The sequence below is a fragment of the Trachinotus anak genome, unplaced genomic scaffold, assembly GCF_046630095.1.
Source record: "Trachinotus anak isolate AG129_WGS33_773 ecotype Australia unplaced genomic scaffold, CSIRO_AGI_Tana_v1 ptg000033l, whole genome shotgun sequence".
Classification (NCBI taxonomy): Eukaryota; Metazoa; Chordata; class Actinopteri; order Carangiformes; family Carangidae; genus Trachinotus; species Trachinotus anak.
In genome coordinates, this window is record NW_027273884.1 from 8,696,662 (window position 1) to 8,759,579 (window position 62,918).

General features: G+C 43.6%; 2 protein-coding genes across 4 annotated transcripts; both read right to left on the reverse strand.

The window, feature by feature from the left end:
* Positions 1 to 41,735: 41,735 nt before the first annotated feature.
* On the reverse strand, positions 41,736 to 48,229 carry LOC139614160 (glucosamine-6-phosphate deaminase 2). 3 transcript variants are annotated; one of them, XM_071471331.1, is made up of 7 exons: positions 48,017 to 48,229; positions 47,404 to 47,539; positions 47,227 to 47,328; positions 46,096 to 46,278; positions 45,804 to 45,988; positions 44,295 to 44,469; positions 41,736 to 42,853 (listed from the first exon to the last, which is right to left on the reverse strand). In XM_071471331.1, the coding sequence occupies exons 2-7, from the start codon at positions 47,525 to 47,527 to the stop codon at positions 42,795 to 42,797; spliced, it is 828 nt and encodes a 275-aa protein (XP_071327432.1). In that variant the 5' UTR covers positions 47,528 to 47,539; positions 48,017 to 48,229; the 3' UTR covers positions 41,736 to 42,794. The 3 variants fall into 3 exon arrangements, with proteins under 3 accessions (XP_071327432.1, XP_071327431.1, XP_071327430.1); XM_071471330.1 differs by having other exon boundaries at positions 47,404 to 47,535; positions 47,889 to 48,228; XM_071471329.1 differs by having other exon boundaries at positions 47,889 to 48,207.
* A 9,750-nt stretch (positions 48,230 to 57,979) lies between these two features.
* Positions 57,980 to 60,458, reverse strand: LOC139614142 (cytochrome c oxidase subunit 8A, mitochondrial-like). The gene is made up of 2 exons (XM_071471305.1): positions 60,275 to 60,458; positions 57,980 to 58,331 (listed from the first exon to the last, which is right to left on the reverse strand). The coding sequence occupies exons 1-2, from the start codon at positions 60,389 to 60,391 to the stop codon at positions 58,236 to 58,238; spliced, it is 213 nt and encodes a 70-aa protein (XP_071327406.1). The 5' UTR covers positions 60,392 to 60,458; the 3' UTR covers positions 57,980 to 58,235.
* Between the last annotated feature and the right edge of the window lie 2,460 nt (positions 60,459 to 62,918).

Genomic DNA, 62,918 nt, shown 5'->3' on the forward strand with positions numbered 1-62,918 from the left:
TGATGTGGAGGTTAGTGTCAGGCTTGTCCCACTGTCTTTCAAAGCGGCAGTAGAACTCATTCAGATCATTGGCCAGACGGAAGTCGTTACTGGAGTGGGGGGGTTTAGGTTTGTAGTTTGTGATCTTTCTGAGCCCTTTCCAGACAGAAGCAGAGTCGTTGGCTGAGAACTGGAGCTGAAGTTTCTCAGAGTACAGTCGTTTAGCTTCTCTCACCACTTTGCTAAACCTGTACTTGGACTCTTTAAACCTGTCCCTGTCCCCACTCCTGAAAGCTTCCTCCTTTTGCCTCCTGAGCTGACTGAGCTTAGCTGTGAACCAGGGTTTGTCATTGTTATAACTCACCCTGGTGCATGATGGGATACAGCAGTCCTCACAGAAGCTGATGTATGACGTCACAGCCTCTGTGAACTCATCCAGACTGTTGGAAGCAGTCCTGAACACCTCCCAGTCAGTGCAGTCCAAACATGCCCGCAGATCCTCTATGGCTTCACTGCTCCACTGCTTCGATGTCTTCACAACAGGTTTACACAGTTTTAGTTTCTGCCTGTATGTGGGAATCAGGTGGACCATGACATGGTCAGAGTGGCCCAGTGCAGCCCGGGGGACGGCGGGATAAGCACCACTGATTGTGGGGTAACAGTGGTCCAGAGTGTTCCCCTCTCTGGTCGGGCAATTAACAAACTGTCTGTATTTGGGCAGTTCGTGGCTGAGGTCACCTTTGTTAAAGTCACCAAGGACAATAACTACGGAGTCCGGGTTGGTCTGCTCCACACACAGTATCTGATCGGCGAGCGCCCGCTGTGCCTCCTGCACGTTGGCCTGTGGTGGGATGTAAACACCGACCAGAATGGTTCACCCGTTGGATCCTGACCTGTTGCCTGGGAAATGAAGGACATATTTCTGGCCACATTAGAATGAGTCTTTGTAATGGTACAGTTTAATCGCACCTTCAGAGGATGAAGACACAACCAGGGTCTCCTTGACTTCCATCCAGTGCTTGATATTGTGGCTGTGTTGTGGAAGTTACGTGTCTTGCAGAAAAATAGAGAAAATACCTCTATTTCAGCTATAGTCTCTGTGTCCAGGCTGACTCTGAACATGACACAGACACTGTGTAGACACAGAGCTGCAGGAGCATGTGTGTTTTTCTGCAGCAGATCAGCAACAGCAGCTGCTACACACAAATGCCACACATCCAGTGTGTCTCTTATGTTTCTCACCAGGTGACGACTTTAACTTCCTGTACTGCTGCTGAGCCCGTCCCTTACACTGTGACATTACTAATTAGCAGTAATTTTAATTATCATTCAAGTTAGATTCTTCCTGCTGGTTTGTGATTCAGTTGTGTTTTTTCTTCAGGGGCTTCGTCTCCTGAGGGCTGATGTCTTCGCATAAAACTCTGAACAGGAGATAAGAGCCTCAAATTCATTTAAATGTTAGAAAATAAAGCGTAAAGGTTTGTGGTCTCTGTCACAATATGCCCTCGGCATAAACAAGTAACTCAGCCTCCTTCAGCCCTTGATTAAAAACATGTTCACTTTTGTCATAATTAAATTTTAAAATAAAAGTTTAATTCATTAAAATTAGAAATTAATAAACATTTTTTCAACTAAAGTTGCTGAAATTTAGCAGCCATTTATTTACCAGTTTTAACCATCACAGTCTCATTCATGACCTAAACCAGTTAAACAAGTTAACCCGGTTAAACCAGTTAAATCAGATGAGTGACTTACAGATGTCCTGTCTAATGGTTTTGTGCTGTCTGTCTTTCCTGTGCTGGAAGTCTCTCTCCTCCATCTTGCTGCTCTCTGTCTGGGCCTCTTCACATTCACTCCTTCCTGTCTGTAAAAGTTTTAGGATTATTCTTTTTAACTGACACTAAACTGATCAAATGTGCAGTAAAATCTCTTCTATGTTTATCTTCAACATATTTACCATTAACTGACAATGACACAGTGATGATGTAGACACTAATTGAACCTCAGAACAATGTCAATGCGTAACGTAGATGTAGACAGCTACGGTGGCTCCTGATTGGCTCTCATCAGCCTGGACTACCAGTGGTGAAACAACATGGATAATGAATAAAAGTGTTACTGACCTTGTTGTCTTTGCAGCAGCTGTTGTTCAGTTCAGTTCTGTATTTTAACTCTACAACTGTCTTTGCTGTTCCTGCTTCAGAGGATTTACTGGAACTAACCAACTGAGAGGAGACAATCTGCTTCCTCACACATGCTCGGTGTAGTTGAAGGTCATGTGATCTGTGTTTTCAGGTGTGATAGTCAGTTACTCTAAGACACCTCCACATATTTCAAAGCCCCCTTTGTTACTGTTCATCTCCACACCTTCACTGCTGCATCAACATCATCACTACAGACACCACCACATTAATCAGCTCTTCCACACACACACCTGGAGTATAACCTCTGCTAACCAGGTGAATTCAGAAGTTACAGTGTGACTCTGAATCTACCAGCAGCAGCTTTGGTTTATTTACCTGCAGTATCACAGTCATACGTTCATTCACTGTAGCATCACTGTGGGTGTAGTTAGTGTAGTTGTGTTGTTGTTGTGTGTTTATTGTGTTGAGTATGGAGTCTTTGCTGCTCCATGTGAGCTCAGGCTCTGTCCTGACTGATCATCAGGAGCAAAATTCAATTCAATTTTATTTGTATAACACCAAATCATAATATACATTATCTCAAGGCACTTTACAGGGTCAGGTTGAGACCTTACTTTGTTACAGAGAAAAACCCAGCAGTTCCCACAAAGAGCAAGCGCTTGGCGACAGGGGGGAGGAAAAACTCCCTTTTAACAGGAAGAAACCTCCAACAGAACCGGGCTCAGGGTGGGGGGCCGTCTGCCTCGACCGGTTGGGTTTAGGAGGAGATATAAAAAGGGGGGGTGGGGGGAGGAGAGAGGAGAAAAGAGAGAGAGAGAGAGACCAGGAACAGCTGTGTAGGTAATGTTATCAATAATAATGATAGATAACAGTGGTTAATAGTAAAGATGAGTAGTGGTGGATCTGGATCCTGCTGCTCCAGAGGCAGAGAGACCTGCAGAATGAGGACAGAGAGAGGGAGAGAGAGGAGAAGCACAAACTACGGGAGAGAAAAAAAAACAAAGTTTATGGCATAAAGTAGTGGAGAGAGAGAGAGAGAGAGAGAGAGAGAGAGGAATCCCCCAGCAGTCTAGCTCTATAGCAGCATAACTAAGGGATGGGTCAGGACATACCCGAGCCAGCCCTAACTATAAGCTTTACTAAACAGGACAGTTTTAAGCCTGATCTCAAAGGTAGAGAGGGGGTCTGCCTCCTGAACCCACACTGGGAGCTGGTTCCACAGGAGAGGAGCCTGATAGCTGAAGGCTCTGCCCCCCATTCTACTTTTACAAACTCTGGGAACCACAAGTAGACAAGCAGACCTGCATTTAAATTTTGATCAGAGTTAGGTTATATTAGTGGATGAATACTTAAAGTGATTCTACATGATAATTATCATTAATGTCATATTGTTCATTTTCCCCCAAGCAGGAAAATAACCCAACTTCATGATGTGAGACTGAAACACTAACAGGTTTATGTAAGATCACTTCATCTGACTGTGAACTGTAACTCATTCTGCTCTCAGTCAGAGGGTGTGTTTGATTTATCCACCGCAGAGATGAGACAACGTGAGAGTCAGACACCGGACCATGAAAAGTGAAGAAGAAGAAGAAACGGTGAAACACTGTTAAAGCTCAAATCTTCATCCTTATCATCCACAAGTTTGACCATACACACACACACACACACACACACACACAGATAAAGATAGATTCAGAGCATCTTCATGAAGACACTCAGAATCCAGCAGCTTTAATAAATCATAAAACTTCTATCCAGTGGTCTGAAAGTCTCTGATCCATGAGCAGCAGATGAAAGTACGGTAATCTTTTCTTTTAGTCAAAAGCCTCATAAACAATGTATGTCACATACATGTCAGTGGAAGTGCTCTGCAGATGCTCTGTCCTATTTTAAAGCATGAAGAAGAAATTTAATGTCTCTCCTGTCTCTTACATCTTCCGACAAAAGCTCTCAGCACACACACACACACACACACACACTCTCACACACTCATGACAGTGTGAACATCACACACTGATTCAATGCTGAAAATGGCTCTGATTTCTGAGCAGACCTCTGCTGAAATCATGGTGTTACTGACTAATGCTCTCAGGATGAGTGATGTTTTCTTCTGTCTGCCTCAATCTTCACTAACATTTACAAATGAATTAGATTTGTATGAAAGGATAATGATAACACTTTATGAGACTCTCCTGTAACAAATGAGCCCACAGGTCGTCTGTCAGCAGGTTATTGTGATCCATAGTTAGGTTTTGTTGCTAGGCGACATCTAGTGGTCGTTGTAATGATGACAGGAGCAAAGGGAAAAGGGCGGTTAACCCAAATCATTATCAGGACTGGTTGAAGAACTGGTCAGAGGACTAATTGGAGGACTGGTTGAACTACAGGTTAAAGTACTAATTAGAGGACTGGTTGGAGGACTGGGTCCAGAACACAAGACTAAATATTTTTTAAACTTCATAACCACCTCCATTAAACTGTTCCTCCAGAGCGTTGTCACAGCTGTTTGTGTTACTCCTTTGTTTCCTTCAACTCTGATCTCTTATAGGAACTAGAATCAACAACTCATGGTTGTCTGCCTCCTCCACTCAAGACTAGTTTAAGATCACATCCTGTTTATCTAAGTCAGATCAAATTTGAAACATTTGTGAAAATTCTGTCATAATTCCTGAGTGAAGTCTTGAGTAATGGCTAAAAACTGTTTTGAGGGTCACACTGACCTTGACCTTGACCTTTGACCTTTGACTACCAAAACCTAATCAGATTGTCCTTGAATCCAAGTGAACGTTTGTGACAAATTTCAAGAAGTTCTGTCAAGGTGTTATTGAGATATCATGTCCACAAGAATGGGACGGATGGATGGACAAAAACAATACGCCCCTGGCTCCGGCTGTTGCTGGCACTGAGTCATAATAAAATATCACACATGAAAAAATGATAAAAGACCTCCTTCATCATCCAGTGAGTTGTTCAAACCATCAGTCCTGTCAGACAAGGCAACCAACATCTCTCACACCTTTGGGACAACTTTTCTTAAAATAGATAAAGTATAAAAGTATGCTGATCTCATCCACAGGATGATAAACCATGTTTGACACAACCACTGAGATTGACTCCAGACAGATCTGACCCTACAGATGACCTATGACACCGAGACTGTACCAAGGGGACATAGACTCCTGACAGATGTCTGAGGTCAGAGATCAGAGAGCAGACACACATTAGGCTTAAAGACCTCTGTGTGTAGCTTCTCTGTTCTGGTGAAACACACGAAGAACAATAAGAAGACTGAGAGAGGGAGAAATCCCTTAATGCACCCACCATCTAAATAAATCACCTTTTACAAACAGATACCTGTTGTAAAGGTGTACCTCATGGCTCTGATGACCAGCTCAGACCTGTTTGTGTCTTCAGCTCAGGTCAGGTGACTTCACTTGTCCATTGGTTTCAAGAATGCCACGCTTCTTTAGTCATGTATTACGTGAGCAATTACCCAAACCTGTGTTTGAAAGTAATGAATGTGAACGTGGGAGTTAATGATGCTCAGGTTCACATTCATCACAACAGAAGGTGCATCAAAGGAAGAAGAACTGTGAACGAGAACTGGTTCATTTCAGTCTGAACTGAACTGTGAGCTCTGCCACAAAGATGAAGTTGCTATGTCATTGTGACTATAACTATAATTTTCAAGAAATGTTTTCATATTTTTGTTATATTTAATAAAGGTATTAATGCACTATTGCTCTCACTGCAGAGTTGGAACGGCCACGCTGCTTCATTGATCACAGATATTCAGAGGTGTTGCTGAGACGTACATTAAATCCATCAACATCACATCACAGTTGTTTTAACTCACCTACGATCATCACTAAATACAGAGACTCAGGTGTTGGTAGTTCTCAGTATACCCCTTGCCCCCCCCCACCCCCACATTGCCAGGTATGGAAAATGCAGTAGATAACGTCCTGCCTTTCTCTGAGTGAATGTAGGTGGGCGGTCATTGCTGGTTCCACATACAATCTTCAGCCCTCTCATTCATAATACTTCATAGTACCTAATGTAATGGTGAATCCAGCCTGTCCCTCCACTGACCTCTACAACTATAGGTGTGCTGAGGCCATTGTTGTAATTGTCTCAGTCATGTCTCTTTGCTCTGTACAACATCAGAAGAATCAGGTCTTACCTGACTCAGTCCTCTACCCAGCTCCTGGTCCAGACCATGGTTATCTCTGAAAACACTCCAGAATCCAGAGATGTAGTTGCCCAGATATTTCAAACTATGAACTATATGACTCATGAAGTCTATCAGAGCAGGGACGTCCCTCTCTATCTTCAAGAACCTGTTGAAGACTCCTCTCTTCAGAGAGCAACTCTTCTCCTAACACCCTGTCTAACTAGCTCTGACTCTGACTTTCAGTTCACTTCTTTACCTGATCGTCTTCACTTATTAAACAGATGTAGAACTGAGCCCTGACACTGAGGTCTACACTGATCTGAAGCTTCACTCATCCACCTCACTGAGAGTCTCTGTGGAGAAAGACTCTGACACGAGTCAGGGTAAATGTTCACGACTAAAGGCTGGAGTGGTCCTTTTGTTGGGGGTAAAGGTCTTAATGTGGATGATGACCTATTCTCAGGATTTTGTGAATATTGTGTTTGAATGGAAACATTTTTGATATATATGAACTTAAGTATGAACCAAACCAGCATCTTGAAATTCACCATCTCCCTCTTTGCAGAGCAGCAAAGTCATTGAGCCAATCCCTGACAGGTCCTTGTCCAGACCTGTCTCTTACCAGGGTCAGTGGGATTATCACTACTACGATTACTACAATGTCAGACTCCTCATCTACAGCTGACAGTGTTTACAGTTGATGGACTGAGACTGAGACGCACTAATCAATGCTAATATTTCAGTTAGCTGGAGCAAAGGCTAACTGAATGTTTGTGTGTGGTGTAGGTACTGGTGTGTGTGGGTTCACTGAGGACACATCACTATCACTAGAACACAGAGGCTCCAGAGACACTCTCAAACTTCTTTTTTAGCCTAAAGAGCAGCTGATGTATAGTCACATTGATCAATTAATACATCGTCCTGCAGTTGCACAAATGGCATAAATCCTCACCCCCCCCCCCACCCCCCACCCCCCACTCTCACAGGAATTTGGTGCATGACTTATTAATGCAACAAGGCATATGGGTTCATTATTTATAGAACACAATGTGCTGCTCTGTCCTATCAACTCCTGATGAAATGAAAGCCGAGGCACTTGGGAGTGATGTCCCAGTGAATCCATGGGAGGGGTGGGATTGATGTGTTGCTCTGAATAAAACCCTTTCTATTGGCGGGAAGTCTTCCCAGTGAGCACCTGACTGTGAACACCTGTAACACCTTTAATGGCTCTGTACTCTCTACCTCCTATTTTGTCTTGTGCTGCTTTTTCCAGTGAAAACATGGAATAAGAAAAGACTTCACTGATCCCTGAGAGGAGGAAATCAGCTGATCAGGGGTCAGATCACAGGTCAGAGAGGTCGTTAACCACAGGTCAACTAACAAAACAGACAGCACAGGACCATAATAAAGATATTAACATTATGAGTATAGTGTAGTATGGCAAAGTGTATGGCGTGGCTAAATACACCTGAAACCTTGTTAGTACAGAGGGCCAGAGTAAGCATTTAGCGCAACCACTAACACTGTGTCAGCCACTGCTGATGCTAACTACGCTAATCGTTCTGATACATCTGCTAGTCTCTGATTCTGGTCAACAGACTCCTCATCTGAGTCTGGGTCTGACTGAGTCTCTCTGATGTTTCCTCCTCTAACCATCTTGATACTCTCTGCTCTTTCACCTGGACACCTGGAGCAAGCAGGTCATGGGCGGGCCCAAGGGCTGATCCAGGTGTCTCTATCAGGAAGTCAGAGTAGATGAGCTTCAGACCAGTTTTTGTGAAAACATATTCAACTAAATATAAATCATAGCAGATGATTTTACAGAGTTTAAAACACGTCTGGAGGAAGTTTAAAAGACACAGGATGTTAAATGTAATTTGAGTACGTACATAATGAAATGTATGACTGAGTACTGAACCAACCAAAGGTCTTCAGGTCCTGGATCCAGATGTTGAAACTTTCCTCTAAGACTCTGCTCCATATTGACATGACTACATCACATTTATGCTGCAGGTCTGCAGGAGACTGAACTGGACTCACTGTCATGTTGGTAAAACCAGTTTGTGACATGGAGCATTATCCTGCAGGAAGTAGCCATTAGAAGATGGTGGCCATGAGGGATGAACATGGTCAGCAACAAGACTCAGACAGACTGAGACATTTAGAACAGGACTGATTGGTGTTAAGGCCCAAAGTGAGTCCAGAAAACACAATTCAATTCAATTCAATTTTATTTGTATAGCGCCAAAACATAATATACATTATCTCAAGGCACTTTACAGGGTCAGGTCAAGACCTTACTTTGTTATAGAGAAAAACCCAACAGTTCCCACAAAGAGCAAGTGCCTTGACCGGTTGGATTTAGGAGGAGAAAGAGGGGGTGGGGGGGAGGAGAGAGCAGAAAAGAGAGTGAGAGAGACCAGGAACAGCTGTGTAGGTAATGGTGTTATCAATAATAATGACAGGTAACAGTGGTTAATAGTAATGATGAGTAGTGGTGGATCTGGATCCTGCTGCTCCAGAGGCAGAGAGACCTGCAGAATGAGGACAGAGAGAGGGAGAGAGAGGAGAAGCACAAACTACGGGAGAGAAAAAATACAAAGTTAATGGCATAAAGTAGTCGAGAGAGAGAGAGAGAGAGCCCAATGCATCATGGGAATCCCCCAGCAGTCTAGCTCTATAGCAGCATGAGTAAGAGATGGTTCAGGACATACCCAAGCCAGCCCTAACTATAAGCTTTACTAAACAGGACAGTTTTAAGCCTGATCTTAAACACCACCCCATCACACCACTACCACCACCTGGACAGGTTGGATTCATGGATCCAGACTCAGGTCTTCAGTTGTCCAGTGCTGGTGAGCCTGAGTCCACTGCAGCCTCAGGTTTCTGGTCTTGGTGACAGGAAGTGGACCCCGACGTGGTTTCTGCTTTTGTAGTCCATCCAACTCCAGGCTGATGTCTTGTTCACTCTCACTTCTGCTCAGCTCAGTTGTAAAGAGTGGTTATCTGAGTGACCGGAGACTTTCTGTCAGCTCCAACCAGTCTGTCCATTCTCCTCTGACCTCTGACCTCTGTCATCAGCACAGAGCTGCTGCTCACTGATGCTTCTGTTTTGGGCTCCATTCTGAGGAAAACCTCTAGAGACAGTTGAGAGTGAAAATCCAGGAGCTCAGCAGCTTCAGAAACACTCAGACCAGAGTCTGACACCAACAACATGTCACAGTCAGAGTCACTGAGACTCTGAGGTTTGATGTCAACATCAACTGAAGCTCCTCACCTGGATCTGCAGGAGGTTACACACTGCTGACATGTGATTGGCTGACTGGATAATGAGCAGGTGTACAGGTGTTCCTAATAAAGTGCTCAGTGAGTGAAAATGTGTATCATCATCTTCATTTTTCAACAGTTTTTATATCATAATGGTGAGTCAGAGGACACTGTGTTCACTGAACCTCTAAACTGTTTAAAAGAATAAAAGTTGTTTTCAAGTATCAGGAAATAAGCATTTCCTGCTGGTGTTTCAGGTAATGTGAAACAAATGTGCTGAAGGTTTGAGTTTAATTCACTTTAACTTCACAGAAACAGAAATGATGAATAAATAAAAACAAGGTTCCTGGTAGAACAGAGACCCTCAAAGCAGTCGGTGTGAATCTGATTAAAACACCTAAGAGCCATGGAAACAAAGGCTCATATCTAAATGTCCTCCTCCTCCTCAGCTGCGTCACCTCCTGTTACATCATAAGTGTTGGTCAGATGTCAGGGGAGGGAGGTTGATGATGATGATGATGATGATGATGATGATGATGTGGTCGCTGTTGGTTTGTCTCCTCAGTGCTGATGAGGAGACTTTACTTTCACCTCAGAGGAACTGCAGCAAATACACTGGTTACACATTATGCTGTCTAACACACGATCCCTGGTTATCAAAGATATGATTCTGACCTGGTGTATGAGTCATGTACAGGTGAAAACACAAAGCCTGACAAACACATAATCATCATCACTATCATCATCATCATCATCATCATCAACTGACAGCTCCTGGCTCAGGACCAGGCTCTGTCCCTGACCTGAACCAGAGAGCTGATGTTGTCTAAACCACAGACGAGACTGTCTGAGGTCAAACAGGATCAAAAAGATGAGTTTGTAAAGTGATGAGCAACCTTTGTAAACCTGTAAAATGAACCTGCAGGAGAAATTCAACATATGTAGAAAACACTGTTTGTATAAAAAAAACATGGTCCTGGAGGGATTATTATTGATTATTGAATAACTTCTCTATTAATAATTAATCTTTCTTTTTTCAAATAAAAACAAAAATCCTTCATTTTAGAAAACTGAAATAAAAAGTGTTTCAGTTTCCTTTTTCTTATTGACTCCATGTCACATCTTCATAATAAACAAAATGAACAGCTCTGTTGCCTCTTTTTCTCTTTTCCCTTGAGTCTCAATGATTGGCTGAGGAGTGTCATGTGACCACCGCTGTAAAGGCTAGAAAAGCTGGGCCAATTAAATCAGAAATGTTCTGTCAAATTCTAATAGTTGTCAATAATTTCTAGGTTATAGGTCCTGGTCTGGACAGGATGAATTTGGGTCCAGACCTGGTCCATATGTTAGTGACCTCAGGTTTAGAAGTTTCCTGTCTATTCATATAGAGGAGACTGGAACTGTAACGTAGTTACACTAACTCTTAGTTTGTTTTTATTTTGGTTTCATGTCACTAACTCTCCTGTCATTTCAGATCCTGCCTTCCCTCCCTGCCATACAATCTACTCATTTCCCTCACCTGGGTTTCCCCGCCCATCTCCTCCTCACCTGCAGTCCATTTGCTCATTAGTTCCTCAGTGTATATATACTAGTCCATTTTCATTTGTTCCCTGCCAGATTGTCTTGTGTTCTACGTTGCCAAGCTTTCCAGCATTTCCTAGTACTGCCTTCCTGCTCTGACCCCATTTTGCCTTTCTTGGACTACGAATACCTGCCTGTTCCTTGTCGGATTTGTTTGCCTGATTCTGATCTCCTGGTTTTGATTCTGCCTGTTTTCTTGGACTAGTAAACTGATCTTCCCTTGTTACTCGCCTGCCTCTTTGTCGTGCTTCTGGGTTAACCTTTGTCAGCTCCAGTGACCGTGACAGGAACATTTGTATTTCTCTCAGCTACTCAGACACCAACCAAATCTTTATATATTAACCTCACATCTGTCTGCTGATTACCCACACCATTTAATTTAATAGATGATTACATGAGATTGAAACATTCACAATATTTATTTGAATGGAAGAATTCAGATGACACTTTCAACTTACTAAAAATACATTAAATATCACTAAATAACTTTTAATTTTGTCTCAATGAGCACAGTATTCTGACAATATGCTGTTTTCCAACAACAACAATATTTATTTATTTATTTAGTAACAGTTATTATGTTTGGTTTTGAGTAGAACATAGAAACAATCCTCAGTCAAATCAACAGGCTCAGTATATTTATTTTATTGCTTGTGATGAACAGAACAGGTAAATATATGATAAGACCATGAGACGCTGACAAAATAACTTGTTCGCAGCGTCACATTCTTTTTTTTTTTTTTTTTTTTTTTGTGTCCCAATATCATTGGCAAGCAGTATGAGTGGTCTGGATGCCTTGTGTTGTTGGGGCAGATTTACTCTCCGAAGGAGGAGTGTAGGATACTCCTCTTGTCGCACATTTTAACTTTATTAAGACAACTGCACCGCGTCAGGAATGAGAGTGGACAGGAAGAGGAAAACAGAGAGAATATATGGGGAAAAGGAGAATGGGAGTGGGAAGATGGGGGGGGGGGGGGGAAACAACAACACAACAACAAGAAAACAACCACAGTAACAATAACAATAGCTAATAATATCCACATTTATGGTCACTCTATAGTTCTTAACCATTAGATGCTCCGTGTGTGTGTGTGTGTGTGTGTGTGTGTGTGTGTGTGTGTGTGTGTGTGTGCATGTATGTGTATGTGTTTATGTGTGTTTATTTATGTGTGTATGCAAGTGTGTAGCGATTTGTCATTGGATGTGGTGGGTAATTGATGTGGGGGCTGAAGTAACAGCGCCCCCCCAGACCAAAGGCACAGGTGGCCAGAAACCAGGCCACTGAGACTCCCAGCTACCCCCAGAGCCCAAGGACCCCCGGCAGCCACGTGCCCGACCCAAGGAGGAGCCCGCAAGGGAGTACAGAGGCAACAGCCTTCAGCGCAAGGAGGCCCGTACAGGGACAGCGGGCAGGAATCCCCAGAGCCAGCCCGCGACCACCAACCCCAGCGCAAGCTGGACCCAGAGCCAAATGGCCCCGGCAACTGAAGACCCGTCCCCACCCACTCAGCAGGAAAGACCCCAGCTAGACCCCTGCAGGCCCCCCTGCCCAGCCCCAAACCCAATCCCCCAAATCCAGTGGCAGGGCCCAGGGCATCCCAAAAATGCCCGGATTACCCACCGGAGCCCCGAACTCCTGCAGCATGGCCACAGTCCCCACCCAGCCCGCCATCCACAAGAGGAGGCCGCCCACCCCCACCTGGGCCACCCATGACATCCCCGCAATGGATCTTCTTCCCCCACATGGCAGGCCCCCGCACAGTCCACACGGCACCAGGGACAGACAGACAGGGGGGCCATCCTCTCCCCACCGTACGTCTGGTGTGGGTGCAAAGTGTGTATGTGTGGGTGTGCGTATGTGTGCGTGAGTGAGTTGGGTGTGTGGGTGACTATAGTGACTTCCTGCTTTGCTTGAGTGCAGACGCTTCACTCCTTTGCTCTCCGCTTTACTCTCTCTTTTTTTTTCATTGCAATCTTTTCCTTTCGAAATTTTTTATTTTATTTTTTTTTATTTTTATTTTTTTATGGAAAGCATGTCCTGGATACCTACATATCACTGGGAGCTTAATTTATGATAGTTACGGAAGGCTATCACTATTATTTTAAACTGTTTTACTCAGAGTGTGGCTTATCAGCACAAGCCTGCACTATTGTGACTGGGATTGAGGAGCTCAGCTAACAGAGGCTACTTAGCAGCAAGATGCCTCTGTTTTCCACAGAAGATTACCACAAACTGCTCCAGAAGATAGCAGTACTGGAAACAAAAATTAATCGGCTCGAAGTGAACGTTGAGATAAATGGACATTATGGGAATGAAACTACTCTGCCAATATCCCAAAACACGGAAAGGGAGCAGGCTAATACCAAGCTAACTAGCATCACCGAGACATGGCAGGAGCCAGGTGTAAATGGGAGTAAATCAAACAGTCCTCCCTGGAACTCTCTTGGTGCAAAGCCAAAGCACAACAAATTGCCTCCCTCAAATATGAGAAGATGGTTATCAGGCAGAACCCAGCACCAGGAGATTCAGTATGACACCGAATGGCCTGCACTGCCATCATACAGGAATGTCTCTTCAACCCCACTACCACGGAGAAAGCAACCATGGACCAAGGCGACAACAAAAACTAAGAGCAAACTGCCCCAAGACGCAGGGATTCTACTAGAGAACAGATTTGCTCCACTTTCACAGGACCCAGACTCCCCCAAAGAAGGCTCATCTCCCAGGACCAGAGAAAGGTATAAGGCTAAATCGAATGCTAAAGGGCTACAGAGAGAGCTAACCACTGGGCCTCAAACTCTGACAGTGGGTGATGGAGCTGTGAATGACATAAAACGCTTTTGCAGTAAGAAAAAAACCAAAGTTCTCTGCTTTCCCAATGACATGGTGTCTGATGTCTCGAAAAAGATCCTGAAGATTGCTGCTGAGCATTCGACACTGAAATCTCTCATCATACACACAGGAGCCCTTGATGTTGTGAAACAACAATCGGAGGTATTAAAATGAGACTTCATGGAACTGATAAACAAAGTTCAGTGTTTAAATACTGAGGTGTTTTTCAGTGGACCTCTGCCAACAGTTTGGCGAGGAGATGAGAGATTCAGCAGGCTGATGATGCTAAACAGATGGCTGAAAGATACATGCACTGCTCAATCTCTGAACTTTGTCAAGGACAAGGGACAAGACAATCCAAAACAACGGATAAGACAGCGCTCTGGCGAGGGCGCTGAGATAAGGACTGACAACGAAGGACAGCAGACTCAGAAAGAACCTGCAGAGTCACCATCTTCTCCCCAACAAGTGGATTCAGCCACAACAACACAACACCAGGAGTCTCCCCTAGCCCCAACAGCCCGAAAAGGGGAGTCTCCCCCAGCCCAAACAGGAGACTCCCAACCTTCACCCCCCCAGACCCCACCCAGCCCCCAACTCCCTCCACTCAGTCTTGACTCCCCATTCCTGGATTTCCCTGACAGGATGAAGAGCTTCGTAGTTGGAATCCAACTAACACCACGCCACGATCCCATATTTTCCCCCATTAACCTCCCACATCGTCCACCCCTTCTGGATTTCAGGCAGCTTTCGCAATCCCTGTGGTGATGGGTAACAGAAAAGTGATCAAACTGGTGAGAAATAAAAAGGGTTCAATTAAATCTAGTGAGTATAGCTTGTCAACCTCAAAACTCACCAGTGTCTCCTGTTATCTCCACAAGGTTAGCTCTACTCAATATCAGATCACTAGCCAAAGGTACATAAATGAGAATACCAGTTTTTACCAAGTTTATGGAGGCTATAGCCATGTTGCAAAATCTCAAATGTCATTGATACCATTGCACCTATTAAATTAAAAGATGACCTTGACCAGGCAAAAAACACCATGGAGGAACACTTTGATGGTAAAGGCTCTGAAAACAGAATGCAGGAAATCAGAGCGTAAATGGAGAAAAACTAAACTTCAAATTCACCATGACCTCTACAAACAAAGTCTTTGTCATTTTAACCATGGGTTATTCAAGGCTAGACAGCAACACTTTACTGAAATGATTAATAAGAACATCAACAACACTCGTGCTCTGTTTGCTATGGTTGATAAGCTTACAACCCCCCCAAAAGAGATAGTTTCAGAACACTTTTCCACAGAAAAATGCAATGAATTTGCTTGCTTTTTCAATGAAAAAATTAAATCTATAAGGCTAAATATCAACACAAATCAGCAAAATAATACAATCATGCAATCCCAAAAATCACCTAGGAATAAATCAACTGTAATGTCAGAGTTTAATACAATTGACCAAAAAACCGTAGAAGAAACAGTTCAGCATCTTAAAACATCGACATGTTGTCTGGACACAACGCCTTCTGACTTTTTTAAAACTATTGTAAGCTCTGTCCAAACAGATCTGCAGCAAATAATAAATTGCTCACTTCAATCAGGCACATTTCCTAAACCCCTAAAAGTAGCTGCCATCAAGCCACTCTTAAAAAAGAGAACATTGGATACTACCATTTTAACCAACTACAGACCCATCTCAAATCTTCCCTTTATAGCCAAGATCATTGAGAAAGTGTTTTTTAATCAACTCAGCAACTTCTTGGACTCCAGTGGACTCTGACAAATTTCAATCAGGCTTTCGACCTCACCACAGTACAGAAGCAGCTCTTATTAGAGTGTTAAATGACATAAGGTTGAACACTGACTCAGGCAAGGTGTCAGTTCTGGTCCTGTTGGATCTCAGTGCTGCGTTTGACACTGTGGATCACAGTATACTGTTGGACAGGTTGGAAACCTGGGCAGGACTCAGCGGGACAGTCCTAAAATGGTTCAGGTCCTACTTGGAGGAGTGGAGTAATTTTGTGACCATCGGTAGTTATCAATCTGATTGAGTGGCTATGACGTGGAGTTCCTCAGGGGTCAGTCCTTGGACCCCTTCTGTTCAACCTGTATATGCTGCCTTTGGGTCAAATTCTGCAGAATTCTAATGTCAACTATCATAGTTATGCAGATGACACACAAATATATCTCGCACTGTCTCCAGATGACTGCAGTCCAATAGAGTCATTGTGTCACTGTTTAGAGCAAGTCAAAAATTGGATGAACCAAAATTTCCTTCAGTTAAATCAAGAAAAAACTGAGGTCATTGTTTTTGGCAATAAAGAGAAGAGGGTTGCTGTCAGTAAACACCTTGAGTCACTGTCTATAGAAACTAAAGACCAAGTCCGAAACCTTGGCGTGCTGATAGACTCAGATCTGACCTTCAACAGCCATATCAAATCAGTCACCAAATCAGCCTTTTATCAACTTAAGAACATATCCAGAATTAAGGGTTTCATGTCCCAAACTGATCAGGAGAAGCTGATTCATGCTTTTATCTCCAGTAGACTTGATTACTGTAACGGTCTTCTGACTGGACTCCCCCAAAAAAGTATCAAACAGCTGCAGCTCATTCAGAACGCTGTAGCTTGAGTATTAACCAGAACAAAGAGATCAGATCACATCACCCCAGTTCTTAAGACCTTACATTGGCTCCCAGTCAGCTACAGAATAGATTTTAAAGTTCTGCTACTGGTCTACAAATCACTGAATGGTTTAGGTCCAGAATACATGAATGACATGTTAGTAGAGTATAAACCCAGTAGAGCTCTGAGATCTACTGACTCAGGTCAGATATACCCCTTTTCCACCAAACTGGTTCCAGGGCTGGTGCTAGTGCTGGTGCTAGAGCTGGTTCGTGGTTGGTTCAACTACGAACCGGTTTGCTTTTCCACAGGCGAGAGCCACGTCATCACGTCAATGTATACATATACGTCACGTCATTTCACCACAACAAAGATGGAGGACTACGTTGCGGTTCAAGTGTTGCTGTTGGCTTTTCGAGCCTTTCTTGGGGAGAAAAATTTGGCGATCCAGCAAGTAAATACTGCTCGACGATTATGCCACGAACAGCGATCACGCTTGAGAAGATGGGTAAGTGTCCAACACGTGTTACTCTTATAAACTGAACATAAGATGCACGTTAGCCTTTGTTGTTCTCAACGTTAGCCAAGAGCTCGTCCTCACAGCCCGCCCAAATTCAACAAACAGTCAAATGTTCTGCAGTGGAAAACGACTTATTTCAACATTATAGGATACTTCTTTTTAGTTTCTTTTCGACTTCGGATGCAGTAATTGTAGATATGAACTTACTTTGCTCTGAGGATACTTTGCTCTGTGTAATGTGGTGTTTTCATTGTCTGCATGTAGTAATGTAACACATAAAAGCTGATAAGAAACTTGCTAACGTATACACATGAATTACTTTCTTCAGGGAGTAAAATCTACCCGTGGAAACATTTCTCTAATCCCATAGTCTGATCTCAGAAAGCATTTTTTTTACATGGTAATTGCTATCTGTGTGTGTGTGTGTGTGTGTGTGTGTGCCATGTAGATATATACAGAGTATATGTGTCTTTATTTTATTTGTTGCTCAGTTGTACTGCATTTAAAAATCAAGTCAATACTCTGTGTATTTCTATCTTAACAGGTAGCTTTGTGGCTGAGGGCACAGCGGCGGTCAGCTGTTGTCTGGGCATATCCACGGTCCAAGCACTGGTGGGACACAATTGTTCCTGATTTCAGCTCTCATCAGTTTGTGCAGAATTTCCGTGTGTCCAGGGAGTCGTTTAGGTACATCTGCACTCAAGTCAAGCATGCCATGGGGAAAAGAAACACAAACTACCGTTTGTGTATCCCGATCGAGAAGCGTGTTGCAATAGCCATCTGGAAGCTGGCAACTGGGAATGAGTACAGGACCATCAACCATCTTTTTGGAGTAGGCCTGAGCACGGTTTTTAATTGTCTTCAGGACTTCTGCAACGCAGTTATCAAGGTTCTACTTCCTGCCCATATCACATGTCCTGATGCTGACAAGTTGGTGGAACTAGCTACATTCTTCAGTAATCGTTGGACAGTACCACAGTGTGTCGGTGCCATAGATGGAAGCCACCTCCCAATTATTGCACCTGAGGAGCATCCGCGAGACTACTACAACCGTAAAGGATGGCATTCAATTATTTTGCAAGCAGTGGTGGACGGTAAAGGTCTCTTCTGGGATGTGTGTGTTGGCTTTCCAGGGAGTGTGCACGGCGCAAGGGTACTCCGGCAGTCACATTTGTGGGAAATTGTAAATGATGGGGAATTACTGAGCCAAAACAAGGTGTCCATCTCTGGCTGTGATGTTGGGCATTATCTGATTGGTGACCCAGCCTACCCCATGCAGAACTGGCTCATGAAGCCCTTTTCGGACACTGGCAGACTGACCCCTGAGCAACGCACCTACAACTACAGGCTGAGCAGTGCACGATCGGTTGTGGAGATGTGTTTTGGAAGACTTAAAGGACGTTGGAGATGCTTCCTGAAAAGGAACGACAGCAAGCTGGAGCTGGCCAAGAAAATGGCACTGACTTGAAGGAGCTGACATTAGAGCAGCATTAATGCAGTACTTCAACAGAGGGAATGAGTGATGTACAATACATATCTGTTGTCATGTTCAAGGAATCTTTTGCCATGAATTTTCAGTAAAACCAAAGTAAAGTTACCTGCCATGTTGTCTTCTTTGATATCATATGATGAAGTGACCAACTGAAGTTACCAACAGAAAAAAAAACACTACTTCTACACTACAGGCAAAAATGTTGATTTTTTTTTTTCATGCAGTGGTCAATTGAGATTTTGTCTCAAGCTCCTATAAATACAACACTGAAAACATTAAAATGTTTTTCATGACCTTTAGTTGACTTGCAGCATTAAGTCTGACCGCCATTTAAATCTTTAACTGCTGTTTTCTCAAAATTAGTTTTTTATCATATTCCAGAGCAGTATTCTGAAGATATTTAGAGGGATTTGTTAAATCATTCCTATCCTTATTTGTCTCATTATAATCAAAATATGGCAAAAATATGCTTTGTTAAGGCTGTGGACAGTATATTTTGATTTCCAGAAAGCAGATTCTAAAATCCCTCCATTTTTTTTCATTTGTGTGTTAACAAAATCAAATAAGAATTTAGCACCTGCCTTTATCATACATTCAGATTTATGCACCAAAAGTTGATGCAAAATTGCCCACTTTGGATAACAATACCTAATATGCATAATTAAACTGTTTCTTCATACTAGTGTATGTGATCAAATGAGAATTTCATAGTGATATAATTTTAAAAGAAATTGCCTATACTCACCTGTAGTGTCTATCCCTAAAAACAGTAAATGGCTGAATTTTCATATTGTTGCATCTTGCATACTTGCAGTTAACTATTTTAGGAATTTAGATTTATTCATATCTTACAAGTTTTACTGGTACCCATAAAGTGTAAACAATACTGATGCAGACGTGTCAACTTTGAAAATGGCTTTATTAACAACAACAACAAAAATAAGTAGCATGCTAACATTAGCTGTTGTTATAGGGTAGCTTTTGATCAGCAAACATTACCCAAGTAACACTGATTTCAGAAAAGTAGAAGTTAAACTACAAGCCAAGTTAAACTACAACTGGCGAAACATCTGAAACAATAAACTTACCAGGCTCTGTGGAGGTTTGCTCCAGGGTTGTGTCCTCCTGCATCAACTCCAGCATGGCTGTGGCTGAATTCAGTGCTCCGGTAGCGTTGCATGCTGGTTGGTCACCGAGGACAGCATCGAGCATTTCGAAATGCGGGCTGTTAAAGCGTGGCCGACCATTGCCACTACGTCCCAGCTCAGTCTTTTGGTCCCTGTACTCCTTCTTTAGCTTCTTTAGCTTCTTTAGCTTGTTCACAATCTGGTCAATGCTGCGCTCGTAGCCTCCTGCCGCCATTTCTCGCTGGATCTGTTCAAAGACCGGTTTGGTCCTTGTAGCTCCCTCCAGTTTTCTCTGGATCTCCGAGGAGGACCACACTGCCAGGAGACAGGTTATCCCCTCCACTGACCACTGCTGTTTTGTTTTAACATCCATTGTTTAATTTAAGTTCTTCTTTTTCTGTTGGTCTCGTCTCGTCTCGTCTTATCCCAAAATCGTCTTTTTAAAAATGGCGCTCTAAACTCTGCTTTGGTTGGTCAATAATCCCGCCCCCGCTCGCTGACGTAAGCCCGAAGCCCCCAACGTAATGTGGTTCTTTCTACTGGCCCAGCAAGGAGTTGGTGCTTGCCTAGCACCGGTTTTGAGAGCCAGGAACCGGTGCTTTGTCTGTGGAAAACCAAAGAACTGGTGCTAAGTCTGGCTCTAGCTCCGAACCAGCCCTGGAACCAGTTTGGTGGAAAAGGGGTAATAGTGGAGCACAGAGTTCAGACCAGACATGGTGAAGCAGCATTTAGTTGTTATGCTGCACACAACTGGAACAAACTACCAGCAGAACTGAGATCAGTCCCAACTGTAAGCACTTTTAAATCCAGGTTAAAAACATTTCTCTTTTCATGTGCTTATAGCTGAGCTCTTTTTAAGAACTTAAAACTCTATTTTCTTCTATTTTACTTTTTTGCCCCCACTTTTAACTCTGTGTTTTCTTTTGTTTTTTATGCTGTTCTTTTTTGTCTTTATGTAAAGCACATTGAGTTGCCTTGGTATGAAATGCGCTATATAAATAAAGATGCCTTGCCTTGCCTTGCCTTGCCTTGCCTTGCCTTAAAATTGGGGGAGCGGTCAGGGCATGGGCACCCCACCGCTAGCAGGCAGTTGGGTCCTCCCTGCCCTTCCCTACCCCCAAAGCCCTAGTGTCATATACCTTGTGGGTCGTGTGAATGACTAAGGTGTATTAAAATTGAGGGAGCAGATGGGGCATGGGTACTCCACCGCTGGTAGACGGCAGAGTCTCACCTGCCCCATCCCACCCCCTAAGGCCCTAGTGTCATGTGATATCTAATGTGCAATTAAAATTGAGGAGCAGCACAACAACAATAGCAGGGCCACCAACCTGCCTCGTCCCCGCACTGCCCCTCAGAGGCCCTACTGTCATGTGGAATGTGGTGTAGTGGAGCAACAAGGGCAGGCGAGGCATGCACCCCCCCCCCACTGGGGCCAGATCCCTGACTGGCCCCAATACGTTCTCCATCCCTGCGCCGCCCAGCCAGCGGGGAGCCGAGCTGGGGTGCCTAGAAATGCCTTCAGGCGGCCCAAGCGGTAGGGCCACCACCCCTGCAGGCGCAAGCTGGAGGGGCACAGACCCGCCGCGCATGGCGAGACTCCAGTCAGGTGCCCAGGACGGGACATCCAGACCCGCCGACGAACAGGGAGCCGGTCCGGCCAGGCAGGTCGACCCGCACACCCCACCCCCAAGGTTAGGACTGTGAGAAGCATGCAAGATTTTTTTGTGTCCATATTAATGTTAGTAAGGTCACCGAGCAGGCAAAGTGAGGGGGAGACAGGGATGGGATGTCCGTGGTGTGTCGATAGAGCTTCACAAATCCTCTGCCAGAAATCGCTGACCGGTGTGCAGTGCCAAAAAGCATGCAGATAGTTATCTGGTGCGTCATTCTTGCAGTTAATACATCTGTTAGTATTTCTGATACCCATCTGGAACATCCTTTGTCCTGTGTAGTGTGCTCTGTGTAGGATTTTGTACTGTATCAGCTGCAGATTTGAGTTTTGGGTCATGCTGAAGGTGTTTGAGCAGATTTGTGTCCAGAAATTCTGGGTTGATGAGTAAGTCTTTTTCCCATTTGAGAGTTGGGATTGAGAGAGTTGGCTCTAATTCGGCTAAACTTACATAAATTCTATAGAGTGGTTTTTGGGAAGGAAGTTTTAAAAAGTTTGCTATTCTTGGTGGGAGTTCTAGGTCTAATTGCTTGAGGTTAAACCTAGCTTGAATGATGGATTTAAGCTGTTTTTGTCAATGCCATAGAGTTCTACCAGTTTGTCAAATGGTATCATACGACTGTCTTGGAGAATATGTTCTAAGCATATTATTCCTTTACTATACCATGTTGTAAAGTTTATTGTTTTTTTATTTTGCAGGATGTCAGGATTGTTCCAGATGGGTGAGAGTTTGCACGGGACCAGTGAAGACCCATTCATTTTTAGAAATTCCCACCAGGCCATCAGTGATGTGCTGATATTGATGCTCTTAAAGCAGGGATATTGTTTGATGATGGGGCTAATAAATAGCAGGTCTTGGATTTGGGTGGTGTTGCAGAAAGTTTGTTCAATGTCCAGCCAAGTATGGTCAATTTGACTTTGTGTAGTCCATTTTAAGATGTATTGTAGTCTATTGGCAAGAAAGTAATTGTAGATATTTGGAACCTCCAGACCACCTCGATTTTTGGGTTTTTGTAGGTTTTTTAAGGCTTATTCATGGAGGCTTAGATTTCCATAAAAATTTGGATATTATGGAGTCCAGTGATTTGAACCAAGCCTTGGGAGGATGGGTCGGGACCATTGAGAAAATGCAGTTGATTTTTGGCAAGATCATCATTTTGATTGTTGCTACTCTTCCCATAAGTGATATGGGCAGAGTACTCCACCGAGTGAGGTCATCCTCTATTTTTTTTTAAGTAGGGGAATGTGATTTAACCGTGTCAGGTCTGATAGCTTGGTGAAAATGTTGATGCCCAGGTATCTAATGTTTGCACCAGGTTGTAGTGGAATAGTTGGGTTGAACTGGAGGTCAAAAGCTATGGGAAGGACAGTCGATTTTGTTCCAATTAATAGAATAGTCTGATATGGATGAGAATTTATCTATGATTGTTATAGTCTCAGAAAGAGAGGCATGTGCGTCTTGAAGAAAAAGTAATACATCGTCAGCGTAAAGGCTGATTTTATGGATCAAATTTGCTGTTTGAATCCCCTTAATATTATTGTTTTGCCGAATTGCAGCTGCCAATGGTTCTATAAATATGGCAAACAAAGAGAGAGAGAGTGGACAACCTTGTCTGCTGCCTCTTTCAAGATTAAAGTGTGGAGAAGTTTGATCATTTGTTTTGACGCAAGCGCTAGGTGAGCTGTATAATGTTTTAATCCAAGATAAGAAGTTATCACCGAATCCAAATTTCTGTAAGGTTGCAAAAAGAAATTTCCAGTTCACCCTGTCGAAGGCCTTTTCTGCATCCAGTGAGACAGTTATAGCTTTCTTATTCTGGATGTTGCAGAAGTCTATTAGGTCAATTAGTCTCCGTGTGTTGTTAGTGGACCGGAAGCCTTTAATAAACCCATTTTGATCTGGGTCTATTATGTAAGGTGTTACTTTTTCAATTCTAGAAGCTAGCGCCTTGCTGATGATTTTAAGATCTGCATTTATGAGTGATATTGGACGATAACTAGATGGAAGTGCAGGGTCTTTGGTTTAAGTAGGAGATTAATATTTGCACAGTTCATGTTTGGAGGAAGTCTGGCGGTTTCATTAATTTCTGTAACCATTCTATGGAATACTGATGTCAGCGTATGCCAGAATGCTTTGTAGAATTCTGCCGGAAAGCCATCTGGACCTGGGGCTTTTCTGTTAGGCATACGTTGGAGGGCATCGTGGAGTTCTGCAATTGAGAGAGGTGACTCCAGAGCCATAATTTGCTCTTTGTTTAGTTTTGGCAGATCGATATTGCTCAAAAACTCCTCTATTTCAGAGTTTGATGGGTTAATGTTAGATGAATATAAGTTTTTATAGAAATCCCTAAACGTCTTATTTATCTCCTCTGGGACCTGAGTTGTTTTCCCAGTGGAGTCAGTAACTGAGGGTTAGGGTTAGGGTTAGTAACGCACGCCCCACATAGTAACTTTTTCTTTGTTCTGTTTTAGTTGGTTTGCTAAAAATTTGCTTGATTTATTACTATGTTCAAAGTTCTCCAGGCGCAATCTCTGTAGCTGAAATTGGGTTTTTATATCTCTTAATTCTTTTAGTTTCATTTTATATTTTCTCAACTCATTCAACAGGTGTTCCTCTTGAGAGGCGGCATGAGCTGCTTCCAAGGTTTTAATTTTCTGATCTAGTTCTATCTCAAGAGCTTTATCCTTTTTTTTCTTGTGTGATGAGTATGAAATTATTATGCCTCGTATTACAGCTTTAGCCGTCTCCCAGAGAACACAAGGAGAGATGCCGGGCAGGTCGTTTGTTTCAGAAAAAGTTGTCCACTCTTTTTGGAAGAATTCAATAAACTCCAAGTCTATAAGTAATGATGTGTTCAATCTCCAGTGTCTAATTGGAGGTGTGCATATTTTCCCGATTACTGTCATAGTGACTGGTGCATGGTTGCTGATTGTGATAGGGTGAATTTGTGCATCAGATATATCCTTCATGAAAGAGTTGCTGGTTAGGAAAAAGTCTAAACGGGAGTAAGAGTGGTGAACTGGTGAGAAGAAGGTGTATTCTTTGAGCATGGGGTGACAAGAGCGGCAAGCATCGCACAGACCAAAATCGTTCATATATTGTTTTATTGTTTCAGATGATTGGCAGTTACGGTAACTAGCTGCTCTACTAAGTCAGTCAAATTCTTGATTAAGAACCAAGTTGAAGTCCCCTCCCACGATAAGTGTCTGAGTGTGCTGAAATTGCAGTGAAGAAGCGGTGAAAGAAAGATGGGTCATCGCCATTTGGACCATATATATTGGCGATACATATCTCTTTATTATTTATTGATATGTTGATAATTATGAATCTTCCCTCTGGGTCTGTGATGGTATCCTTACATGTGAAATGTATTCTTTTATTAATTAAAATTGCTACTCCTCTTTGTTTTGAATTATAGTTAGCTAAGTATACATGAGAAAACTGTGATGAACTAAGTGTATGATGTCCTATTTTGGATAAGTGTGTTTCCTGCAATAAGACAATCTCTGCCTGTAATGTTGTTAGATGTTCAAAAACTTGAAGTCTTTTTGCTTGTGAGCTAATTCCACGCACATTCCAAGTGACAAAGCGTAATGAATTCATGCTAAACTAACTTGTGGCTATTGAATATAATCTAAAGTTTGAATGGAGAGGTGTGTGTGTGTGTGTGTGTGTGTGTGTGTGTGTGTGTGTGTACGTGCGTGTATGCCTAAGTATGTGCGTGTTGAATGTGTTGGGCATCTTACATGTAGAGTGTTCTTAAGCATCGGTGTGGATATGTTACAACAACAGTAATAACAATAACAACAATAATGACAACAGTTAAACTTAAGACAAATGAGATGGGAGGTAGTAAGATGAAACAGGTATTCCAACATTAGCAGTCTGTAAACAAAACTACATCAATGTGGGGCGTGCGTTAGTAGCCTATATTAAATGCCCAGCAGCATCACATTCAAAGATATGTTCATGAGTTTGAAATATCTGAACAGTGTCCGGTGACGCCTGTGTGTGTGCTCCAGTAAACCTGGTGTGCTCTGTCAGATGTGCTGGATTACTTCTTGTCAAGTTCATTCCCCACGCCTCATCACAGTGGCTCAGTTTCCATGGAAACAGACGAGACAGCCACAGCGACCATGAATAGCATACTAGTGTGCTGAGCATCAGGTCAGAGCCTGCACACATGCACCACGAGAGGAGCTGTAATGACTCATAGCAGCAAGATGAATCCTGAGCGAGGTGACACACAGTGAGAAAACATTCACCAGGATCCTGAGATTAAAGCCTCTTACTCACCACAACATGGACCTGAGCCTGGAGCAGACCTGAGGAACCTGGACCAGGCCGAGTTGTGATACCTTAGACCCACAACTGATTTGTGTTATTGATTGTTTGACAGAGAAAAGAACAAGAAAGGCTGCAACACACAGTGATGTCACAGATCAGATGTGGGTGATCAATAAATATTGGTCAGGGCTCAGTTTTCAAACACTCTGCACATCTGCTCTGTCAGAGCTGAATTGTGAATCCATCTCACCACACAGGTAAGACAGGTATGACAGAGGTGTCATGTGACGTCTGTCAGCTGATCGGCTTTAAACCAGAAATAACAGATCAAACATCAGACCAGTGTCATCCTCCCTCAGTTCAGCTTCCACTTTAAATACTGGTGCTCATCTTTAGAGCCCTGCATGGTCAAACACACCAAACACTGCTGAGCTCCTCCCTTACACAACAAATCAGGCTTTTCTGAACAGAAATGGCTCAAACCTTCAACCTTATTTAAGACTGGAGGTGACCGTGTCTTTCAAGCCGTGGCACCCGGACTCTGGCCCGTCCTCCCCCTCACCTGTGATCCACAGACTCCTGTGACATCTTCTTGAAGCAGCTATAAAGCCATGTGTTGAGACAGGCTGTTGTTCTGTCTGAACACCTCCTCCCGTGGATTTATCATGTTGATTTTTATTACTTCTTGAACTTGTGGACTTTGTTTTTATTATGTAAACCACTCTGTGATTTTTTTATCTGTGAAATGAACTTACTTAACCTACAACCTTACTTACTCACATTGAGCACAACAACATCACAGGAGAATCAGAGACAGGTGAAGATTCGTCTGCGTCACGCTGCTCTATCTCCATTATCCTGTGTTGCTGTGTGTCGGCGCTAGTGAGCACATCGCATCACACAGGGGCCATGGCCTAAAGGCAAAAGAACAGATGCTTGACCAGAAGGTCACCAGTTTAATCTCAGGGACAGAGCTGGGTGGAGAAGGTCTGCAAGATGCCTCTGAGAGGCTCTTAACCCCAGCTAATCAGGGGCCAGGAGTTGCTCAGGGGCCTGGAGCCACTCAAGGGCCTGGAGCTGCTCAGGGCCACCACATCAGACTGGGGTTATACTGGGAGGTTCAGGTGTGAACATTTGAGTGACCAATTAAACCTGCATGAATAATAAAGGTAGATAAATATCAGTGAAGTCACTTAGCCTACAGTCATGCACCTTGTGATAACAGACTCTGCTGCTAATAACACACACACACACACACACACACACACACACACACACACACACACACACACACACACACTCTCTCTCTCTGTGGTTTAACTGGTAACCAGTATGAAGATGTGAGGTGTTGAGCTGTGGCTCTGAGGGATCCACTGATCCCAGCATATGTAACTGCTGTAAGGCTGGCAGAGGCTTACCCAATCACTAGGGCTGACAGTTGCCATGGTGACAGTGCCACACTCTGACAAGGGGATGTCCAACCCCCATCCAACGGGAATCTTAATCACAGCCAATCAGTGACTGAGATACATGATGAAGGAGGAAGGGGGGATCAGGGTCTGGATGAAAGACTCTGTGCTCTGTTATCAGACACATCAGGTCAGGTGCTGATGTTATACCACAGCCTGACGCCCTGTCATCTCGCTGTAATCTAACTACAGCTATAAGCAGTTACATCTGATCTCATTGTCTTTACCCTGATGTTCATCAACATTTTTTAAGAAATCAATCAATGTATAAAGAGTTTAACTGAACTGAGAATGTTGACAATTGTGCACTCAATTATAATTACAACTGATTTACAATAGAAGTCAGAGGTTCATGGTCTCAGATGGTTTTTATTTCATGACTCTATCTGCTCCAGAGGCTCAGTAATGACGGTTTTAGTGAACGTCAGGAGGTTGTTTAAACTGAGGTTATAATGAAGAAGATGATCTGCAGGTTCTAGGTCGACCCACACTTCACTGCTGCAGACGCTGCAGGGATTTAGTGAATTAGATTTTCTGTGTTTAATTTGTTAGTTCACTGTTGCAGCACGTCTGCAGTATCTAGTCTGAAATAATGTGAAGTCAGTGAATCAGTCTGCACTGATCTATGATGTGGATGATTTCTGCTGTATCTGCTTTATATATGAACAGATTCTTCTTCACTTCATTAAATCCCTGCAGCATCTGAGGTGGTGAAGCACGGGTCAACCCAGAACCTGACGGGGGGGTAGGGGGGGTTTCAGGTCAGTTACACATGAAAACATCACAGGCTGGGTTGTGTTGGGTCAAACAGTGTGTAATTAAATTAATGAAAGTCAATGTAATGTGTCTCCCTGCTCCAGTGATCAGAGAGAATATTGACCACTGACTGCTGCTCCTCACCTCCACCTCCCTCTGCTGCCACAGATGGATGACGACAGCAGATCAGACTCACTCTACCAGGTTCAGTGAAGTGAGCAGTTTCCTGGAAACATACTGAGCCTCATTATCAGAAGTCTTAAACTCATCATCTTTGGCTGTTTCATGTTGAAAGACTGAACTTCTACAGGAGCTGTGATGATAGTTATTTTACTTATTATTCAGACTTGTCACAAAGCTGCAGGTGTAGCTGAAGATGACACATTATAAAGACTAAAGAATAAACCAGCAGCTGGAATCCCACATCAGGAGACAGACTTCTGGTTGCAAGTTTTGTCATTCATAAGTGTGGTCAGAAGTGAGGTCATGGTACACTGACCAAACCAGACCTCTGTCAGTCAAAATCAAGGCTGAGTTCACAATGTGCAGCAGCCACTCCTTCTCTAGCTCCAGCCCCCTGACGTAGAGAGATCTTATTGGTCGGTCCAGGCAGCTGCTTTTTATGTTAATGTGCACCTAACAAACACAACCTCTTCTTTATGATCCAGGAATGTCCAGGAGCTGTGCTGTCCACTAAAAGCACTGTATCTCCAGAGACAAGGTTGAAATTGACTCTTGACCATCTCTGCAGACTCTCCTGTAGTTGAGGTAAGTGTTCTTTAACCCACCTTTTTCAGAACAAGTGTGACGTCTTACTGCTCCTGCCTCTTGGCAGTCTCTTTGTGGCAAGAATGGTTAGGTCTTCAACAGTAACAGGTGGTTTGATCTCAGGATCTGTGGATGACTTGGTAATTGGTCAACTGTTGGCTCACTAAATAAAGAACTGTGTGAAGACCCTCTTCATCCAGGTTTTGCAGATGCAAAATGGAGTTAAGGACCTTCCAGACTGATCTCCGTAACCTCTCCCAAGGTCCATTAACCTTTCACTGATTTCACTGATCAATAGCTGCTCTCAACTCACGCTCTGCTCATACAAAGTTTGTCAAAGCCTGGAGAGCTTCTTTAAAAACCTCTTCCTCTGGCAAAACTCGATCATTTCCAGTTCAGCCTTCTCAAACTCCTCCACTGACATAGACTTAGAACTCCTTCTTGAAAGTGTCCACATCTTTCTTCAATTAAAATCTTTCTACCACATCTAAGTCAGACTGTGAAAGATTAATGCTCAGCAAGACAAGAGCCAGCTCTAAAATCACCACATCCAATCAACAACTTTCTTGGACCAGTCCAAGAAGTGAAATAAAAACACCACATTCCACTCCCAAACTTCTAGAGGCCACATGTCTACATTCCTCCACTGAGAGGGTTGTGAAGCCTTCAGAAAATCTGACACTCATTGAACCCTGGAAGTCTCAGCCCTGTGAAACACCTGTACCCCGCCCTCGCCCAGTGTCAGCTGGGATTGGCTCCAGCCTCCCTCATGACCCTATAAGGATAAGCAATATGGACAATGAATGACATGAATGCACCATCTGTCCAAAACACAGAATCCCAAAGATTCATGTGCAACTCTTTCCTCTTCAATGTGACTTTCATTGTGGAAGCAATGAGCTCAGAGGAGACGGTGACAGACAAACAGTTAGTTATTAGAAATGATCAAATAAGCAAAATGGTTCCACCTGAATTTTCTGATTAACACAGAATTTCCTCCAAACAGGAACTACATGTTTTCCTACAAATATATTGATGGTGCTGTGGTGGAGTTTCCTTTTTTCTGATAAGGTTAACAGCCCGCCTCTCTCTCTCTCTCTCTCTCTCTCTCTCTCTCTCTCTCTCTCTCTCTCTCTCTCTCTCTCTCTCTCTCTCTCTCTCTCTCTGCCTACATTTCTTTATAATTTGGCAAAGCCACACTTCAACAAGGCACTTCCTGTTTGCAGTGCAACCATGGATGAACAGCTATCTAGGCCTATCACCTGTTGATGAAGAAAATGCCTGAACATGATGATGATGAGGCATCTGAAGTTTTAAGGAGTGTTTTTTTATGTGATTTCTTGATTTATGTACATGAATATGAGATGGATCCTCGATGATGTCTGTTTGCTCTGAATTCTGTTTTGGTGGAGAGCAGATAAACTCTGTATGAGCAGATGATAACTGTATGAGATCCAGCAGTTACTACACTGGTAAGACATTAGAGGCAGAAGTCATTATTTTAGGTAAGTAATGTGTAACTGCAGCTATTAACCTGCACAGATGAAGTTTATGTTTTTATACTTTACACAGGGTTACAGAGGTGACATATTCAGATCTGCTGATAGCTGCTGTATCTTTTTTTTTTTTTGTCTGTGATCATTTATTTTTTGTAGGTTAGATTTGGTTGACAAAATTTAAGTCATTTTTCATTTAACATTTAAATGTTGTATGATGGTTTGACCCACCCATGACCTCAACCTGCTGCTCTTAGAAGGGCACAGAAGGGTTACAAGATTTTCTCTTGTCATTTTTTTTCAATAAATAAAATGGTTTTGACTCTCCCACAAGAAATAGCAGTGGATTGAACTAATTATTAATATTGTGTCAATATTTTATCATTATACCACCTGACACTGGCTGGAACTATTGATCTAATCAGCTAACCACATGACCAGAGCAATGTGTAACCTCATTCAGCTCAGGTATGTGGATGTTAATAGGTAAGAGGGCTGCTTGGTAAACCAATATGACACAGTTTTCCTGCAGATGCTGTGACTCTGATTAAACTGTACTCAGTTTTGACAGTTTTCTTAGTTTTAGACCACTCATCGAGTCTAAACTTAAACTTCCATTTAATCGACATGGAAATTTGTCAAACATCTCTACCTTTGTCTTTATTACTTTTAAACCTATGTTACCATGTTTCAGTAGGTTTGTGTTATAACCAAAAGGCCCAGTGTTGTTCTTGTGCATGAAACCTACAGTGTGACACTACAACATAGTGTGAGACACATTTTACTTGTAGATAATATGAACTGTATTTTCCTACACACAGAATAATTATTCATTTAATTTTAGTTTAGTAATAGTCAATAGTCTTTTTTAGTTGAAGAAAAGTCTGAACAGTGTTAAGTTTTAAGGAGTGGGTCTTTACATGAATTATTTCATTATTTACATGAATATGAGATGGATCCTTGATGCTTTGCATGTGATGATATCTGTATGACATCCAGCAGCTGAGCCTGAGTTAGTGCACTGATAAGACTTTTTTCATGAAAGTAATGAGCGAAACTATGTGTACATGTGTCACATGAATGATGAATGAAGCTTTATTAATCTGTATTCCAATCAGTCTCCTCATCATGTAAATCAGGCCCCTACTGGCTAATGAAAGTGATGGCAGGGTGTGTTATCTCATTACAAACCCCTGTTTACCCACCAGGATATTTATCTACATCATATATCACGTCAGCGACAGATAGTTATCTATAGATTGATCTTCTGGGCCTGTTGAAAGTATCATGGCCCAATTTCCACGACTGCCTGTTAGAGTTAAGTATGGTGTCTTTATTGGAAAAATAGCTTGGTTATTATTTCCCACAGGTTGGTGAGCTCTACCACCAGGACCCTCTTCTCCACTGCAGACCACATCATGATGTTTGGCCACAGAGTAGTTGTTGTGACTTCTCTTGGGAAGACCAGCTGCCTTTTTAGGTCCCCTAACATTCGCCAATTTTTCTCCCTTCTGTGCTGGTGCTTGCGTAGTGCTGCCTGGCTTGATGAAAGCTGAGATGTGAGGCTTTGCTGTTTCTTTTGTGTTGTCTGCTGCAACCCTACGTCTCTCCAGGCCTCACGAGGACCTGGTCATGGCACCACATGTAGCATCCCTGGACCAGTGCCAACCTGCATCCTGATAAGATGTGCTGGAGGGTTGCTTTGATGCTGCCAAACAGTGGGCAGCCTACCTCACCTCCAGACAAGATATCTTAAAAGGTTAGGTTCCTTATCAGGAAGCTGAGCCTGGCCTGTGGCGTCCTCCATTATTACTAAGAAACTACCCTGATATAACCTGATCATTGTCAGTAGATTAGTCTAGTTTTCACCTATTGTCCCATGTTGTTGAATCCCTAATTTCACACTAAAATATGACCACAACACAATAATACAACACAATAATCATTACCAAGATATTTCCCTGATATTATTGTTCCTTTAACTTCAGTGGTTATTAATATTACTGTTATCCCCAAGCTATTACTCCCTACTGCTGCTGCTCATTACCATTACCATTTAAATACGGCAACACATTTAGAAGATGTTATCTTTGATCTTCTGATCTCACTGTGTCACATCCACTCACATGCTGAAGCCTTTAAAGGACCAAGAATCCATGTGATGTCTCTGGAGCTGCAGGTGAGCTGCCTCCTGCTGTGTAGGACACTGTGCAGACTCACACCATCAGTAACTGTGACTTGTTGTGAACAAGTTGTTCTATTAGAGGCAAATTATCTGTGACGGGCTGATTGTCCTCAGTGCTGATGAGCCAGAGAAGTACAGACACTTATTGGCTGATATATTCGTTCTATTACTCCGCCCTGGATGTTATGTGACCTGCCTCTGTCAAATCCTTTGGAGAGAATGAAACCAGAACCAGCTGAGATGTTAATGATGGCTGACACTGAGGGTTGGATAATCACCAGAGTCAGAGACTGTTTTCTGAATTAACTCATCCCCTCATTTTTACCAGATTCCTAAAGTCCAGACTCCAATAGGCAGAGCAATGATAAGTGAGCTAACTGCACTGCCTTCACACAGAATGGTGTTCACGTGTAGAAGAAACAATACTGGCACAAACACAATCCTCAGAAGGAGCCAGTGGGCTCAGAGCTGAGTCAGAAAGTGCTGACAGACAAAGTAGAAAAGAGAAGAGCACTTCCACAAATTTGCTGCAGGCTCCACTGGAACAGTCCTGAAATATGTTTAAAGACCAAACACACAGTAAATGACTCAGATCTTTGATCATAAAGAAAATCAGTGTCATCAGTTTCCAAACACTAAAATGGATCACTCCAGATATTTTAGATCAAAACCACTTTTTCCAACTGAGCCACAGTGACAGCAGATTTATAATGTGTTCTGAGGCTCTGGAGACAAGTCTGAGAAAAAAGACCTTGTTTTTGTCTCGATCAAGACTGATGTCTGTCACTGCCCCATCATCCTACAACAGCTCCTACATATAATAACACAGAAAGACCAGTTAGTCCACCGGTATACAACAAAACTTTACTTCCCTCCAGATCACCACCAGTGAACCTGAACTCTGCTCACACTAGTACACACTGAAATTTGAGATGCAAAGAGCAGCTGTCATATTGTCCCATCAGTGAGGAAAGTAGAACTCAGAGGAGGGGGTGCTGCTGTCATCCTCCTACCTCTTTAATCAGGCCTCGCTGCATCATAATAAAGTAATTACTCAGTATTTATATATGTCATATTTAATCAGCAGCTTGAATTTCAGAGGTTCTGAAATGCACACACAACACTGTTGACTGTCAGACTGTTCCTGTGAGCCACACTGAACTCATGAACCTGATTAAATCAGGCAGCATCAGTTTACTCTGTGCTGTCTGAAAACAGGAAACACTGAGAGAGCAGCGTTGGCCTGGGCCACACTCCAGGGTCAGCTGCTGGACAGTCTGGTCCATTTCCCTGGTATCCCTGTGAATCAGGGAAAAGACAGGGGGACTGTGTAGACCAGCAGTGTGTCCTGATCCCCTCCAGGGGTGGACATATGACAGCACACTAATCAAGCAGGCAGGACACATCCAGCAGGTGATTTGGAGAGTCAGCTGGAACCAGAGTGAGGGGGGTCAACTTTTCCACTGGGGCGAAAGGGAACACAGTACAGTATTCAATTCAATTAAATTTTATTTGTATAGCGCCAAATCATAATATACATTATCTCAAGGCACTTTACAGGGTAAGGTCAAGACCTTACTTTGTTACAGAATAAACCCAACAGTTCCCACAAAGAGCAAGCGCTTGGCGACAGGGGGGAGGAAAAACTCCCTTTTAACAGGAAGAAACCTCCAACAGAACCGGGCTCAGGGTGGGCGGCCGTCTGCCTCGACCGGTTGGGTTTAGGGGAAGATAGAAAGAGGGGGAGGGGGAGGAGAGGGGAGAGAAGAGAGAGAGACCAGGAACAGCTGTGTCGGTAATGGCGTTATTAATAATAAAGACAGGTAATAGTAATAGTAAAGATGAGTAGTGGTGGATCTGGATCCTGCTGCTCCCGAGGCAGAGATACCTGCAGAATGAGGACAGAGAGAGGGAGAGAGAGGAAAAGCACAAAACTACGGGAGAGAAAAAAAAAAACCAACAAAGTTAATGGCATGAAGTCATTGAGAGAGAGAGAGAGAGAGAGACAGAAATAGGGAGAGAGCGCCCAGTGAATCATGGGAATCCCCCAGCAGTTTAGCTCTATAGCAGCATAGCTAAGGGATGGGTCAGGACATACCCGAGCCAGCCGTACAGACAAATGCTTCAGTGAATTGTGTTACAGTCTTTACAGTATCTGCTTGTTTGACTACATCTGTCAAATAAATGTAGTGGAGTAGAAAGTACAATATTTCCCTCTGAGATGTAGAGAGGAAGAATTAAGTGACAAAAAATGGAAATACTCAAGTCAAGTACAAGTGCCTAAAATTATACTGAAGTACAATAGAGTGAATGTAATTAATTACTTTCAACCACTGCTGATATAATTACTGAGCCTCCAGCACACATGTATTTTAATATGGTTCAATGAGCCAACAGGCTCCTGATTTCCTGAGTGAAAACAAAGGAGGTGTCTGTTTATAGAAGCTGAGATCAAAAAGGGTCAAAGAGTAACTAAACCACCGCAGACACACAAAAGACTATTAACATGAAATAATAAACTTTATATGGATGTCAACACGTATCTGTGCAACAACTAATCCTCCATTGTCTCACTGCTCTTGGCTGCCCAGTGGGGGTCATGGTCCTGGAGGACTGTATTACTGGAGCTGGATGTTCTCGAAGTGCTCAGCTGTGTTATTGGCACAACAAGGGGAACTCTCCATATAGTCACATGGCCACCCCAGCTGAGCTGCCTGTGCTCCACAACTTCACAGTGCTAGAAGCTGAAAGAACAACTGGTGGGACTGCCTGATAAATGAACTTGAAATCAGATTCACACACACACACACACACACACACACACACACACACACACACACACACACACACATACACATACGGAGCATCTAATGATTAAGGACTATAGAGTGACCATAGATGTGGATATTGTTAGTTATTGTTATTGTTACTGTGGTTGTTTTGCTGTTGTTGTGTTGTTGTTGTTGTTGTTGTTGTTTTTCTCCGTCTCTCCACTCCCATTCTCCTTTTCCCCATACTCTCTCTGTTTTCCTCTTCCTGTCCACTCTCATTCCTGACGCGGTGCGGTTGTCTTAATAAAGTTAAAATGTGCGACAAGAGGAGTATCCTACACTCCTCCTTCGCAGAGTAAATCTGCCCCAACAACACAAGGCATCCAGACCACTCATACTGCTTGATATTGGGACAGGACGAAAAAAAAAAAAAAAGAAATCAGTGTGTCTCAAATCTTTTTACACCATTTCATTTCCAGGTTTTAAACAACATGACAGTTCTGAGTATACAAGCTTTGAAAAAAGCACAGTGACAGACTTCATAACTGACCACTGGTTGCAGTGGAGCAAAGTTTTATCACAGAATTAACTCTCAGTGAGCCTCTGGTGATTTTGGCAGTTTTGTGAAGTTTTGAGTGTTAGATGTTTTTAAAACCTGATGATTTAAAGTTTTGGTGCCCACCTAGTGTCAGAATATCCCAAATGAAGCTTGGAGCTAGGATCTGGACATGTAAACTAAATTTGGTCACAATAGCTTTAGAACACATGTTATCTGTCAAGTTTTGTGTTTGTCTTATGGTTACTGAGAAGTAAATTGTAGAGGTATCGTGCTGTAGCACCTTAAGCATCTACATGTTTCCCAAAATACAGGACAGGAGGAGGAGACGGGGTGGCTTGGATGGCTGTTTCTGAATTCTCCACAGCTACATTTATTCATGTGATACAACTGCTATTTACTGTGTGCACTGTCCTGTAGTTATATTGAAGTATTCTCTACCACTGTCTCCCCAGATAGATTTTTCATACTTCATAAACTACTACTTTAAAATAAGTACATATACAAAATACAAAAATAAGCAAAAAAATATAGACATATGTGATACTCACAAAAGTATTTTTGTTGAGATTATTATTGTTTAATTTCCTCTGAAGTTACTGTTTGGTTTATGGCCACTGCTATTATCTCATTTTATTATTTTATTCTGCTAAGTAAGAATAAGAAAGAGAAACACACAATGACTTGAGGTTGTGAGAAATGGACACTGGGTGGCAGCACTTACCGGCGGCGTCACTGGGACTGTTTACAGTGCATCGCGGGAGTGAAGCTCATAATCCAATGGACCTGGAAAATGAGCAGAAGCTGTCCTGTGTCTCTCATTTCTGTCCTGTGTTTCCAGGTTGGTTATCAACTTTTTCTCTGACTTCAGATGTTTATAAGATAATATGAACCCCCGGTGATGTGTGGGAATGAAGCTAGACGCTCGTTCAGTGTGCAAACAACGAAAGTGCCACAGTACGAGGCTATTGTGGTGGCTAAAATGGCGTCCGTCGCCGTAGTCAAATGTTTACTTTTGTGTATTTTCTTTGGCGATAATTCGGTATGTATGAAAATAAGTGTGCGTGTGTGTTACATTGTTCTGAAATGGGCATTTGTGGGCTAATGTGTTGAAAGTATTATTATTGTGTGTGGAGTGTGTATTCAAAATGTGGGATAGTTAAACTGCAAGAGAGATTCCTTCTGTTATATTAAGTGAATACTTACAATATGTACTTATGTACAGTTATTCCTCTTTGGGTGAGAGGGTAGACAATGTGTGGATGAGAAGTGAGTGCATGATTGATAATAGATCACATGATTGATGATCGATTACATGATTGGTGATAATAGTTGACATGATTAAGGGAAAATGTAATGTATATTTTTGGTTTAATACAAGTTTATTTCATAAGTAATATGTGAAAAAGATAGACATGTAATGTCAGTCAAATGTGGTTTAGATACCACTGCTTTAATGCAAACAAAAATAACAGAATTGATTCATTGTTGCAGTTGAAAGTTTAGCATGTGAATGCGAGAATAAAATATAATCCAATGGACCTGGAAAATGAGCAGTAGCTGTCCTGTGTCTCTCATTTCTGTCCTGTGTTTCCAGTTTCCAGTGCTCCAGTCGGGATTATCTATATATCTGTTAGCGGAGGCCTAGCTGGGACCCGCTACACATACAAAATAGAACAAAATAAAATGTCAGACCAAACAAACACATTTTGGCTCTGTGTCATTTCAAAATACACTTTGGTCACAAATTACATCATAAATGCACCATTACACAGAAACTGTCAATATCACCTGGACGGACACAACTATTTAAACCAACCAATAAACAATTATTGTTACAAATTTGAACAGAAACAATCTGTACTGTTTCTACAGTTTGTAAATATGATTAACACCACAGATAGTTTATGGAGCCTGTAAAATATAAATATAACTAAATTAATGGCGATGTGAGCCCAAGCTATCATTTCACCACCACTATGTTAGCTAGCAGAGTGAACGGCCGCCATGTCTGTTTTTAGAGTAATTCGCTCACTTCAATCATGTTCCCAAACCAGGATCATGCCTCAGTGTCAACCAACAAACCAGAGTAACTATTGTCATATTCCGACTCATTACCATCCTGAAACACCGAGAGCAGGATGAGACAGGTTTGGTGTTTAATTCTCCTCAGGTATGAGCAGAACACGGCACATGTGCGTCTGTCTCACACCACCACCTGCTGTCGAAAAACCGCTGTGGAAAATAAATTATTCAGGTTTAAAACCAGATGGCAGCCATCTATCACTCCAATTTATTAATAAATCCTAAGCCTAAGGTTAATCATAATTCATTTGAAAGCCTTATTCTTAGTCTGTCTCACCCAAACTGGAAAACACAAAAACCAGTCCTACTAGTTACTGTATATCGTCCACCTGCCCCTTACTCTGAGTTCTTATCTGAGTTCTCTGACTTTTTATCTGAGTTAGTTCTCAGCACAGATAAAGTTATCATGGTGGGTGATTTTAACATTCATGTAGATGTTGAAAGTGACAGCCTGAGTCATGCATTTAATTCATTATTAGACTCAACTGGCTTCTCTCAGCATGTTAATGAACCCACTCACTCTTTTAACCATACCCTTTATCTGGTTCTGACTTATGGGATTGACATTGAATATCTAACAGTATTTCCCAGAAACCCTCTTTTATCTGACCATTTTCTGTTAACATTTGAGTTTTCAGTCATGGACTACACAGCATCTGGGAAAAAAGTCCATTACAGCAGGTGTCTCTCTGACAATAGCATTAGCAAATTTAAAGAAAGGATCCCATTGGTATTTAGCCCACTGCCATGTATCAATGCAGTAGGGAACAGCTCTCTTAACTTCACATCCACACAGGTTGATGATCTTGTTGACAGTACTGTAGCCTCACTGCGTGCAACTCTAGACACTGTGGCCCCTCTGAGGAGGAAGGTAGTGAGTCAGAGAAGGCTAGCTCCATGGTACAACTCAGAAACACGAGCTTTAAAGCAAAATTCAAGGAAGCTAGAAAGAAGGTGGCGTTCTACTAACCTGGATGAATCTTTAAAGGCTTGGAAAGACAGCCTGTTGGCGTATAAAAAAAGCCTCCGTAAAGCCAGAACATCCTATTATTCATCATTGATAGAAGAAAACAAGAACAATCCCAGGTTTCTGTTCAGCACTGTAGCCAGGCTGACAGACAGCCACAGCTCTGTTGACCCATCTATACCTTTAGCCCTCAGCTGTAATGACTTTATGAGCTTCTTTACAAATAAAATTGTCTCTGTTAGAGAAAAAATTCACCATCTCCTCCCCACAGCTGGCTCAGATGTACTGTCCAGTTCAGCAGCCTCAGAGTCCACTGTAACTGGTTTATATTTTGACTGTTTCTCTCCTGTACATCTCTCTGAGCTCGCTTCAACAGTTTCATCATCTAAACCATCGACTTGTCTTCTAGACCCCGTTCCAACAAGGCTGTTCAAAGAAGTTTTTCCTTTAATCGACACCTCTATATCAAGTCTGATTAACTTATCTTTATCAACTGGTTATGCACCGCAGGCTTTTAAAGTTGCAGTAATTAAACCTCTACTTAAAAACCTACTCTTGATCCAGATGTTTTAGCCAATTATAGACCTATATCCAACCTCCCCTTTATTTCCAAAATCCTTGAGAAGGTCGTTGCAAACCAGTTATGTGATTATCTGCACAGGAATGGTTTGTTTAAAGATTTTCAGTCAGGTTTTAGAGTCCATCATAGCACAGAAACAGCTCTGGTTAAGGTCACCAATGATCTCCTCATAGCTTCAGACAATGGACTTGTCTCTGTACTTGTCCTACTAGATCTTAGTGCTGCATTTGACACCATCGATCATAAGATTCTATTACAGAGACTAGAACATATGGTCGGCATCAAAGGAACCACACTAAGCTGGTTTAAGTCATATCTGTCAGATAGACTCCAGTTTGTTCATGTTAATAATGACTCTTCTATCATCACTACAGTCAGTCATGGAGTTCCACAAGGTTCTGTGCTAGGACCAATACTTTTCACTCTATATATGCTTCCTCTAGGAAACATTACTAGGAGGCACCAGATAAATTTCCATTGTTACGCAGATGACACCCAGCTGTACTTATCCATGAAGCCAGGTGAGACTAACCAGGTAGCCAAGCTTCAGGTGTGTCTTTAGGACATAAAAATCTGGATGACCAGTAATTTCTTACTCTTAAACTCAGACAAACTGAAGTTATTGTAATTGGCCCAAAACACCTCAGAGATACACTATGTGACAATATACTGACTCTGGATGACATCACCTTGGCCTCCAGTGCTACAGTCAGAAACCTTGGTGTCACTTTTGATCAGGACTTGTCCTTACTTCACATATAAAGCAAGTCTCGAGGACAGCCTTCTTCCACCTGCGCAATATTGCTAAAATCAGACCCATTCTGTGTCTAAAGGAAGCTGAAAAACTAGTTCATGCATTTGTTACCTCAAGACTGGACTACTGTAACTCTTTATTGTCAGGATGTCCCAAAAATGCCGTAAAAAGCCTCCAATTGATCCAAAATGCTACAGCACGAGTACTGACAGGAACTAGGAAACCAGATCACTTCTCTCCTGTGTTGCTTCTCTGCATTGGCTCCCTGTAAAATCCAGGATAGAATTTAAAATCCTCCTCCTCACCTACAAAGCCTTTAATGGTCAGGCACCATCGTACCTTGGAGAGCTTATAGTTCCCTATTTTCCCAGTAGGACACTTCGCTCTATAAATGCAGGTCAACTTGTGGTTCCCAGAGTTTGTAAGAGTAGAATGGGGGGCAGAGCCTTCAGCTATCAGGCTCCTCTCCTGTGGAACCAGCTCCCAGTGTGGGTTCAGGAGGCAGACCCCCTCTCTACCTTTAAGATCAGGCTTAAAACTGTCTTGTTTAGTAAAGCTTATAGTTAGGGCTGGCTCGGGTATGTCCTGACCCATCCCTTAGTTATGCTGCTATAGAGCTAGACTGCTGGGGGATTCCCATGATTCACTGGGCTCTCTCTCTCTCTCTCTCGATTACTTCATGCCATTAACTTTGTATTTTTTTCTCTCCCGTAGTTTGTGCTTCTCCTCTCTCTCCCTCTCTCTGTCCTCATTCTGCAGGTCTCTCTGCCTCGGGAGCAGCAGGATCCAGATCCACCACTACTCATCTTTACTATTAACCACTGTTACCTGTCATTATTATTGATAACACCATTACCTACACAGCTGTTCCTGGTCTCTCTCTCTCTCTCTCTCTTCTCTCCTCTCTCCTCCCCCCTCCCCCTCTTTCTATCTTCTCCTAAACCCAACCGGTCGAGGCAGACGGCCCCCCACCCTGAGCCCGGTTCTGTTGGAGGTTTCTTCCTGTTAAAAGGGAGTTTTTCCTCCCCCCTGTCGCCAAGCGCTGCTCTTTGTGGGAACTGTTGGGTTTTTCTCTGTAACAAAGTAAGGTCTTGACCTGACCCTGTAAAGTGCCTTGAGATAATGTATATTATGATTTGGCGCTATACAAATAAAATTGAATTGAAAAAATTGAATGAAAGAACATGAATACTTCCTCCACCACTGTTCATGACTAAACAATTCAGTATAGTGTTAATATTAATACCTCTGTGGTTTTGCAGTTATAAGATATATTATGAAAGGTGCTTTGCTGATTTCAGGAAAACTGTGAGTTACAGAGATGAAGATGAGACAGATGAAGGTACCGGCACCTGTTGTGTGTGGTCATGGAGTATACAGCCATCACATGCTGTCCAGGACATTGTGCTGAAGGACCATATTTCTGCAGACAGGGACACACACTAACAAATGAAACCAGGATGGTTCTGTGATACAACGTTCAGACATTTATTTCCATCACACTGTGATACAGTGATTGTTTTCAAATCTTATTTACAACTGCCCCCCTGTGGAAAACAATGGAACTGCACCCACACATGGTTCCCGACAGATGATCCCACCACTGATATTTATCTCATAAATGATGAGACACATGAGGCAAGGGATTCTCAGCAAAGTTTTTATTGTCATTAGAAAGTAAAGAGATAAAAACTACAGTTTATTTTTAAAAACACAGAGCAGGAGTCAGTGACTGGAGGAGGGACTGAAGAGAGACAGAAACTAAGGAGGGAATGTTGAACCAAACAAAAGATGGAAACAAGCACAGACACATCACTGCACCGGACATGTCACACAGCCTGCAGAGGGAAACTGTATGACAAGCACCATCACTCAGCTGCTCTCACATCTGAAAGGAACTCTGAATATTACACATATTCAAGGTGTAATTAAGATTTTAACCACGAATCCTGATCAGGACAGTGGACCACTGCAGAGGAGCTGAACACAGCCAGAACTGCCACTGAAGCCATTTAGAGCTGAAGCTGGAAAACTAATCAAGAGCTTTCAACCACATCTCACTGTCTTCAGAAGAATGGCTTTAAACATACAACCTGTCTGTCACAGCATCAAGATGAAAGGTCATCAACCAGAGAAAGATCAAGAGGGACGTTCACATGTGACACCAGAGACCATCTTCAAACAGAACCAGTGGTTCCTGTCTCAACATGATCAAATCATACACTGGTGTTTAAAGAGAAACCCAGTGATGGTTTCACTCTGACAGACTTCCAGTGACAGTCAGTGGAGGAGCAGAAGAAGAAGAGCTGCTCACTGAGGTTACCTGTGATGTCACTAACTGGGGCTAAACCACTGCTGAAAAACAAAGCTGACAGTAAGAAAAGATGAAGTGACTGATTCACAGAGAGCAGAAACAGTCTGAGTTTACATCCGCCTCCATCCAGACAACGAGGACCCACGTCCCTTTAAATCCACACAGACGCTCCACAGAGAACTGATGTCCTCTCACTGAGGATCTGTGACTGTCTGAGGTTAACATCACACAGAGGAGGAGGAGGAGGAGGAGGAGGAGAGTCAACCAATCACAGCTCAGCAGTTCCTTGGGTACAGAACAGGAGCAGAGTAATGATGCTGTCCAGTCATGATGGATCCAGGAGCTCTGATCCACCTGGAGGTCTCCAGTTCTCTTCCCTGCTGATGTTCTGTCACTGGTCCTTCATGCTCAGCACTGGATCCACCAGCTTGTTGTGAACATGCATTAAACCTGAGATGAGAAGGAAAAGGTGTTAGACACACCCAGCTCTGCAGGCCCAGACAAGACGCTGTTTTCAGTCTCATCTCACCTGAGAGAACAAACTACCTCATGTCTGATGAGCTCTGATCCTCTTACCAGTTGAGCGCGCTAACGAGCTACAGAATGAGCTGCCGACAGGTATCATAGAGAAGTCACTGTTCACACTGAAGCCTGAAAACAGCTGTAAAGGTCGTCACCTTTGACTTTTTACAGGTCACAACTTCAAAATCCAAAGAATGTTGAAGAATTTTAGAGCTGAAACCAGTTTAGAGCTGCTCATGTGTCAGAGCAGCAGCTGTCACTTCTTCAGATGGCCATTCTAAACTGATCCTCTTTAAAAATTCACATTAATAGCTGTAATGTGCCATAAACATCATAAGTAACAACACATGTAGTTAGAGTAGTTAGGTCATGTTACAATAAATAAAACCAGGAGAACAGACGCTTAATGAGACACATGAATATCTCATTAACGACTGTGTGTTTCTACAGTTAACTTGATTCATGGTCTCCGTCAGGACCTGAAGTCTGGTTTGGACTGATCCACGTGTGGAGGAATTAAAGGTGTTTTTAGTCATGCAGGACTCAGTAAATCAATGATCAGTCACAAAGTTCATAACTTTACTTTTTGCATAATCACTAAACTGTCAGAGCATCAGTTCAAACGGTGATAAAATAGTAAAATAGTCTCAGACTGTTCAGAGTCTGGAGTTGAGAGTAAATGATGATCACTGTTTTAGTTCAGATGAACTGAACCAACAACATGCGCTCACTCTAACATGTTCCTGATGATCTCAACCCTGTCATGTTTTTTTATTACAATTTAATTCTGGTGAACATTTAAATATGAACTTTAATCCTTGTTAGTCTGTGTCGTCTTTAATGAAAGGCTCAGTACACCAGCAGCTGAGAGCTGCAGACTGAGTCACAGGGACCTGGTGCTGACAGTCACTCCTCCACTTGAATAAATGAATAAATATTAGCCTGGCCTTAGATTCAGTGATAAACAACACTGTGATATTTTTCACAATATGATTTTTACCTTTTTATGTGACAGATAAAACTTTAAACTGATGTTTAGTGGCAGCATTACTTATACCTGAAATATGCAATAATATAATTCTATATTATTAAAAACAAAAATAACTGAATTATTCCCTACAATATGTTGATAATTTCATATCACTATATTTAGGCTGAACTGTTGAGATATTTGCCCAAACCTAATAAATATGTTCATCACATATACAGTTGTAGGATTTAATATTAATTAATTTTCTGATTATTACAACTCATATTTACCATCACAACACAACCTGTCAACCTGGTTTCTATCAATAAAGACTGAGCAGACTGAGGAGGAGGATGATGATGATGATGATGATGATGATGATGATGATGATGATGGTACCTTTGAAGTATTTGACAGTTTTGACCCGGAGCTCCAGTGTGGCGTCTTCGTCACAGACAAAGATGGTGCGTGGGTGCTGCTGGAAGGCGGACACCGTCCACATGTGGTTCACTCCGTCCTCGATGGCTTTGTACAGAGCGAAGGCTTTGTGTGCTCCTGTGATCAGAATCATCACCTAAGCAGAGACCACACAGAGTCACACGTCTTCTCCACTAAAGTCTGTGCCCTCACCTGAATGGACCAATCAGATCACAGCTTTGCAGCGTGCTGAAGTCCTACAGCAGCTGTCGTTTGGAGAGAGAGAGAGAGTGTGTGTGTGTGTGTGTGTGTGTGTGTGTGTGTGTGTGTGTGTGTGTGTGTGTGTGTGTGTGTGTGTGTGTGTGTGTGTGTGTGTGTGTGTGTGTGTGTGTGTGTCTGTCTGAGGACATATTTGACTGTTGTAACTGCTGGCTGATTCTTGTGTGTGTTAGGTGATATAATGGTCTGTTCACTGTGTGGCTACAGATTAGCAGCTAACTGTAGCATGTTCTCAGTGTCACCACAGTTCAGATTCCACTCATCAATTACTGAGGCATTCACAGCTCATGTAGCTTAGCAGCCACTGGTCATTATATCCTTAATATGTGTGCTCGGCCAGTAGAGGGCAGTAGAGTGTGTTTGTGTGTGTGTATAGAAGTTTTTTGGGGGTATTTTTTGTCTTTTATTTGACAGAAAAAGTGAGAGAGAGACAGGATACTCAGGGAGAGAGAGAGAGGTGACACATGCAGCAAAAGGCCATAGGTCAGATTTGAACCTGGGCTGCTGCTGTGAGGACTAAGCCCTCATGATACGCATTCTACCAGGTGAGCACCAGGTGCCCCTAATGTGTATATTTATTAAGATATTTCCAAGTTCATTCTTATATGATGATGTTGATTTGATACAGAGCCACTGATGGAGCAGAGAGCTGAGCTCTCTCAGGCTGTGGTGACAACAGAACTGAAGACGTGTTGAGTCACATTCATTGTTTAAATGAGTCCAGTACAGAAACAGCAGAGTATCGGAGACAGCTACACCCTCACTGGTCTTCAGAGACATGATCCTGATGAAGCTAACAGAGGTTTTAAGGTTCAGTACAAATCAGTGTCGTAACTGAGTCACTAAACTTTGTCCCCATTACCTGAGTTGAGGACAACATCCACCGCTCCACCCTGACACAGTCAAAGAGACGACGTCAAAAATGAAACATCACATGAAACTCTGATGACACAGGCGTGTCCTCTTCAGAGTGACATCATGTTCTGTGACACACAACAGCCAAACTAATGTCTCCAAACAAACACACTAAAACCAAGTCTGAGTCATTGACTCCAACGTCCCAGTCTGAATGTTATCAGTGCCTGAGTCCAAGTTGGGTCAGAGTCCTGGACTCGAGTCCTGGTACAAATAGTACATACACAGTACAGAATCTTAAAATGGTCACAGATGATGTCATCAGAGGATGATAAATGAACTGCCTTTCAGTCTGACCTCTTTGGCATCCATGACGGTTCCTACACCCACAGTGAGAGCCATGGTGGGAACCTTGGAGAGGTCGTTACCAAAGAAACGAGCGTTGGCCACTATAGTGTCCTTAGCCAGGGTCTTCACTCTGGTCCTGGAGACGAGGCTGGAGCCCGGCTCGTTGAACGCTATGTGACCATCAGGGCCGATACCTGCAGCAGGACCAGGACAAGAATCGGACAAAGAGGAGATGAGGTTCCCTGACAAAACCTGCAGACTGTTTCACTGATGAGACAACACAACAGGAAACAGGTCTGACCTCCCACGAACAACTCAATCCCTCCGGCCGCAGCGATCTTCTGCTCGAAGGCCTGACACTCCGCCTCCAGGTCATCTGCGTTCCCATCCAGGATATGAGCGTTGGCTGGATCGATGTCGATGTGCTTGAAGAAATTGTTCCACATGTAGGAATGGTAGCTCTCTGGATGAGCACGTGGTAGACCTGCACAACAAGAGGGTCACCTGGGTCACCTGAGAGCTGCAGAGCCATGACACCACAGGGGCAGACACACAGGGGTCCCGACAGACCACTAGAGACCCTCAGGACCAGCAGGAAGTGGAGGGTACAACATGAGGATGTTCAGATCACTGAGAGCAGGTAAAAACTACTACACAGGAAAATACTGTGAAAGTAAAAGTCCTTCATCTGTCCAGTCTGTAATAGTGACACAGCTGTGTCCACTGCTGTAAATAACTTGTTTTATTTATTTTACATTTCAATAACTGTTGCAGTCTGCTACTCAACAATGTGGATTTATATACAGTACATGTAAGAAAATAAAGCAATGTTAATTCTGTCCTTGACTTTTTCATCTTAAAAAATAACAAAAATAACATATGAGTATTGATTAAGGACTGGCTCAATAAACAGTGTCAGTAAGAGTAGTAGTACCACTAAAATCTTAATAATAATCATCCCAATTCAGAGCTAAGTGAAGTAAACTGACATGGACAAGTCAGTGATGTCTGTTATGATTGAACTGAACTGAATAAACTCTTTAAAACATCTCAACGAATCATCTAAATATGAAGTGTTGAGAACATTAAGTCACTTTGTGACTAAATCCAGTTTAAATTCAACCATTCAAAAAGTTCCTGCTGATGTCACTTTTATTACAGGTGTGCACATCAGTTGTTTTTTAGCTGAGAAACAATAAACTAAAGAAGTAGTACATGTAGGAGTACACTGACTAATTAACCCTGCATCCTCTCTAAGCTCTGGTGGAATATACTGCACAACACAGACTGATATTTGACAGTGTCAGAGAAGATCGCCGGACTAGAGCCACAACACTTTCTCTCACACACTTCAAAGCTGCCTACAAACCTCCAAAACTGAACTCTGCAGGAATCTGACAGGTGTATTTAGATCAGTCAGCCTTTAACTCACCAACATACTCATCCATGTTGAAGGTTTTCACATATTTGAATGATATGTCTCCACTTCTGTAGTATTCAATTAACTTCTGGTAACAGCCATAGGGAGTGCTCCCTGAAAGACAGTAGACATGTTAACACACTGATGACCTTTGACCCTGGAGAGCTCTGTCTGTGTGATGGTGCTCACCTGTAGGTAAACCCAGAGTGAAGTATCTGTCAGCTGAGGGCTTGAACTGGATGATTCTGTTGCGGATGTATTTTGCTGCCCACTCACTGGCCAGGTCATAGTCATCCAGGATGACCAGCCTCATTGTGTTGACTTTCTAGAGAAATAACAACAATATAAAAACACTGACAATCACCAGGATTTTACTGGCGCCATGGAAATCTGATGGAGATAAAGTGAGAAAACACCACGCCAAACTCCATTCAAAAACTGGCAAACTTAATGTGAGCTTTACTGGCTAATTATCAAAGTTGTTATCGTATAATGTGTCACTTATTTAAACATATCTTCTCAAATAAAGGTTTGTTTCAAAAGGACTGGTGGTTGTCTAGCGCGTAGGTAGACACAGATGGTCCTAAAAGTTAACACTATCCATTAGCAGGACTCGTAAATGCCAGATTTTTCTATTAAGTTTGGCGGGGCAGGACGTTAGCAAGCGTACCAACCTTAACAGTAGCGGATTCTTCTGGGTTTCATTGAATGCACATTTACTGCGACACGTCACTGACCACGCGTCACTAACTGACAGTACTAGTTAACACGAACAACACAGCTCAACCAGGGTCTGTTTTACCTGCTGGAAGAGTCGCTTTCAAGAGGGAAGTGACGTGCTGTCTGACGACTGCGCTGTCACATGATCGGTCAAGTGATTTCACCTCCGCGATCAAACGGGGGGTGGGACAAACGCTTGATCGTCACGTGATTCAGGGAGAGCCCACATAGTTCCCGGAAGTTGAAAGCGGGCAAACACGGATGTATTATTAGACCTTATAATATAGTCTCATCATGGATGTATTATAAGAACTGGATGACGGATCTAAAAATGGCGCCCATTCAGTTCAATACAAGTTGCATACGCCGAAAAAGTTTCTGGCTTCCGGGTTACTTCCGCGTTATGCGGCCCATAGAGACTGCGCAGTAGTGTCTCTCCCATCATGCCTTTGAGCGATGAGAACGAGCGAAAAACGTTCTCGATCTGCCGCTCGCGTTCACGAGTGCTCTGCTGGAGGACTGATGTTTAACAGACTGATCCAGGACCGGCCCGGGGCTTTAAACACGGATTAAACCGGCAACAACATTCAGTCTGAAGCTTCAGAGCCGGAAGTCACATTGGAATCAACATTTTAAAAAATCATAACCAGGCAGAAATATTACATTTAAATTGTCTTTTAGGCAATTTTAAGATATTGATGCTGCATGTGACAGAAAACTACAACTCATCAGATAAAGTTATTACGTTTACTTTCTGTCATTGAGCAGCAGATTTATACGACATGTCTTCTTTAAAAGAACTGTGCAGGGCTGTAGTGAAGCTTTATGTCCCGTCACTGCTCTTTCTATTTTTCACTGTTCTCTTTCACAGATACTTGATTTGAAAATGAAAAATATATCAAAATTATTTTTTATAAAGATTTAATTTAAATGATGAATGCCACTGAACATATAGCTACTGTATACTGAACACACACTGAGGACGTGGGGAGTTAGATGGTGAGGACGGTTCCTCCCTCAGGGACAGAGAGGGGCAGCGGGCTGCAGCGGCTCAGGCCCCCGCTGCTGACCCGGAGGACGCTGCATCCAGGCCGGACTCAGTTATAGTTTAACCCGCTGACACAGTGACGGTCATTCATCTATGAAATAATAAGGCGGTGGTTGACTGATGACAGGTGGTGACCTGCAGTCAGGAGGAGACACTGCTGCTCACACATCACAGAAACTATCACATAGAAGCTCAATGACTTAAATTAAAATACCTGAAGAAACTGTGACGGAGGAAGTTATGAAAAATCATATCGGCGTCTTAGTGAATCCAGTTATGCGGCGAATATATCGATTAAAAACAATTACATTCCTGAAAAAAGTGTAAGAAGTGACGAATAAATGCGACAAAAATAATCACAAAATGAATGAACCTTGATGTGTGAAGAAGAAAACTCGCCTTTGTGTTTATTCACTTTTCATTAACTTGTTCTCGTCCTGACGACGCTAGCAATAACCTAGCAACCATGCTCGTTCCCGAGACACAGCGGGACCGCGGATAGAGTGCACGTACACAGTGGTGACGTCACTCAGAAAAAAAGACTTTTCTGAGCTTTAAAAAACTTTTACACAGATGAAAACCCCATGGCTTAAAAATATACATTAGAAAGACTGATATTGGGCTGTGTGCACAGCTGGAGGTGTCCTGTTAACAGTTGTACAGGCCTCTCTTTTACTGTTGCGCTCTATGGGAAAATGCTTTTTGGGCCGCAGGGGGATTTTTCGCTGCAATACCACGAGTGGCCACTGGAAAAAACTGGCTGCAAGGCTGAGCGGCGGCGCCGTGTCCAGCTCTTATAATACATCCGTGAGTCTTATAGGTCTTATAGTAGGCTACATCATGGATGTAGCTCTTATAATACATCCGTGGGTCTTATAGGTCTTATAGTAGGCTACATCATGGATGTAGCTCTTATAATACATCCGTGAGTCTTATAGGTCTTATAGTAGGCTACATCATGGATGTAGCTCTTATAATACATCCGTGGGTCTTATAGGTCTTATAGTAGGCTACATCATGGATGTAGCTCTTATAATACATCCGTGGGCTACATTCATGCGGCGTATGCGCCAGGCGAGCAATTCACAGCGGAATGAATGGGCGCCATTTTTACATCCGTTTTCCTGTTATTTTAATATCCATGCGGGCAATTTGAATACCAGCGAGTTAAGAGATAGAACGACGATGTTTAAGCATTTTTTGGACAATAAATGCATGATTTACAATATTTTTTACAGCACACCGACACATGCTTGTAGTTGCATCACTATATTATATTTATATTTGTTACTATTTAAGGACAGTCTGTGTTTGAGGATAACAGCTAGCATCACCTACCTCGTTGACACTTTTAGGCTAACCTCACCTTGATTGTGTGTTCGTGTTGGAAAACAGAATGTTTCAAAATTCAGATCAGATTAATTTTCTAATGTTCCTTATAGTAATCCCATGGTAACTGAGGGATAAGGTAGGATAGAAGGAGACTGATAGATGACAATCAATGATGTCACATATTCATTTAATCTCTAATGAACTCAGAAACATTAATAGTATGTTAAGTGGTTTGTGTCTGTCTTCTGTCTTACATATAGTCGGCACCATGGTTTATTGTGCTGCGTGGAGATGCTACAATGGGTCAGAAAAATGAGTATTTAGCTCAGGTCGGCAGGAGTTACTGTACTGTCACTAAAGAGGCTAACAACAAAAAATATGTGAGATAATTAAACACTGCATTTGCACTTTTTCCACAAAGAAAGAACACAGATTCCAGCAATATGAGTCCTTATAATAGACATTTTGTATCCAGTATTATTATAATCAATTAATACACTGTTTTAAGTCGGATTCTTTATCTCATATGGCAGTGTAATGGGCATTTACTATGATTCCTTATTGCTGGCTTATTTGAAACATATCATGTTTAGTGTTCACTCTCACCGTGGTCCACTCAGCACTCCTGAGCTGCTGCATCACTGCTCCTCCACCACGCAGCACCTAGTGCTCCTACAGCAAGTTACTAATACTCACCAACAAGATTCCTTATACAATACGGTGATAGAATACATGTGTGAAGATTACTTTTATAATATGTTAGTATAACATTTTTAGGATTACGTGTGAATCTCCATTTATTTCCTCACCTTTTCGTCTCAAATATGCAGTTTTGCGATGTATCACAAAAAGCTTCCTTATTATTATGTAACAGTGTCTTGCACTCCAAAATGGATATTCACACACACCCCACTGATATATTTAAATATATGTACTAATATATATGTTTAACTAATGTTTAACTCCCCTTAAAAATCACATTAAGACTCATGTTACTCTAATTCCACAACACTGGATGAAATGGCGTTACAAGAACGGATTAGCTGCTCCTGGTTAATGTGTGTTGCTGACTTTATCCCAATCCAGTATCTTAATCTAATCTGTTATCTGTTAATGTCCCTATATTTTATAATTTAGTGGGGAAATACACTAACCTGCTTTAAAGCACATGTGAAATTGATTCAGCTTTGCTGATAATATACATAACTTCCGCAAACTATTTAGCCGCTCCATGATCCACGACTGCTGCTGCAGCTGCAAAAAAGGCCAATTGGAGTGAACGGAGATGATGCAACTCTCTCTTTCAAGGGCTCTGGGTCTCATTGACTCATTGTCTCTGTGATGATTATGAAAGCTACATGTGTAGCGAGGTTAAAGTGTTAAAGTGAAGTGACTTCATGTAAACTGGGAGGAGAAATGATGCTATGGTATGTACCTGAGCTTTGTTGTTGTTATCTGTATGTTACTGTTAGCTACACTGTTAACTGACACTTGTATGTCCACACACACACACACACACACACACACCTGTAGATAGTAGATCCGTAGACATAGTAGACATTGTATGTTATTTACAACCCTGTAAAAAATCTCTTTAATTATATCTACTGTATTTAATGTTGCACAAGGAAGAATCTTACCAACCTCTTCTCAGTAGAACTTCCATCCTTCAACATTACTTACTCTTGATGTGGCAACTTTGGTTGTAATTATTAAGTTAATTAATTATTATATTATAAGTTCCAAATCAACAGTAATCAGTTTGAGACTGCACAATATCGGCTTCTTTTGCCGTTAAGGCTGGTGCCCCCCAGGATAACTCCAATTCATTTTGGAGCTATTTTATTAAATTTTGGTAGACAATAATTTATAACTACTGACGCACAACAGTAGCTTCCAATTCAGCAGTTAGGGGGAAAGTTAAGAGAAACTTAACTTATTCAGCTGAGCGACCAATCCTCTGTTTATTGCACCTTACTATTATGAACATGTGTTGAAGCTATTTGAGATAAACCTTTAACTCTGTCTGAAACCCTGCTCTCCTGTCCCTTTTGATTGTGATATTGCAAAAAAGGGATGTTTTACTCTCTTCATATGTTCATCTTATTTTGAAGGCCTCACTCAAACTCAGTTCAGGTGTTAAAAACATTGTCAGACAGTGGTTCACTGTTGAGCTTCTATAGTGACTGATAGTGTCTGGATGGAGTCATCTTTATCCTCCATAGCAATGGTAACCTAGGTCTGATAGCTAAGGATGCAAGGACAGGCATTAACTTTGAGAACACCACCCAAATACAGTTAATCAAGGACATGTGAAGCAGGGAGATGGCAGGACTCATTAATTAGGTGAGAACATGTGACAGTGACCAATAGAGTCTTCACACATGTAGGTTTAGACTATAGTTAAAGCTCATTTGGGTAAGATAGTGATACCAAGGAATACACACACACTGCATGGGCAGACATTTGCAGAGACTGATGTGACTCTACTCTGATTGATGACAATAAATACATCAGAATCAGAATCAGAATCAGAATCAGAATCAGTTTTATTGCCAAATATGTTTTCACATACAAGGAATTTTTTCTGGTGATTGGTGCAATTGATCAGCAACAGTGGGGCTCTCTAGCCTTGTTGATGAGGCTAATAGCAGATGGGAAGAAGCTATTTTTGTGGCGAGAGGTTTTGGTCCTGAAGGACCGCAGCCTCCTGCCAGAGGGGAGTGTCTCAAAGAGTTTGTGTCCAGGGTGGGAGGAGTCAGCTACAATCTTCCCTGCACGCCTCAGAGTCCTTGAGGCGTACAGGTCCTGGAGGGACGGAAGATTGCAGCCAATCACCTTCTCAGCAGAGTGGATGATACGCTGCAGTCTGTTATTGTCCCTCTCCGTGGCAGCAGCGTACCAGATGGTGATGGAGGAGGTGAGGATGGACTCAATGATGGAGGTGTAGAAGTTCACCATCATAGTCCTTGGCAGGTTGAACTTCTTCAACTGCCTCAGGAAATACATCCTCTGCTGAGCTTTTTTGATGAGGGAGCTGATGTTTAGCTCCCATTTGAGATCCTCTGTGATGGTGGTTCCCAAGAAGCGAAAATGCTCCACGGTAGCCACGGGGGAGTCGCACAGGGTGATGTTGGTGGGTGGGGCTGGGCTCTTCCTGAAGTCCACTATCATTTCCACTGTCTTCAGAGCGTTTAGCTCTAGGTTGTTCTGCCTGCACCAGGTCACCAGACGCTCAGTCTCCCACCTGTAGGCAGACTCATCGCCATCAGAGATGAGTCCAATGAGAGTGGTGTCGTCTGCAAACTTCAGGAGCTTGACAGACTGATGGCTGGAGGTGCAGGTGTTGGTGTACAGGGAGAAGAGCAGAGGAGAAAGAACGCAGCCTTGAGGGGATCCAGTGCTGATGGTCTGGAAGTCAGACACATGCTTTCCTAGCTTCACATGCTGCCTCCTGTCAGACAGGAAGTCGGTGATCCACCTGCAGGTGGAGTCAGGCACGCTCAGCTGGGAGAGCTTGTCCTGCAGCAGAGCCGGGATGATGGTGTTGAAGGCAGAGCTGAAGTCCACAAACAGGATCCTGGCATAGGTCCCTGAGGAGTCCAGGTGCTGGAGGATGAAGTGGAGAGCCATGTTGACGGCGTCGTCTACAGACCTGTTGGCTCTGTAGGCGAACTACAGGGGGTCCAGGAGTGGGTCAGTGATGGATTTGAGGTGGGACAGGACAAGGCGCTCAAATGATTTCATGACCACAGAGGTCAGGGCAATGGGTCTATAGTCATTTAGACCTGTGGGCCTTGGTTTTTTGGGGACAGGAATGATGGTGGAGGATTTGAAGCAGGCTGGCACGTGGCAGGTCTCCAGTGAGGTGTTGAAGATGTCCGTGAACACCGGAGACAGCTGATCAGCACAGTGCTTCAGGGATGATGGAGAGACAGAGTCAGGAGCGGCTGCTTTGCGGGGGTTCTGCTTCTTAAAAAGCCTGTTGACATCTCTCTCCAGGATAGAGAGAGACGTTCCTTTGGTAGGGGAGGAGGAGGGGGGTTCTGATGTGGCTCTGATGTGGAGGTTAGTGTCAGGCTTGTCCCACTGTCTTTCAAAGCGGCAGTAGAACTCATTCAGATCGTTGGCCAGACGGAAGTCGTTAATGGAGTGGGGGGGTTTAGGTTTGTAGTTTGTGATCTTTCTGAGCCCTTTCCAGACAGAAGCAGAGTCATTGGCTGAGAACTGGAGCTGAAGTTTCTCAGAGTACAGTCGTTTAGCTTCTCTCACCGCCTTGCTAAACCTGTACTTGGACTCTTTAAACCTGTCCCTGTCCCTGCTCCTGAAAGCTTCCTCTTTTGCCTCCTGAGCTGACTGAGCTGAGCTGTGAACCAGGGTTTGTCATTGTTATAACTCACCCTGGTGCGTGATGGGATACAGCAGTCCTCACAGAAGCTGATGTATGACGTCACAGCCTCTGTGAACTCATCCAGACTGTTGGAAGCAGTCCTGAACACCTCCCAGTCAGTGCAGTCCAAACATGCCCGCAGATCCTCTATGGCTTCACTGCTCCACTGCTTCCATGTCCTCACAACAGGTTTACACAGTTTTAGTTTCTGCCTGTATGTGGGAATCAGGTGGACCATCACATGGTCACAGTGGCCCAGTGCAGCCCGGGGGACGGCGTGATAAGCACCACTGATTGTGGGGTAACAGTGGTCCAGAGTGTTCCCCTCTCTGGTCGGGCAATTAACAAACTGTCTGTATTTGGGCAGTTCGTGGCTGAGGTCACCTTTGTTAAAGTCACCAAGGACAATAACTACGGAGTCCGGGTTGGTCCGCTCCACACACAGTATCTGCTGTGGCCTGTGGTGGGATGTAAACACCGACCAGGATGATTGAGGTGAACTCAGGGGGGGAGTAGAAGGGCCTGCAGTTTATGATGAAAGTCTCCAGGTCAGGAGAACAGTGCTGCAGGATCACTGTCACGTCTCTGCACCAGCCACTGTTTGCCACACCAACAGTCTGGATGAGTTCACAGAGGCTGTGACGTCATACATCAGCTTCTGTGAGGACTGCTGTATCCCATCACGCACCAGGGTGAGTTATAACAATGACAAACCCTGGTTCACAGCTAAGCTCAGTCAGCTCAGGAGGCAAAAGAGGAAGCTTTCAGGAGCAGGGACAGGGACAGGTTTAAAGAGTCCAAGTACAGGTTTAGCAAGGCGGTGAGAGAAGCTAAACGACTGTACTCTGAGAAACTTCAGCTCCAGTTCTCAGCCAACGACTCTGCTTCTGTCTGGAAAGGGCTCAGACAGATCACTAACTACAAACCTAAACCCCCCCACTCCATTAACGACTTCCGTCTGGCCAACGATCTGAATGAGTTCTGCTTTGAAAGACAATGAGACAGGCCTGACACCAACCCCCGCGAGTCCAGCCACCACCTCCAGACCACCAGCTTCTCCTCCCCCACTTTAGCAGGGGCCCTGGCACCTTGACAACTAGCCACATCAGAACCCCCCTCCTCCTCCCCTACCAAAGGAACGTCTCTCTCTATCCTGGAGAGAGATGTCAACAGGCTTTTTAAGAAGCAGAACCCCCGCAAAGCAGCCGGTCCTGACTCTGTCTCTCCATCATCCCTGAAGCACTGTGCTGATCAGCTGTCTCCGGTGTTCACGGACATCTTCAACACCTCACTGGAGACCTGCCACGTGCCAGCCTGCTTCAAATCCTCCACCATCATCCCTGTCCCCAAAAAACCAAGGCCCACAGGACTAAGTGACTACAGACCCATTGCCCTGACCTCTGTGGTCATGAAATCATTTGAGCGCCTTGTCCTGTCCCACCTCAAATCCATCACTGACCCACTCCTGGACCCCCTGCAGTTCGCCTACAGAGCCAACAGGTCTGTAGACGACGCCGTCAACATGGCTCTCCACTTCATCCTCCAGCACCTGGACTCCTCAGGGACCTATGCCAGGATCCTGTTTGTGGACTTCAGCTCTGCCTTCAACACCATCATCCCGGCTCTGCTGCAGGACAAGCTCTCCCAGCTGAGAGTGCCTGACTCCACCTGCAGGTGGATCACCGACTTCCTGTCTGACAGGAGGCAGCATGTGAAGCTAGGAAAGCATGTGTCTGACTTCCAGACCATCAGCACTGGATCCCCGCAAGGCTGCGTTCTTTCTCCTCTGCTCTTCTCCCTGTACACCAACACCTGCACCTCCAGCCATCAGTCTGTCAAGCTCCTGAAGTTTGCAGACGACACCACTCTCATTGGACTCATCTCTGATGGCGATGAGTCTGCCTACAGGTGGGAGACTGAGCGTCTGGTGACCTGGTGCAGGCAGAACAACCTAGAGCTTAACGCTCTGAAGACAGTGGAGATGATAGTGGACTTCAGGAAGAGCCCAGCCCCACCCACCCCCATCACCCTGTGTGACTCCCCCGTGGCTACCGTGGAGAATTTTCGCTTCTTGGGAACCACCATCACACAGGATCTCAAATGGGAGCTAAACATCAGCTCCCTCATCAAAAAAGCTCAGCAGAGGATGTATTTCCTGAGGCAGTTGAAGAAGTTCAACCTGCCAAGGACTATGATGGTGAACTTCTACACCTCCATCATTGAGTCCATCCTCACCTCCTCCATCACCATCTGGTACGCTGCTGCCACAGAGAAGGACAATAACAGACTGCAGCGTATCATCCACTCTGCTGAGAAGGTGATTGGCTGCAATCTTCCATCCCTCCAGGACCTGTACGCCTCAAGGACTCTGAGGCGTGCAGGGAAGATTGTAGCTGACTCCTCCCACCCTGGACACAAACTCTTTGAGACACTCCCCTCTGGCAGGAGGCTGCGGTCCTTCAGGACCAAAACCTCTCGCCACAAAAATAGCTTCTTCCCATCTGCTATTAGCCTCATCAACAAGGCTAGAGAGCCCCACTGTTGCTGATCAATTGCACCAATCACCAGAAAAAATTCCTTGTATGTGAAAACATATTTGGCAATAAAACTGATTCTGATTCTGATTCTGTCACCACAGCTGATGAGAATGTGACCTGCAGAATTATCAGCTGATCTTTGCCCTTTGGGCTGCGTCCACTCTGAAACATTTTAAACTCATCTCTTCTTCTACATTTCAGTTTTAAACTCGTCTCTTCTTCTCTGTTTCCTCCTCCATCCACTCTCCTCCAGAGTCTTCAGCCCCTAAAACAGAGACTTTCCGAAACGCTGCTGGACCCATTTTAGTCTAAACCTCCAGGGTTGTGTTGTAGTCTGGATGAACAGAAACAGAGACCTTTGGAAATGATGACATAGACGCCCACGGTGGCTCCTGATTGGCTCTTATTAGCCTGGACTACCAGTGGTGAAACAACATGGATAATGAATAAAAGTGTTACTGACCTTGTTGTCTTTGCAGCAGCTGTTCGGTTCAATTCTGTATTTTAACTCTACAACTGTCTTTGCTGTTCCTGTTTCAGAGGATTTGCTGGAACTAACCAAGTGCTTCCTGTTTACACCAGCTCACACATGCTTGGTGTAGGCGAAGGTCACGTGATCTATGTTTTTTGGTGTATTTGTGATAGTGATAAAATCCTTTTTGAAATTAAAACGAATCAGTGTGGACATAACTTCACTTCATCTAGAGGAAACAAAACACACTCATAACAAGCAACACAGTTGTTTAAAATTTTATATTTGTAACATACTGTGTATGAGGGAAGTTGTACAATACAATATTCAGCATATCACAGTCATTGATTTGGGAGCAGTTGGTCTTTATCCGAGCTATGGAGTGGGTCTGTCAGAGGTAGAAGAGTGGGGTTAAGACATGTCCTATTTTCTTCTCTGCAGTGGAACTTAATGGTTATGGTCCCAGGTGGTCACTGGAGACGGGAGGCTGGATGCACCAGGTCCAACTGTTAAAATGTCCAGTTACTCCTTCTTCTTGTAGTCCTCCAGGTGGGCCAGGATCCATCCAGATGGTCCCAGGATGGCCAGGGAGAACATGCCGATTCCAATGGCCGTTTCCTGGACAACAGTGAGACAGCGGTCACTCAGTCAGCTGACAGCCAATCATCTTCACAGCTGCACAAAACATCAGTTCATGTGTTTGTACTGGGGGTGCAGGTTTGAAGTCCAAGTTCAAAAAGGCTTTTAGGGAGCGACAATCAGACGTGTCCTCCCGGTGTCACATTCAGAGACATGAGATTCACTGACCCTGCAGCTTCAGGCTTCTCACTGGTTCACATATAAACCTGAACTAAACTTCTAATACTAGGCCCCAAACATAGTGAGTAGTTCTGCACTGGCTCTCAGACTGAACCAGAATCACACCAGTCTTCAATCTGTCGATATAGTTTAGATTCATTCTGATAAACTATTGTAAATCTGACAAAATGCTTTTGACTGTTGCTGATACTATTGTCCATGTGTTCCAATGAGATTCTATCATGTATCAGTTTAGACCAAATGATGAACAAACCACAATTAGTCAAGGTTAAAACGTGTGTTATATACATTACATTTAAAGATAAACAGTTTAAGAACAATCACACAAACACAGTGTCACTTGGTCATCAGACACAGGACAAGTGAAGAACCATATTTCTAGTGAGCAGGTCAATGTGGACTCATCTTTCTACATGTGATGATGTGAGACCAAAAAACTTAAAACTTAAAAAGGATAAAACACATTAAAAACTAAACTAGTATAAATACATGAATAATTGTTCTGTGTGTAGGAAAATACAGTTCATGTAATCTGCTGTGACAAATGAATCTGTTACATCTGTCACTCAATATGATGTCGTGTCACACCATACATTGGACCTTTTGGTGAAACGTAGACTTACTGTGTTTCAACAAACTGTTACTAACTTTGTCAGAGGCATTTATAGAAGAGCTCAGAGCTAAATCAAACTACAAGTTGAAGTTTAGTGGTGGTGACGGTGAAGTCATGTGACCGTGGTGTCGGTTTATAGCCAAACATGAGCTTTTTACAGCTGCTGATTGTATTTATGCTTAAAACATCATAAAGTGGTGTCATTAGTGAAGATTATCCCGCTGAACAAAACCTGTCAGGATCAGAAACTGTTGCTGATTTTCTCTAATCATCCAAAACACAGCGGAGAAATCCTATTGGCTGTTTGTGGAGGGAACCAGGTGATGATGACTTCAGGGTTGGACTACAGAAATACGTCATCCCTGCAGCTCTGTGTGGGCTAAAACCAATGGTTCTGGAAGGCCTGCACAATAACAAGCAAGAGGCTACACTACTACTAAGTTTAATGAAGACAAGAAAGTATAAAATACTCTTCAGCATATTCTTCACCTTCACACACTGATGTTTGAGTTAATTTACAGACCCTTGTTGGTGCTATCATTTTTCAGCACTACAGTCTTCCACTTTGATGAAAGCGGCCAAATTAAATCAACACCTCTCAATTCAGATTTTACAAAACATTAGTCTTAGCGAACGACACCAAATAAATTGAGCGACAATTTAATAAAGGAAAATTAGCAGAAAGGATTTTGTGTCTGTTTCCACCGATGTCCTGCTTTGCTGACTGTATGGACATTGGACATTATAAGGAATGCCGAAGACTTTTCACAAATGTTTGTGCAGCTGTTCCTAAAACTGCCTCATTACTGTGACCGCTTCATACAGACACTTCGTTACTTAGCATAGCGCGCTAACGTCTGTTAGCTCGGCCTAGCTAACGAGGGAAGCCGAACTATCACTATGAAAATAGTGAGCGGAGATTTGAAATACTTCCCCAGGCATGTAGACATTTAAATTAAAAAAATGTTTTCATGAGACACAATGGCTTTTAAAACAAATCACACGGATTTAACACCGCCCGCTGACTGTACAGACACCGGTTTTGACCTCGTCAGCCAAGGACAAGCTGCTAGCTCTGTCAGTCCGTTAGCATGGAGCTAAGGTGGCGGGGCGACAGAAGCAGACTTACAACTGGGCCGATCTTCTCCTTAGGCGGTCTGGTGTACACACTGGCTCTCTGAGAGACGGTGTGTTGCCGCAGAGCCGGAGCAGCACGGCTGGCGACGGTCCTCAGGAAACCCGGCATGTTTGTCTGCTACGGCGAAGAGATGTCTTCTCGATTGAAGGAGCTGTGATGACGTCAGAGGAAGTGTCTCAATGCAAAGGTAAGTCCTCCTCTTAGCATCATCGAAGGGAATTAGCGCCCCCCACTGACCTGGATGTTCGTGGAGGTATCACGCTCCTCAGTCGATTAAACATGACAGACCAACATTAACAATCTAACAGAAAGAATAAAATATCAGTACCTTGTACCTTGTATGTTCTGTTGCCATGGCGCCGCGGATGGCTGCCTCGGTGTGTTGGTGCGCATTTTTTTGCCTTATTTTCTTTGTAAATCCAGTTTTCTGCCTTGGTTTCCAGAGCTCTCTCACCAGAGAAGAGCTCATTAACATCAGAGAAACAACTCCAGAGGATTTTTTCCACCTTTCTCGACTCATCTGTGGGATTATTGGACATTTTGGTCAGAGGTCACTGACCGTTGCTCTCGCAGTGAAACGCCGGAGGAGAGGAAAACGTGCCGGTGCGCTTGCGCGTCTCCGCCGGCGCGCACTCCGCACACCGCTCCCAGGTATCTTTCTCTCCAACGTGCGTTCACTGCCCAACAAGCTGGATGAACTTCAGCTACTGGTGCAGAAGAACAGAGACTTTTCTTCATCTGCCGTCCTGTGCTTCACGGAGACGTGGCTGTGTGGATCGATTCCGGACTCTGCGCTGGAGCTGGCCGGCTTCCAACTCTTCAGAGCGGATCGCGACACAGAGCTGTCCGGCAAAACCAAAGGTGGAGGAATGTGTTTTTATGCAAACAGTGGCTGGTGCAGAGACGTGACAGTGATCCTGCAGCACTGTTCTCCTGACCTGGAGACTTTCATCATAAACTGCAGGCCCTTCTACTCCCCCCGTGAGTTCACCTCAATCATCCTGGTCGGTGTTTCCATCCCACCACAGGCCACAGCAGATACTGTGTGTGGAGCGGACCAACCCGGACTCCGTAGTTATTGTCCTTGGTGACTTTAACAAAGGGAACCTCAGTCATGAACTGCCCAAATACAGACAGTTTGTTAATTGCCCGACCAGAGAGGGGAACACTCTGGACCACTGTTACACCACAATCAGTGGTGCTTATCACGCCGTCCCCCGGGCTGCACTGGGCCACTCTGACCATGTGATGGTCCACCTGATTCCCACATACAGGCAGAAACTAAAACTGTGTAAACCTGTTGTGAGGACATGGAAGCAGTGGAGCAGTGAAGCCATAGAGGATCTGCGGGCATGTTTGGACTGCACTGACTGGGAGGTGTTCAGGACTGCTTCCAACAGTCTGGATGAGTTCACAGAGGCTGTGACGTCATACATCAGCTTCTGTGAGGACTGCTGTATCCCATCACGCACCAGGGTGAGTTATAACAATGACAAACCCTGGTTCACAGCTAAGCTCAGTCAGCTCAGGAGGCAAAAGAGGAAGCTTTCAGGAGCAGGGACAGGGACAGGTTTAAAGAGTCCAAGTACAGGTTTAGCAAGGCGGTGAGAGAAGCTAAACGACTGTACTCTGAGAAACTTCAGCTCCAGTTCTCAGCCAACGACTCTGCTTCTGTCTGGAAAGGGCTCAGACAGATCACTAACTACAAACCTAAACCCCCCCACTCCATTAACGACTTCCGTCTGGCCAACGATCTGAATGAGTTCTGCTTTGAAAGACAATGAGACAGGCCTGACACCAACCCCCGCGAGTCCAGCCACCACCTCCAGACCACCAGCTTCTCCTCCCCCACTTTAGCAGGGGCCCTGGCACCTTGACAACTAGCCACATCAGAACCCCCCTCCTCCTCCCCTACCAAAGGAACGTCTCTCTCTATCCTGGAGAGAGATGTCAACAGGCTTTTTAAGAAGCAGAACCCCCGCAAAGCAGCCGGTCCTGACTCTGTCTCTCCATCATCCCTGAAGCACTGTGCTGATCAGCTGTCTCCGGTGTTCACGGACATCTTCAACACCTCACTGGAGACCTGCCACGTGCCAGCCTGCTTCAAATCCTCCACCATCATCCCTGTCCCCAAAAAACCAAGGCCCACAGGACTAAGTGACTACAGACCCATTGCCCTGACCTCTGTGGTCATGAAATCATTTGAGCGCCTTGTCCTGTCCCACCTCAAATCCATCACTGACCCACTCCTGGACCCCCTGCAGTTCGCCTACAGAGCCAACAGGTCTGTAGACGACGCCGTCAACATGGCTCTCCACTTCATCCTCCAGCACCTGGACTCCTCAGGGACCTATGCCAGGATCCTGTTTGTGGACTTCAGCTCTGCCTTCAACACCATCATCCCGGCTCTGCTGCAGGACAAGCTCTCCCAGCTGAGCGTGCCTGACTCCACCTGCAGGTGGATCACCGACTTCCTGTCTGACAGGAGGCAGCATGTGAAGCTAGGAAAGCATGTGTCTGACTTCCAGACCATCAGCACTGGATCCCCGCAAGGCTGCGTTCTTTCTCCTCTGCTCTTCTCCCTGTACACCAACACCTGCACCTCCAGCCATCAGTCTGTCAAGCTCCTGAAGTT

Bases quoted from the DNA above. Each gene is read 5' to 3' on its own strand.
- LOC139614160 (XM_071471331.1), bottom strand. From the start codon at position 47,527: ATGAGGCTGGTCATCCTGGATGACTATGACCTGGCCAGTGAGTGGGCA. The intron at 47,329-47,403 runs GTGAGCACCATC...ACTGTCTTTCAG, and splicing joins CACTCTGGGTTTACCTACAG to GGAGCACTCCCTATGGCTGT. The intron at 42,854-44,294 runs GTACCATCATCA...TTCTCATCTCAG, and splicing joins AACTGTCAAATACTTCAAAG to GTTTAATGCATGTTCACAAC.
- LOC139614142 (XM_071471305.1), bottom strand. From the start codon at position 60,391: ATGCCGGGTTTCCTGAGGACCGTCGCCAGCCGTGCTGCTCCGGCTCTG. The intron at 58,332-60,274 runs GTAAGTCTGCTT...ACTGTTGTCCAG, and splicing joins AGGAGAAGATCGGCCCAGTT to GAAACGGCCATTGGAATCGG.